The sequence below is a fragment of the Rhinoderma darwinii genome, chromosome 5 (assembly GCF_050947455.1).
Source record: "Rhinoderma darwinii isolate aRhiDar2 chromosome 5, aRhiDar2.hap1, whole genome shotgun sequence".
In the NCBI taxonomy this organism is placed as follows: domain Eukaryota; kingdom Metazoa; phylum Chordata; class Amphibia; order Anura; family Rhinodermatidae; genus Rhinoderma; species Rhinoderma darwinii.
In genome coordinates, this window is record NC_134691.1 from 75,071,583 (window position 1) to 75,143,671 (window position 72,089).

A 72,089-nucleotide genomic window follows, 5' to 3' on the forward strand; every position below is an offset into this window, starting at 1 on the left:
ATATCCTGAGATGACTGGTGCGAGAAAACATAGGATTCCATGTTAAAAAAAAGTATACTTCAAACTGTGAGAGTAATTGAGATTAATGTTTGAATTCCTCAGACAGATGTAATCTGTTGGCCGTCCATCGCCCATAGGTTCCCATGTTAAAAATATGCAGACTGCACGGTATACTTTTCCGTGACGGATTTCATCGCTTGGCCATCTCTAACCCATAGACGTTATACATTTGTTTACTCATTGAAGCAAGAATGTGTCATATTTGTATGCTGAGAAATTTGAGTCCTTAATTTAAAAAAAACATGTGCGAATCTGAATCCTGGTGGGCGATCTAGAATTGTGAAGACTGGAACACGGTCTGTAATTGTAAAGAATGTAAGGTGGTTTGCAATCATAAAAACTGGAAGGTTTTCTGCAATCGTAAAAACTGAAAAGTTCTATGCAAACATAAAAACTGGAGGGTGGTCTGCAACTGTAAATACTTCTAGTCTCCTCCTTCAAATCTGAAGACTGGCTGGCCGTCTGTGACCCTAAATCCTAGAGGGCCACTTGTGATCCTGAAGCCTGTAGAGCCGTCTGCGACCCTGAAGCCTGGAGGGCAACCTGCGGCCCTGTAGCCTGGAGGGTTGTCTGCCACACTGAAGCCTAGAAGACCATCTGCGAATCTGAATCCTGGTGGGCGATCTAGAATTGTGAAGACTGGAACACGGTCTGTATTTGTAAAAAATGTAAGGTGGTTTGCAATCATAAAAACTGGAAGGTTGTCTGCAATCGTAAAAATTGGAAGGTGCTATGCAATCATAAAAACTGGAAAGTGGTCTGCAACTGTAAATACTTCTAGTCTCCTCCTTCATACTGGAAGACTGGCTGGCCGTCTGTGACCCTAAATCCTTGAGGGCCACCTGTGATCCTGAAGCCTGTAGAGCCGTCTGCGACCCTGAAGCCTGGAGGGCCATCTGCGGCCCTGAAGCCTGGAGGGCAACCTGCGGCCCTGAAGACTGGTGGGCGATCTGCAATTGTGAAGACTGGAACATGGTCTGTAATTGTAAGGAATGTACGGTGGTTTGCAATCGTATGGATTGGAAGGTGGTATGCAATCATAAAAACTGGAGGGTGGTCTGCCATTGTAAATATTTCTAGTCTCCTCCTAAGAACCTGAAGCCTGGAGGGCCATCTGTGACCTTGAATCCTGGAGTGCCATCTGCCACACTTAAGCCTAGAAGACTGTCTGCAAACCTAAAGACAGGAGAGCTGTCTATAAGCCTGAATCCTGAAAGGCCGCCTGCGACCCTAAATCCTGGAGGGCTATCCCGACCCTAAAGACTGGGGTAAGTCTGTGACCCTGAAGTCTGAAGGGCCGTCTGTGAAACTGAAGCCCGGAGGGCCATCTGAAGCCCTGAAGCCTGGAGGGTTGTCTGCCACACTGAAGCCTAGAAGACCATCTGCGAATCTGAATCCTGGTGGGCGATCTAGAATTGTGAAGACTGGAACACGGTCTGTAATTGTAAAAAATGTAAGGTGGTTTGCAATCATAAAAACTGGAAGGTTGTCTGCAATCGTAAAAACTGGAAGGTGCTATGCAATCATAAAAACTGGAAAGTGGTCTGCAACTGTAAATACTTCTAGTCTCCTCCTTCATACTGGAAGACTGACTGGCCGTCTGTGACCCTAAATCCTTGAGGGCCACCTGTGATCCTGAAGCCTGTAGAGCCGTCTGCGACCCTGAAGCCTGGAGGGCCATCTGCGGCCCTGAAGCCTGGAAGGCCATCTGCGGCCCTGAAACCTGGAGGGCCATTTGCGTCCCTGAAGCATGGAGGGCACTCTGCGACCCTAAAGTCTGGTGGGTGATCTTCAGTTGTGCACGGTCTATAATTGTAAAGAATGTAAGGTGTTTTATAATCGTAAAGACTGGAAGGTGGCATGCAATCGTAAAAATTGGAGGGTGGTGTGCAATCGTAAAGACTAAAAGGTGGTCTTCAATCATAATGACTGGAAAGAGGCCTGCAGTCGTAAAGACTCGAAGGTGGTCTGCAATCATAGCGATTGTAAGGTGGTTTGTAATTGTAAAGATTGGAAGGTGCTCTTAAATCGTAAAGGCTGGAGTGTGGTCTGCAATTGTGAAGACTAGAGGGTGGTCTGCAATCGTGAACACTGGGGGGCGGTCTGCAATCGTGAAGACTGGAAAGTGGTCTGGAATCATAAAGACTAGAAGGTGGTCTGCAATTCGTAAAGAGTGGAAGGTGGTCTGCAATAGTGAACACAGGATGGCAGTCTGGAATTGTGAACAAAGGAGGGTGATTGTAAAAACTGGAGGTGTGCAATTGTGAAGACTGGAAGGTAGTCTGGAATGGGTCTGTAATCGGGAAAACTAGAAAGTGGTCTGCAATAGTGAAGATTGGAAGGTCATCAGCAATTGTAAAGACTGGAAGGGGGTCTGCAATTTTACAGACTGGAAGGGGGTCTGCAATCTGGGACATTGGAAAGTGGTCTGCAATGGTGAAGATTGGAAACGTGAACACAGGATGTCGGTCTGGAATCGTGAACAAAGGAGGGTGATCTGCAAACAGGAACACAGAAGGGTGGTCTGCAATCATGACGTTTGGAGGGCAGACTGCAGCCCTAAAAACTTACTTTTGTCTTGGTTCACCATATTTCAAGATGAGTGCCGCGTGATGACACCCATGTTAAAAAACAGCATATCTCAGACGGATGCCTCTGATAGATGTCATCTGTCATTCATCCATCACCCAAAAACTCCCATGTAAAAAAAAAATGCGTACTGCGCAGTATACTTCCTTCTACTGTATTGCATAAATGTATACCTCTGACAGATGCCATCTGTCGGCCATCCATCGCCCATAGGCTCACATGTTAAAAAAACCATATATCGTGTGGTATACATTTTGTACTGGATGACACGAGAATGTATTACGTTTGTATCTTGAAAAATTGAAGTCCTTAATGAAACTCAAGCAAAGGTAAGGGTGGACACATCTGTAATTAAAAGATATCCTTTAATTTAGATCAAACAACATTTTGAATATTATTGAGTAAATAAATAGAGACACCAAACTAATAGTGCCCGACAAAGAGGCCAAACAAATGGTGTCAAATAGAAAAACCAAACAAATGGAATCATAGAAAGGCTATAAAACAATGGTGTAAAGTGAGAGTCAAACAAATGATGTCCTATAGAGTCTAAAAAAAATTAGTGAATGAATAAAGAATGGCACTGACCAAACAAATGGTACATGAGAGAAGACCGAACAAATGGACCACACAAATGGTGCTGACCAAACAAAATGGTACCTGAGTGAAGACCAAACAAATGGACCATACAAATGGTACCCAACTGAGGACCATACAAATGGTGCCCGAGAGAGGACCATACAAATGGTGCCCGAGAGAGGACCATACAAATGGTGCCCGAGAGAGGACCATACAAATGGTGCCCAAGAGAGGACCATACAAATGGTGCCCTGGTGAGGACCATACAAATGGTTGCCTGAGTGAGGACCATACAAATGGTGCCCGAGAGAGGACCATACAAATGGTGCCCGAGAGAGGACCATACAAATGGTGCCAGAGAGAGGACCATAGAAATGGTGCCCGAGAGAGTACCATACAAATGGTGCCCGAGAAAAGACTATACAAATGGTGCCAGAGAGAGGACCATAGAAATGGTGCCCCGAGAGAGGACCATACAAATGGTGCCCGAGAGAGGACCATACAAATGGTGCCCAAGTGAGGACCATACAAATTGTGCCCGAGTGAGGACCATACAAATAGTGCCAGAGTGAGGACCATACAAATGGTACCCGAGTGAGGACCATACAAAGAAGCTAAAGAAATACTGCCCTAAAGAGGCCAAACAAATAGTGCCATACAGAGGCCAAAAAACTGATGCCTCACAGAGGCTAAGCAAATGGTGCCTAAGAAAAGCTACACAAATGGCGCCCGAGAGAGGCCATACAATATTGTGCCCACGAGAGGCCAAACAAATGGTGCCAGAGAGTGGCAAAGCAAATAGTGCCCGAGGGAGACAAAGATAATGATGCTTGAGAGAAGCCAAACAAATGCTGCCCTAAAGAGCCCAAACAAATGGTGCCCATGAGAGGCCAAAAAACTGGTGCCCGACAGACGCTAAGCAAATGGTGCCTAAGAGAGGCCAAACAAATGTCTGCTGAAAGAGGCCATACAAATGCTGCCCGAGAGGGGCAAAACAAATAGTGCCCGGGAGAAGCCAAAAAACAAATGCCCGACAGAGGCTAAGCAAATGGTGCCTAAGTGAGGCTAAACAAATGGTGCCCTAAAGAGGCCAAACAAATGGTGCCCTAGAGAGGCAAAAAAACTTGTGCCCGACAGAGGCTAAGCAAATGGTGCCTAAGAGAGGCCAAACAAATGTTGGCTAAACGAGGCCATACAAATGGTGCCCGAGAGGGGCAATACAAATGGTGCCCGAGAGAAGCCAAAAAACAAATGCCCGACAGAGGCTAAGCAAATGATGCCTAAGAGAGGCTAAACAAATGTGCCCGAGAGAGGCCATACAAAATTGTGTCTAAGAGAGGCCAAACAAATGGTGCCTGAGAGAGGCCATACAAATAGTGCCCGAGAGGCCAAGCAAATGATGCTCGAGAGAAGCCAAACAAATGCTGCCCTAAAGAGGCTAAACAAATGTTGCCCTAAAGAGGCCAAACAAATAGTGCCCTAACGAGGCCAAACAAATTGTGCCCTAAAGATACCAAAAACTGGTGCCTGAGAGAGGCTAAACAAATAGTGCCTGAGAGAGGCCAAATAAATGGTGCTCGAGAGAAGCCAGAAAAATGCTGCTCTAAAGAGGCTAAAAAAATGTTGCCCTAACGAGGCCAAACAAATGGCGCCATAGAGAGGCCAAAAAACTGATGCCCGAGAGAGGCTAAACAAATGGTGCCCTAGCGAGGACCAAACAAATAGTGCTTTACAGAGGTCTAAACAAAGTTTTGTTGAAAAATAAGGTTGGAATGTTAATAATGTCAAATGTCATACGTATTTTGGAAAACAAATGATGAGACTTTTTAGGTAGTTCAGTCTAAACACCATATTTAGTAAGTCCCCGCATTATTTGTTGGAACAAGTTTCTGAAATTTTTCTTGTTCGGCAGGCTGTACCTGATGTTTTAAGACTGACACATTCATCATGGGGTGTGTGCCCTGAAAGGGAATCTACCGAACACTGTATTAGGGGAAACTTTAGAGTTGCATGTTTAGTTGAAATTGGATCTGTCTGTGCTGTAAAATGGCTGTGTGTACGCTCAGCCCAAAATCTGTCCAGTGACCGGGCTCCTAGTGCTGCATCAATCGGTTATCTAAGAGACCCAGTGATGTAGCTGAAATTCATATGTGTGCCTCAGCTGGCAGCCTTGAATAGACATTGCACTTTGGGGGTATGGGGAGGGCTTGGAAGGAAGTACCACGACTCATCCCGTCAGGGGCGTAGCTAAGGGGGGGGCAAGCGGGGCATGTGCCCCGGGCGCAGCCTGGAGGATACTGATAGGGGGGCGCCGAAGAGCAGCTGATCACTGCTGACAGGCGCCCCGTATGTGGGACACCTGCAGTAGCTTAGGAAGAGCCAGGACATTACGGCGTTCTGACCGGGGTCTGTGACGGCCAGGGAGTGGACCAGTCACCTGACCTCACGTCAGTGACATGAGGTCAGATGACTCAGGTCAGGGGACAGGTCCACTCCCGTGCTGCAGCCTCCCAGCATCTGCCTGTGCTCTGCCGAGAAGCAAAGAGGAAGCCCCGCCCAAACACAGCCGGTCCTGACCTGTCAGTAAGGAGACATGGTGAGTGTCTGTGTGTAATGTGTGTCTGTGTCTGTGTGTGCGTGTGTGTGTGTGTGTGTGTGTGTGTGTGTGTGTGTGTATGTGTGTGTGTGTGTGTGTGTTACATCTACTACATTATCTGTACTCAGAGTTATCACTGTTACCTGTGGTGTTACATAGGACTGCAGGGAACATCTACTACATTATCTGTACTGTGTGCTAAATTACAATCTGTGTGCTAAATTACAATCTCAGCTCTGCTACACAGTACAGATAATGTAGTAGCTGTTACCTGCAGTCCTGTGTAACACCACAGATAACACAGTCATATCTCTCTGAGTACAGATAATGTAGTAGCTGTTACCTGCAGTCCTGTGTAACACCACAAATAACACAGTCATATCTCTCTGAGTACATATAATGTAGTAGCTGTTGCCTGCAGTCCTATGTAACACCACAGATAACACATAGTGCTAAATTACAATCTCAGCTCTGCTACAATGTGTTATCTGTGGTGTTACATAGGACTGCAGGTAACATCTACTAAATTATCTGTAATCAGAGTTATCACTGTGTTATCTGTGTTGTTACATAGGACTGCAGGTAACATCTACTACATTATCTGTACTGTGTGCTAAATTACAATCTTCAGCTCTGCTACACAGTACAGATAATGTAGTAGCTGTTACCTGCAGTCCTGTGTAACACCACAGATAACACAGTCATATCTCTCCGAGTACAGATAATGTAGTAGTGTTACCTGCAGTCCTATGTAACACCACAGATAACACAGTGATAACTCTCGAAATACAGATAGTAGTGTTACCTGCAGTCCTATGTAACACCACAGATAACACAGTGATAACTCTGATTACAGATAATGTAGTAACTGTTGCCTGCAGTCCTATCACTGGCGTAGCTATAGGGGTCGCAGCGGTCGCAATTGCGACCGGGCCCCGAAGCCAGGGGGGCCCACGGCCCCCCGCACCACATCAATAAAAAGTTACTATAGTAACTCGGGCCGCGGGCCCCTGTTACTATAGTAACATACTTTACTTACCTTCCTGGTTCCGGATCGCAGCGGAGGTCCTGACGTCAAGCGCTGTGCGCAGCGCATGACGTCACAGCGCTATGCCGCCGCGCACAGCATCGAGACTACAGAACTCCCGCCGCGGCCGAAGAGGAAGGTAAGGTTAGCCCTGACTGGCGGGGTCTGACTCCCGGGACCCGCCAATCAGCTGTTTTGAAGGGGCCGCAGCACTCGTACGAGAGCTGCTCCCCTTCATTCCTGTCACTTCATTCCGGTCACACTGTGAATCGGTGTCGGCGATTCACAGTGTGAGCGAGTAGTGAAATGAAGGGGAGGCAGCTCTCGTACGAGTGCTGCGGCCCCTTCAAAACAGCTGATTTGCGGGTCCCGGGCGACACATCAGCTATTGATGGCCTATCCTGTGGATAGGCCATCAATGTTTAGGGACTGCACAACCCCTAAGCCTACGATGTATCAGGTTTAGGGGGCCCATGAGACAGGATCACAGATTGTGTGATCCTGTCTGCTGGGCCCTGTATCTAAGCCAATCACATGGTAGGCTTAGATACATGGCCCATGCGTGATCCTGTCTGCTGGGCCCTGTATCTAAGCCTACCACACTGTAGGTTTAGATACAGGGCCCCAGCACACACTAATCTTATACTGTATAAGATTACTGTCTGCTGGACCCTGTATCTAAGCCTACCTTGTGGTAGGCTTAGATACAGGGTCCCACAGACAGTATCACACAAGGGCCCTGTATCTAAGCCTTAGGGTATGTGCACAGACACTAATTATGTCCGTAATTGACGGACGTATTTCGGCCGCAAGTACCGGACCGAACACAGTGCAGGGAGCCGGGCTCCTAGCATTATAGTTATGTACGATGCTAGGAGTCCCTGGCTCGCTGCAGGACAACTGTCCCATACTGTAAACATGTTTTCAGTACGGGACAGTTGTCCGGCAGCGAGGCAGGGACTCCTAGCGTCGTACGTAAGTATGATGCTAGGAGCCCGGCTCCCTGCACTTTGTTTGGTCCAGTACTTGCGGCCGAAATACGTCCGTCAATTACGGACGTAATTAGTGTGTGTGCACATACCCTAACACGTGTTACTAATCATTTTTTGTGTGTTTTCTTACAGGTTCGGTCGTTGGACTACGGCGGATTCCAGGACTACTTCGATGACAGCTTTTTTTTTTATTAATAAAATGGTTAATGAGGGTTGTGTGGGTTTTTTTTTTATTTCAATAAAATATTTTTTCTATGTCTTTGTGGTTTTTTTTTAAACTATATTACTACCGCCTTAGTAATGGCCGCCGGCTGATTGACAGCATCCATTGCTAAGGCGGGGCTTAGTGTTAGCAGGTACAGAGGCTAACACTAACCCCCATTATTACCCCGTTACCCACCACCACCAGGGGTGCTGGGAAGAGCCGGGTACCATCCAGTACTTGACCATCTGTAGTGATGGTTGGCCACTGGGGTGGCCGCAGGCTGGTATTATCAGGAGGGGAAAGGTCAAAAAACAGTGGCCCTTCCCATCCTGGTAATGCTGCCTGCTGCTGCTTTATTGTATCTGGCTGGTTATGAAAATGGGAGGGACCCCACGTCATTTAAAATAAAAAATAATTGGAAAGAACGATGTCGGGTCCCCCCCAATTTTCATAACCAGCCAGATACAACACAGCAGCAGCAGGCAGCATTACAAGGGTGGGAGGGCCACTGTTTTTGGCCTTCCCCAGCCTAATACTACCAGCCTGCGGCCACCCCGGTGCCTGCCCGTCACTACAGATGGTCGGGTACTGGTTTGTACCCGGCTCTTCCCAGTACCCCTGGTGGCGGTGGGTACCGGGGTAATAATGGGGGTTAGTGTAGCCTCTGCACCGGCTAACATTAAGCCTCGCCTTAGTAATGGAGGTTGTCAATCAGCCAGCGGCCATTACTAAGGCGGTAGTAATAAAGTTTAAAAAGATACAAGCACATAGAAAAAATATTTTATTGAAATAAAAAAACACAACCCTCATTAACCATTTTATTGAGAATAAAAAAAACGCCGTCATTGAAGTCCTCAAATCCGAAGTCCAACAACCGAACCTGTAAAAAAAACACAAACACAAAAATAATCAGTAACACATAAAGAAGCAAAATTATTATTCTTACCTATCCTGGGTCCAGCGCTGGAGCCGCAATGTCAGCGAGCTGGGCCCTGTATCTAATCCTATCATGTGTGATACAGTCTGCTGAGATGTGTATCTAATCCAATCATGTATGATACTGTCTGCTGGGCCCTATATCTAATCCGATCATGTGTGATACTGTCTGCTGAGCCACTGTATCTAATCCTATCATGTGTGATACTGTCTGCTGAGCCACTGTATCTAATCCTATCATGTGTGGTACTGTCTGCTGAGCCACTGTATCTAATCCTATCATGTGTGATACTGTCTGCTGAGCCACTGTATCTAATCCTATCATGTGTGGTACTGTCTGCTGAGCCACTGTATCTAATCCTATCATGTGTGGTACTGTCTGCTGAGCCACTGTATCTAATCCTATCATGTGTGATACTGTGCTGGGCCACTGTATCTAATCCTATCATGTGTGATACTGTCTGCTGAGCTGTGTATCTAATCCTATCATGTGTGATACTGCCTTCTGAGCCACTGTATCTAATCCTATCATGTGTGATACTGTCTGCTCAGCCACTGTATCTAATCCTATCCATAGTTTATAGGGTCGTAGTGCTATAGATATGCTATGCTGTCTCATATACACACTTTTTTTTTGGGCGGACACATATGTATTGGGGCTATTTCCCGGACATTTTAAGCCCTGAGGGTATGTTCACACGGCAGCGTCCGTTACGGCTGAAATTACTGTGCTGTTTTCAGGAGAAAACAGCACCGTAATTTCAGCCGTAATGGCATGTGGAGGCGTCTTTTGCTGCGTCCATTACGGAAGTAACTGAAGCTGGTTTTCCATGGAGTCCATGGAAAACGGCTCCATTTACGTCTGAAGAAGTGACAGGCACTTTTTTACGCGCCGCCTTTTGACAGCGACGCGTAAAAAAAAATGACCGTCGGCACAGAACATCGTAAGACCCATTCAAATGAATGGGCAGATGTTTGCCGACGCTTTTGAGCCGCATTTTCGGACGTAATTCAATGCTAAAACGCCCTAATTACGTCCGTAAATAGTGTGTGAACCCAGCCTTAGTGACGCCCCCGGCTGCTAGTGCTGCATTGTTGGGTCACTTAGGAGACCCAGCGATGCAGCTGAAAGCGGACCGTCGGCCATGAGAAGTTTGCGGGGGGGGGGGGGGGCCCAGTAAGAATTTTTGCATCGGGGCCCATGAGCCTCTAGCTACGCCCCTGAGTCCTATGTAATACCACAGATAACACATAGTGCTAAATTACAATCTCAGCTCTGCTACAATGTGTTATCTGTGGTGTTACATAGGATTGCAGGCAACAGCTACTACATTATCTGTTCTGTGTACATATGTGCCTGTGTGGGTATATATGGGTTTGTTTGTGAATGTGTCTTTGTGCCTTTTATGTATTTGTATATGTTCCGGTCTGTGTATTTATCTGCCTGGTGTGTGTGTGTGTGTGTGTGTGTGTGTGTGTGTGTGTGTGTGTTTATATGTGTCTGTACGTCTATATATTTCCCTGTATGTATGTATTCCAGATGTGTGTATCTATATTTGCCTGTATGTCTAAATATCTGTCTTTATGTATGTACAGTATATATGTTCCAGCGTGTCTATATATGTGGTTAATTTTTGGTTTCTGTAGGGGGCGGCAATAGTGAGTCCCGCACAGGGCGCCATCCAAGTTAAGGCCGGCCCTGGCTGTCACCAACCCTAGTCAGAAGAAACTCCGCCGCTGCCTGCGCCGAATGACCTCCTCGGCTCCTCCGGTAAGTCACACCAGGCAGAGCGGAGAGTGGTATCGGTAGGCTACCGCTCACCGGTCTGTTCACAGTGTGGCGCTATTTAAAAGGGGGGGGTGTGTGGCGCTATTTACAAAGGGGCAGCAGCCCGCTGCCCCTTTGTAAATGGGCACTATCTGTTTGTAATGTGGCACTATTTACAAGGGGGGCTGTGTGGCACTATTTATAAGGGGGGCTGTGTGTGGCACTATTTACTGGGGGCTGTGTGTGGCACTATCTACAAGAGAGGGGCTGTGTGGCGCTATCTACACGGGGGCTGTGTGTGGCATTATCTACAAGAGAGGGGCTGTGTGGCGCTATCTACAGGGGGCTGTGTGTGGCCTCTTTAATTTATTTTTTTTAATTTTTATGTTAAGTACATTATAGAACTACATCGCTTGTAAAATGTAGAAATGCTTTTATACTCGAGTTACATAAAAAAAATTGTGAACAAAAAATTACATCTCATCGATTGGTAGAGAAAGAAAACATGGCGAGGGGGAAGGAAATAAGTTGGGGGGGGGCGCCAATCTGAATCTTTCCCCCGGGTGCAGGAGAACCTAGCTACGCCTCTGCATCCCGTACTCACTTGGTCCACCCACTTGGTCTACCAATGCTGTCCTGTGTAAAGGGAAAAGGGGCAAGACTACAGGAGGAGAAATTCAGACCTTACCCTAGACGTCCTGACCTGTGGCCCAGCGTCGCAGAGCTTAGCTTATTGAGGTAAATCCACTAGCTGAGTAGCTGACCGTACTGGAAGCAGTACTTCTATTATTAGAACCCTGCAGGCTGCAACAATGAAAAATGGAGGGCCATCTGCAACCCTGAAGACTGGAAGGTGGTCTGCAATCGTGAAAACTGGAAGGCGGTCTGCAATCGTGAAGACTGAATGGCAGACTGCAACCCTGAAAACTAATTTATCTCTCGGCTCAACATATCCTGAGATGACTGGTGCGAGAAAACATAGGATTCCATGTTAAAAAAAAGTATACTTCAATCTGTGAGAGTAATTGAGATTAATGTTTAAATTCCTCAGACAGATGTAATCTGTTGGCCGTCCATCGCCCATAGGTTCCCATGTTAAAAATATGCAGACTGCACGGTATACTTTTTTTTAGTAGATTGAATATATCTTTATCTCTGACGGATTTCATCGCTTGGCCATCTATCACCCATAGACGGTATACATTTGTTTACTCATTGACGCAAGAATGTGTCATATTTGTATCCTGAGAAATTTGAGTCCTTAATGAAAATCAAGCAAAGGTAAAGGTGGACACATGTACCTAAAAGTTAGCATTTCATTTGGACTATTTTTTTTTTTTTCATTTTATTTCCCTATTTCTTTTTAAAATTATCAAGTAAATAAATTGAGATGCCAAACACATAGTGTCCCTCAGAGAGGCCAAACAGATGGTGTCCTAGACAGACTAAGGCAATGGTGCCTGAATAAAGTAATGGTGCTGACCATACAAAGGTGCCTGAGTGAGGACCATACAAAGGATACCCTAGGCTAAAGAAATGGTGCCCTACAGAGGCCAAAACCCTCTGACTCTACTCTGTATATGTGTCATGCTGAGCAGTCACACCTGAGGGCAGAATGCTCAGCATGACAGAGACAATATATGAATAAATTCTTTATTATTATTACAATGAATGTATATTATTTATATACTGTATATAGATAGATAGATATACATATAATAACAAAACAGATCAGGGGCGGACATACCATTGCTGCAGCCTACTGCCACCTTATAAGCAGCTTGCAGCTTCCTACTGTCTATAGCTCACAATTACTGGGGATTGCTAGAGAAACATAACAAACTGACCTGTGTGAATGACACCTTAGAGACAGTGGCGTAACTACCGCCGTAGCAGCAGTAGCGGCTGCTACGGGGCCCGCGGCATGAGGGGGCCCGTGTCGCCCGCCAGCACGGGCCCCCACCATGGCCGGAGGCTCCGCTAGCAGCCGCTATGGCTGCTACAGCGGGACGCCACTGAGCACTACAGCAGAGCGGGGAGGTATCTCCCCGCTCTGCCACTAACTGGTTCCCGACCGCTGGCTGTATTTTTACGGCCAGCGGTCAGGGACGCGTCCTTAAAACCCGAGCCATAGACTTTCTACGGCTCGGGTTTTAACTTGCTGCCCGCGCGATCGGGCAGCTGAATGTCGGGTCTCCGGCTGTCAGTGACTGCCGGGGACCCTGAGGAGAGGACAGAAGCAGCTTTCGCTGCTTCTGTCTTATCTGATCACTTGTACACAGCGGCGCTGTCTCTATTCCTCCCGGTGATCATGTGACTGGTCACATGATCGCCGGGTGCCGTTAGTGACAGACTGCTGCTGGGTCTAACAAGACCCAGCACCAGGGGCGTAGCTAGAGGCTCATGGGCCCCGATGCAAAAATTCTTACTGGGCCCCCCCCCCCGCAAACTTCTCATGGCCGACGGTCCACTTTCAGCTGCATCGCTGGGTCTCCTAAGTGACCCAACAATGCAGCACTAGCAGCCGGGGGCGTCACTAAGGCTGGGTTCACACACACTATTTACGGATGTAATTAGGGCGTTTTAGCATTGAATTACGTCCGAAAATGCGGCTCAAAAGCGTCGGCAAACATCTGCCCATTCATTTGAATGGGTCTTACGATGTTCTGTGCCGACGGTCATTTTTGTTTACGCGTCGCTGTCAAAAGGCGGCGCGTAAAAAAGTGCCTGTCACTTCTCCAGACGTAAATGGAGCCGTTTTCCATGGACTCCATGGAAAACCAGCTTCAGTTACTTCCGTAATGGACGCAGCAAAAGACGCCTCCACATGCCATTACGGCTGAAATTACGGTGCTGTTTTCTCCTGAAAACAGCACAGTAATTTCAGCCGTAACGGACGCTGCCGTGTGAACATACCCTCAGGGCTTAAAGAGGCTCTGTCACCAGATTTTGCAACCCCTATCTGCTATTGCAGCAGATAGGCGCTGCAATGTAGATTACAGTAACGTTTTTATTTTTAAAAAACGAGCATTTTTGGCCAAGTTATGACCATTTTTGTAGTTATGCAAATGAGGCTTGCAAAAGTCCAAGTGGGTGTGTTTAAAAGTACAAGTCCAAGTGGGTGTGTATTATGTGCGTACATCGGGGCGTTTTTAATACTTTCACTAGCTGGGCGCTCTGATGAGAAGTAACATCCTCTTCTCTTCAGAACGCCCAGCTTGTGACAGTGCAGATCTGTGACGTCACTCACAGGTCCTGCATCGTGACGGCCACATCGGCACCAGAGGCTACAGCTGATTCTGCAGCAGCATCAGCGTTTGCAGGTAAGTCGATCTTACCTGCAAACGCTGATGCTGCTGCAGAATCAGCTGTAGCCTCTGGTGCCGATGTGGCCGTCACGATGCAGGACCTGTGAGTGACGTCACAGATCTGCACTGTCACAAGCTGGGCGTTCTGAAGAGAAGAGGATGTTACTTCTCATCAGAGCGCCCAGCTAGTGAAAGTATTAAAAACGCCCCGATGTACGCACATAATACACACCCACTTGGACTTGTACTTTTAAACACGCCCAGTTGTACTTTTGCAAGCCTCATTTGCATAACTACAAAAATGGTCATAACTTGGCCAAAAATGCTCGTTTTTTTAAAATAAAAATGTTACTGTAATCTACATTGCAGCGCCTATCTGCTGCAATAGCAGATAGGGGTTGCAAAATCTGGTGACAGAGCCTCTTTAAAATGTCCGGGAAATAGCCCCAATACATATGTGTCCGCCCCCAAAAAAAGTGTGTATATGAGACAGCATAGCATATCTATAGCACTACGACCCTATAAACTATGGATAGGATTAGATACAGTGGCTGAGCAGACAGTATCACACATGATAGGATTAGATACAGTGGCTCAGAAGGCAGTATCACACATGATAGGATTAGATACACAGCTCAGCAGACAGTATCACACATGATAGGATTAGATACAGTGGCCCAGCAGACAGTATCACACATGATAGGATTAGATACAGTGGCTCAGCAGACAGTACCACACGTGATAGGATTAGATACAGTGACTCAGCAGTCAGTACCACACATGATAGGATTAGATACAGTGGCTCAGCAGACAGTATCACACATGATAGGATTAGATACAGTGGCTCAGCAGACAGTATCACACATGATCGGATTAGATACAGTGGCTCAGAAGGCAGTATCACACATGATTGGATTAGATACACAGCTCAGCAGACTGTATCACACATGATCGGATTAGATATAGGGCCCAGCAGACAGTATCATACATGATTGGATTAGATACACAGCTCAGCAGACTGTATCACACATGATAGGATTAGATACAGGGCCCAGCTCGCTGACATTGCGTCTCCAGCGCTGGACCCAGGATAGGCAAGAATAATAATTTTGCTTCTTTATGTGTTACTGATTATTTTTGTGTTTGTGTTTTTTTTACAGGTTCGGTTGTTGGACTTCGGATTTGAGGACTTCAATGACGGCGTTTTTTTTATTCTCAATAAAATGGTTAATGAGGGTTGTGTTTTTTTATTTCAATAAAATATTTTTTCTATGTGCTTGTATCTTTTTAAACTTTATTACTACCGCCTTAGTAATGGCCGCTGGCTGATTGACAACCTCCATTACTAAGGCGAGGCTTAATGTTAGGCGGTGCAGAGGCCAACACTAAACCCCATTATCACCCCGGTACCCACCGCCACCAGGGGTACTGGGAAGAGCCGGGTACAAACCAGTACCCGACCATCTGTAGTGACGGGCAGGCACCGGGGTGGCCGCAGGCTGGTAGTATTAGGCTGGGGAAGGCCAAAAACAGTGGCCCTCCCACCCTTGTAATACTGCCTGCTGCTGCTGTGTTGTATCTGGCTGGTTATGAAAATTGGGGGGGACCCGACATCGTTCTTTCCAATTATTTTTTATTTAATTTTTTTTTAAATGACGTGGGGTCCCCCCCATTTTCATAACCAGCCAGATACAATAAAGCAGCAGCAGGCAGCATTACCAGAATGGGAAGGGCCACTGTTTTTGACCTTTCCCCTCCTGATAATACCAGCCTGCGGCCACCCCAGTGGCCAACCATCACTACAGATGGTCAAGTACTGGATGGTACCCGGCTCTTCCCAGCACCCCTGGTGGTGGTGGGTAACGGGGTAATAATGGGGGTTAGTGTTAGCCTCTGTACCTGCTAACACTAAGCCCTGCCTTAGCAATGGATGCTGTCAATCAGCCGGCGGCCATTACTAAGGCGGTAGTAATATAGTTTAAAAAAAAAAACACAAAGACATAGAAAAAATATTTTATTGAAATAAAAAAAAAACCCACACAGCCCTCATTAACCATTTTATTAATAAAAAAAAAAGCTGTCATCGAAGTAGTCCTGGAATCCGCCGTAGTCCAACGACCGAACCTGTAAGAAAACACACAAAAAATGATTAGTAACACATGTGGTAGGGTATGTGCACACACACTAATTACGTCCGTAATTGACGGACGTATTTCGGCCGCAAGTACTGGACCAAACACAGTGCAGGGAGCCGGGCTCCTAGCATCATAATTATGTACGACGCTAGGAGTCCCTGCCTCGCTGCAGGACAACTGTCCCGTACTGAAAACATGTTTACAGTATGGGACAGTTGTCCTACAGCGAGCCAGGGACTCCTAGCATCGTACATAACTATAATGCTAGGAGCCCGGCTCCCTGCACTGTGTTCGGTCCGGTACTTGCGGCCGAAATACGTCCGTCAATTACGGACGTAATTAGTGTCTGTGCACATACCCTAAGGCTTAGATACAGGGCCCATGTGTGATACTGTCTGTGGGACCCTGTATCTAAGCCTACCACAAGGTAGGCTTAGATACAGGGTCCAGCAGACAGTAATCTTATACAGTATAAGATTAGTGTGTGCTGGGGCCCTGTATCTAAACCTACAGTGTGGTAGGCTTAGATACAGGGCCCAGCAGACAGGATCACGCATGGGCCATGTATCTAAGCCTACCATGTGATTGGCTTAGATACAGGGCCCAGCAGACAGGATCACACAATCTGTGATCCTGTCTCATGGGCCCCCTAAGCCTGATACATCGTAGGCTTAGGGGTTGTGCAGTCCCTAAACATTGATGGCCTATCCACAGAATAGGCCATCAATAGCTGATGTGTCGCCCGGGACCCGCAAATCAGCTGTTTTGAAGGGGCCGCAGCACTCGTACGAGAGCTGCCTCCCCTTCATTTCACTACTCGCTCACACTGTGAATCGCCGACACCGATTCACAGTGTGACCGGAATGAAGTGACAGGAATGAAGGGGAGCAGCTCTCGTACGAGTGCTGCGGCCCCTTCAAAACAGCTGATTGGCGGGTCCCGGGAGTCAGACCCCGCCAGTCAGGGCTAACCTTACCTTCCTCTTCGGCCGCGGCGGGAGTTCTGTAGTCTCGATGCTGTGCGCGGCGGCATAGCGCTGAGACGTCATGCGCTGCGCACAGCGCTTGACGTCAGGACCTCCGCTGCGATCCGGAACCAGGAAGGTAAGTAAAGTATGTTACTATAGTAACAGGGGCCCGCGGCCCGAGTTACTATAGTAACTTTTTATTGATGTGGTGCGGGGGGCCGTGGGCCCCCCTGGCTTCGGGGCCCGGTCGCAATTGCGACCGCTGCGACCCCTATAGCTACGCCATAGCTACGCTGTGCAGCTCCAGTTACAGTGGAAAAACATGGTGTAAAAGAAAGAAAAAAAATATATAAAGTTCCCCAAAGGTCTTTTTTGACCTTTGGGGGACAGACCATAGTAATAAAAAAATAATAAAGTGCAAAAAAAATGTAAATAATAAATACACATAAAATACCCACCCTAAAAAAAAAAACGTCCCCCCCCCCCCTCCAATCATTGTTGTAACGCTAGCGCTGACCCAATTACCCTAATATAGACATGTAATATATAAAAATTTACGGTAGACAATGACGATCACAAATAAAAGGTCTATTTTAGGGTAAAACTATGTTATTACCAAAAACAAGCTTATTTTTTTACTATTATTTTCAAACTTTATGAATAAAAATTCTAAAATAGCAAAAAAGGTGTGTATAAAAACGATAAAAAATGAAACCTGCATTGTCTACGGAAAAAACATGTCGTTAGCCCAACAAATAAAAACGTTATAGCCATTTAACCACTGGCGTAGCTATAGGGGTCGCAGCGGTCGCAATTGCGACCGGGCCCCGAAGCCAGGGGGGCCCACGGCCCCCCGCACTACATCAATAAAAAGTTACTATAGTAACTCGGGCCGCGGGCCCCTGTTACTATAGTAACATACTTTACTTACCTTCCTGGTTCCGGATGGCAGCGGAGGTCCTGACGTAAAGCGCTGTGCGCAGCGCATGACGTCACCACGCTATGCGCCGCGCACAGCATCGAGACGACAGAACTCCCGCCGCGGCCGAAGAGGAAGGTAAGGTTAGCACTGACTGGCGGGGTCCGACTCCCGGGACCCGCCAATCAGCTGTTTTGAAGGGGCCGCAGCACTCGTACGAGAGCTGCTCCCCTTCATTCCTGTCACTTCATTCCGGTCACACTGTGAATCCGTTTTGGCGATTCACAGTGTGGGCGAGTAGTGAAATGAAGGGGAAGCAGCTCTCGTACGAGTGCTGCGGCCCCTTCAAAACAGCTGATTTGCGGGTTCCGGGCGACACATCAGCTATTGATGGCCTATCCTGAGGATAGGCCATCAATGTTTAGAGACTGTACAACCCCTAAGCCTACGATGTAGCAGGCTTAGGGGGCCCATGAGACAGGATCACAGATTGTGTGATCCTGTCTGCTGGGCCCTGTATCTAAGCCAATCACATGGTAGGCTTAGATACATGGCCCATGCGTGATCCTGTCTGCTGGGCCCTGTATCTAAGCCAATCACATGGTAGGCTTAGATACATGGTCCATGTGTGATCCTGTCTGATGGGCCCGTATCTAAGCCAATCACATGGTAGGTTTAGATACATGGCCCATGTGTGATCCTGTCTGATGGGCCCTGTATATAAGCCAATCACATGGTAGGCTTAGATACATGGCCCATGCATGATCCTGTCTGATGGGCCCTGTATATAAGCCTACCACACTGTCGGTTTAGATACAGGGCTCCAGCACACAGTAATCTTATACTGTATAAGATTACTGTCTGCTGGACCCTGTATCTAAGCCTACCTTGTGGTAGGCTTAGATACAGGGTCCCACAGACAGTATCACACATGGGCCCTGTATCTAAGCCTAACACACGTGTTACTAATCATTTTTTTGTGTGTTTTCTTACAGGTTCGGTCGTTGGACTACGGCGGATTCCAGGACTACTTCGATGACGGCTTTTTTTTTATTAATAAAATGGTTAATGAGGGCTGTGTGGGGGTTTTTATTTCAATAAAATATTTTTTCTATGTCTTTGTGTTTTTTTTTAAACTATATTACTACCGCCTTAGTAATGGCCACCGGCTGATTGACAGCATCCATTGCTAAGGCGGGGCTTAGTGTTAGCCGATGCAGAGGCTAACACTAACCCCCTTTATTACCCCGGTACCCACCGCCACCAGGGGTGCTGGGAAGAGCCGGGTACGATCCAGTACCTGACCATCTGTAGTGATGGTCGGCTACTGGGGTGGTGGCAGGCTGGTATTATCAGGAGGGGAAAGGCTAAAAACAGTGGCCCTTCCCACCCTGGTGATGCTAGGCTGCTGCTGCTTTATTGTATCTGGCTGGTTATGAAAAATGGGGGGGAACCCACGTTATTTAAAAAAAAAAAAAATTGGAAAGAACGATGTGGGGTCCCCCCCAATTTTCATAACCAGCCAGATGCAACACAGCAGCAGCAGGCAGCATTACAAGTGTGGGAAGGGCCACTGTTTTTGGCCTTCCCCAGCCTAATACTACCAGCCTGCGGTCACCCCGGTGCCTGCCCGTCACTACAGATGGTCGGGGACTGGTTCGTACCCGGTTCTTCCCAGCACTCCTGGTGGCGGTGGGTACCGGGGTAATAATGGGGGTTAGTGTAGCCTCTGCACCGGCTAACATTAAGTACCGCCTTAGTAATGGAGGTTGTCAATCAGCCAGCGGCCATTAATAAGGCGGTGATAATAAAGTTTAAAAAGATACAAGCACATAGAAAAAATATTTTATTGAAATAAAAAAACACAACCCCCATTAACCATTTTATTGAGAATAAAAAAAACGCCGTCATTGAAGTCCTCGAATCCGAAGTCCAACAACCGAACCTGTAAAAAAACACAAACACACAAAAATAATCAGTAACACATAAAGAAGCAAAATTATTATTCTTACCTATCCTGGGTCCAGCACTGGAGCCGAAATGTCAGCGAGCTGGGCCCTGTATCTAATCCAATCATGTGTGATACTGTCTGCTGAGCTGTGTATCTAATCCAATCATGTGTGATACTGTCTGCTGAGCTGTGTATCTAATCCAATCATGTGTGATACTGTCTGCTGGGCCCTATATCTAATCGTATCTTGTGTGATACTGTCTGCTGGGCCACTGTATCTAATCCTATCATGTGTGATACTGCCTTCTGAGCCACTGTATCTAATCCTATCATGTGTGGTACTGTCTGCTGAGCCACTGTATCTAATCCTATCATGTGTGATACTGTCTGCTGAGCCACTGTATCTAATCCTCTCATGTGTGATACTGTCTGCTGAGCCACTGTATCTAATCCTATCATGTGTGATACTGTCTGCTGGGCCACTGTATCTAATCCTATTATGTGTGATACTGCCTTCTGAGCCACTGTATCTAATCCTATCATGTGTGATACTGTCTGCTAAGCCACTGTATCTAATCCTATCCATAGTTTATAGGGTCGTAGTGCTATAGATATGCTATGCTGTCTCATATACACACTTTTTTTTGGGCGGACACATATGTATTGGGGCTATTTCCCTGACATTTTAAGCCCTGAGGGTATGTTCACACGGCAGCGTCTGTTACGGCTGAAATTACGGTGCTGTTTTCAGGAGAAAACAGCACCGTAATTTCAGCCGTAATGGCATGTGCAGGCATCTTTCGCTGCGTCCATTACGGACGTAATTGGAGCTGTTTTTCTATGGAGTCCATGGAAAACGGCTCCATTTACGTCTGAAGAAGTGACAGGCACTTCTTTGACGCGGGCGTCTTTTTTACGCTCCGCCTTTTGACAGCGGCGTGTAAAAAAAAATGACCGTCGGCACAGAACATCGTAAGACCCATTCAAATGAATGGGCAGATGTTTGCCTACGCTATTGAGCCGCATTTTCGGATGTAATTCAATGCTAAAACGCCCGAATTACGTCCGTAAATAGGGTGTGTGAACCCAGCCTTAGTGACGCCCCCGGCTGCTAGTGCTGCATTGTTGGGTCACTTAGGAGACCCAGCGATGCAGCTGAAAGCTGCGGACCGTCGGCCGGTAAGAATTTTTGCATCGGGGCCCATGAGCCTTTAGCTACGCCCCTGCATTTAACTAACGTGCTAAAAATGGCTAAACGGTGTCTGGTCCTGAAGGCGCAAAATAGAGCAAAAGACATGTATCCCCCCCCCTCTCCACAGGACATGTATCCCCTCTCCACAGGACATCCACAGGACATGTATCCCCTCTCCACAGGACATGTATCCCCTCTCCACAGGACATGTATCCCCTCTCCACAGGATCTCCACAGGACATGTATCCCCTCTCCACAGGATCTCCACAGGACAGGGGATACATGCGTTATCGTTGGAAGCGATAGGGAGAACTGGGGACTGAAAGTCCGCTGAAGTTCTCCATCACAAACCTCGGACTTCCGGGGTCTGTGTCGGCAGCTCCGTAGAAATGAATGGAGCGCCGGTCGTGCTAGTGCGCATGCGTGACCAGCGCTCCTTTCATTTTTATTGAGCTGCGCAGACGCCGGAAGTCAGAGGTTAGTCATGGAGAAGTTCAGGGGACTTTCAGTCCCCCGTTCTCCCTATCGCTGCCAGCGATCACTCATGTATCCCCTATCCTGTGGAGATCCTGTGGAGAGGGGATACATGTATTTTGTAGGACACAATGTAGGTCACATTTTTGTTGGGAGGGGGGACGCTGTATGGCGTTCCCTACAGGGAGGGGACGCTGTATGGCGTTCCCTACAGGGGGGTGGCTGTATGGCGTTCCCTACAGGGGGGGTGGCTGTATGGCGTTCCCTACAGGGGGGGGGTGGCTGTATGGCATTCCCTACAGGGGGGGGCTGTATGGTGTTTCCTACAGGGGGATGTATGGCGCTATCTACAGAGGGGGGGCTGTATGGCGTTATCTACAGCGGGGGGGGCTGTAAAAAAGGCACTATCTACAAGGGGGGGGGGGTTGTGTGACACCCAGGGGAGGGGGGGCCCCAGTCAAAAGTTTGCTATGGGGCCCAGTCTTTCCTAGTTACGCCCCTGCTTAGAGAGCAAGGGGCCCACTGTTCTTGCACAGGGGCCCTCTGCTATTTGTGTCTGCCTCTGAAACCGAATATTCAGCTGTTATAAATCTCCTGCAGCTCCAGCACCGATGTTCCTGTGGCCCACCGCTGGTCTCTTTTGACATTGCACTAGTGAAGTCTGCATGGCTGCAACGGTCATGTCCGCCACGTCAGTGCCTTATGACAAAGGATTTAACAAATATTGTCTGCTTTGCTTTTTACCACAAAGGTTGTTGCCATGTTTTTTTTAACAGCTGAACAACTCCTTTACCATAACAAAATATATTTATGTATTTATTAAAAAATGTGCGTGTTAACCCCTTCCCGCTGTGGCCACTTTTGACCTTCCTGACAGAGCTTTATTTTTCAAATCTGACGTGTCACATTATGTGCTAATAACTTTGGAATGCTTTTACCTATTCAAGTGATTCTGAGATTGTTTTCATGACATATTGGACTTTATGTTCGTGAAAAAATGTTGTTGATAAATTCAATATTTATTTGTGAAAATTTGCAAAAATTAGCAGTTTTCTAAATTTAAATGTATCTGCTTGTAAAACAGATAGTAATACCACATAAAATAGTTACTAGTTAACACTTCCCACAGGTCTACTTTATGTTTGTATAGTTTTTTTGAACGTTCTTTTATTTTTCTAGGACGTTACAAGACTTAGAACTTTAGCAGGAATTTCAAAACAGCATTTTGAAAGTTGCTTAAAGGGGTTGTCCGAGATATATTTTTATTTTAAAGTTAAACACACAATGCACACATTAAGTATTCCCTAATATACTTACCTGTGCAATCTTGCTTCTGTTCTCCGTTCTGGCAGCTCTTTTCTGCCGATCACATGTCTTCTGACGTCACGTTTTCTTCCTCCTCCACTGTCGTGTCGTGTCCCGATCACATGGTCTCGCCCCAGCGAGACCTCGGATGGGACACGACACGTCACTGGAGACGTGACGTTTCTGCGCGTGCCCGCCCGCCCGCCCAGCCTATGCATCTTTTCACTGTGAACGCGCCTATGCGTGTTCACAGTGAAAAAAGTGAAGAGGGACGGCAACCGCGGACTAGAAAGGTACAGTGACCTCTGTACTTTTAGTTCTTCCCCTATCAAAGCCTACACATAGTAGGCTTTGATAGGGGATTACACAACACGATGCAGCACACGGGTCGCATGCAGCCCTTGAGGCTGTTATCTGCGGCCCGCGGGACACCGTGCACTGTTTAACAACTGGTTCCCGACCGCTGGCTGTATTTTTACGGCCAGCGGTCAGGGACGGGTCCTTAAAACCCGAGCCATAGACTTTCTACGGCTCGGGTTTTAACTTGCTGCCCGCGCGATCGGGCAGCTGAATGTCGGGTCTCCGGCTGTCAGTGACTGCCGGGGACCCTGAGGAGAGGATAGAAGCAGCTTTAGCTGCTTCTGTCTTCTCCGATGTCTTTTTACACAGCGCTCAATGAACGCTGTGTATAGGAATAGAGACAGCGGCCCCGCGCCGCTGTCTCTATTCCTCCCGGTGATCATGTGATCACATGTGGTCACATGATCACCGGGTGCCGTTACTGACAGACTGCTGCTGGGTCTTACTAGACCCAGCACAGCCCTATTAGTGCCAATCGTCACTATGAGAGGGCTGATTTCCCCTGTAACTGTGGCTGCTGTGCAGCTCCAGTTACAGTGGAAAAACATGTAAAAGAAAGAAAAAAAATATATAAAGTTTACCAAAGGTCTTTTCTGACCTTTGGGGGACAGACCATAGTAAAAAAATAAATAAAAGTAAAGTGCAAAAAAAAATACAATAATAAATACACATAAAATACCGTTCCCCCCGCCAATCATTGTTGTAACGCTAGCGCTGACCCCAGGGGCGTAACTAGGAAAGACTGGGCCCCATAGCAAACTTTTGACTGGGGCCCCCCCCTCTGCTGGGTATCACACAACCCCCCCCCCCCCTTGTAGATAGTGCCTCCCTATAGATTCCACCACACAGCGCCCCCTATAGATAGCACAATACACAGCCCCCTGTAGATAACGCCATACAGCCCCCTCTGTAGATAACGCCATACAGCCCCCTCTGTAGATAACGCCATACAGCCCCCCTGTAGATAACGCCATACAGCCCCACCTGTAGATAACGCCATACAGAACCCTCCTGTAGATAACACCATACAGACCCCCCTGTAGATAACGCCATACAGCCCCCTCTGTAGATTACGCCATACAGACCCCCCCCCCAAAAAAAACGGCCTATAGTTTGTCCTACAAAAGACATGCATCCCCTATCCACAGGATAGGGGATACATGTGTGATCGCTGGCAGCGATAAGGAGAACGGGGGACCGAAAGTCCCCCGAAGTTCTCCATGACTAACCTCTGACTTCCGGCGTCTGCGCAGTTCAATAAAAATGAAAGGAGCGCTGGTCACGCATGCGCACAAGCACGACCGGTGCGCAAGTCATTTCCATGGAGCTGCCGACACAGACACCGGAAGTCCGAGGTTTGTCATGGAGAACTTAGGGGGGACTTTCGGTCCCCCGTGCTCCTCATCGCTGGGCGTCCCAGCGATCCCACATGTATCCCCTGTCCTGTGGATAGGGGATGCATGTCTTTTGTAGGAACAACCCGTTCAGTGGCGTCGCGCTGTAGCAGCCATAGCGGCTGCTAGCGGAGCCTGCGGCCATGGGAGGGGCCGTGCCGGCGGGTGGCACAGGCCCCCTCATGCTGCAGGCCCCGTAGATGTCGCTACGGCTGCTATAGCGGTATTTACGCCACTGCGCATAGGTTTGTACGGCGTAAAACTACAGCTCCCAGCATGGCCGAAACAATGATAAGGATATGCTGGGAGATGCGGTTTCACAAAAAAAAACATACCACCATCATCTCGCTGCAGATCATACAGTGACTACATTACTGATTAGAGGCAGAATAAACATTTACATTAAGTGACTCACCGGTGACGTCTCAGATTCTAGTTCTTTTCTTCTCCCTCCGGTTCAGACATCTATGATGGATTTCTCCCGGCCATGACCCACTTCTGCAGTTTTCCGTTTAGATGTCTTCAGCTTCTCACTTTTAAAACATTTCTGCACCTGTAAACAAAGTTACAATTCTCAACACATCTAAATATAACTGTCTCACACACACACACACACACACACACACACACACACACACACACACACACACACACACACACACACACACACACACCGTGCCCCCTGTAGATAGTGCCCCCTGTAGATAGTGCCCCCTGTAGATAGTGCCCCCTGTAGATAGTGACCTACATAGAAGCCCCTGTAGATAGTGCCCACATATGGACTCCAGAGCTGCAAGGCAATAGTGCTAACCACTGAGCCACCGTGCTGCCCTACATATAGCTTCCCCTATAGTTAGTGCTCCACGTATAGCCCACCTCTGTAGATATTGTCCCACATATAGCCCACCCCTGTAGACTGTGCACTACATATAGCCACCCTGTTGCTAGTGCCCCACAGGTAACCCACCCCTGTATATAGTGTCCCACACATAGCCCACCCCTATAAAAAGTACCCTAAAAAATAGCTCCCCTATAGATAGTGCTCTACATATAGCCCACCCCTGTATAGTGTCTCACATATACTGCCCCACATATAGACACCCCTGTAGATAGTGGCCCACACCCCCACATATAGACCCCCCTGTAGCTACTGCCCCACATATAGACCCCCCTGTAGCTACTGCCCCACATATAGACCCCCCTATATATAATAGCCCACATAAAGACGACCCCCCCCCCCACTATAGATAATGCCATTCACATTTTTCTGAGGAAAAAAATATATAAAGTTGACATACTCACATTCTCCGGTTCCCACGCTGTTCACTGGCGATGCAGACATGCTCTCTTCTGAGCATGTCTGCAGGAGCTGAATGAGCGTCCTTCAATGACGCTGATTGGCGGGGCAGAATGACTTGCCCCGCCAATCAGCACCTTCCAAGCATGGAAGCGGCGCGATGATGTCATCGCGCCGCTAGCCAATCAGTGTCATTGTAAGGCACTGGATGGTCAGGCACGGAACATGCCCGGCCATTCAGCGCTAATACATGTATTTGGCTGCCGCTAGCACCGGGGCCCCCTCCGGTGCTAGCGACACCTACAGGCATGAGAGTGCCTGTGTAAGGCTCGGCGGCGCGGGCCCCACAGTAGCGGTGCTACCCCTGTAGCAGCCATAACGGCTGCTAGCGGCGCCACCGGGCATTTGGGAGGGCGTGTCGGCTGGCGGCACGGGCCCCCTCAAGCCCCGGGCCCCGTAGCAGCCGCTACTGCTGCTACCGCGGTAGTTACGCCACTGGCTGACCCAATTACCCTAATATAGACATGTAATATATAAAAATTTACAGTAGACAATGACGATCACAAATAAAAGGTCTATTTTAGGGTAAAACTATGTTATTACGCAAAAAAAAATAGCTGAAACGTAAAAAAGATTTTTTTTTTACTATTATTTTCAAACTTTATGAAAGAAAATTCTAAAATGGCAAAAAAGGTGTGTATAAAAACGATAAAAAATGAAACCTGCATTGTCTACGGAAAAAACGTCGCAAAAATCACGTCGTTAGCGCAACAAATGAAAAAGTTATAGCCATTTAACGAACACGTGCTAATAATGGCTAAACGGTATCTGGTCCTGAAGGCGCAAAATAGCGCAGTCCTGAACTGGATAAGATCTTCTGGGGTCCTGTATCTAGGCCTACATTGTTAGGGTATGTTCACACGAGGGCGTCCATAACGGCTGAAATTACGGGGATGTTTCCGCCTGGTTTTTTTTAAGCGGAAACAGCGTAGCAAAACTTGTAAAAAACGGCCCGAAAATGCGTACCATTGATTTCAATGGGAGGCGTCGGCGTCTTTTTCCCGCGAGCAGTAAAACTGCCTCGTGGGAAAAAGAAGCGACATGCTCCATCTTCGGGCGTTTACGCCTCTGACCTCCCATTGACTTCAATGGGAGGCAGAGAAAGCGTATTTCCGTTGTTTTATGCCCGCGGCACTCAATTGCCGTGGGCGAAAAACATGACGGAAAACGACGCGAAAAACGCAGCAAAAAAAGCCGCAAAAACAACGCCAAAAAGGCTGCGATAAACGCCGCGAAAAACATCGCAAATAAAGCCGCGAAAAAAGAGGCAAAAAACGCCACGAAAGACGCAACGAAAAACGCAGAAAAAAAAACGCAAACAGCGACGCAAAAAAAAGAGGCGAAAAAGGCTACGATAAACGCCACGGAAAATGTTGCGAAAAACATAGCGGAAAAAGCCGCAAACAAAGAGGCAAAGAACGCCGCGAAAAACTACTGGGAAAACGCCACGAAAGACGCAACGAAAAACGCAGCAAAAATAGCCGCAAACAACGATGCAAAAAAAGAAACGATACGAAAAAGGCTACGATAAACGCAACGGAAAACACAGCAAAAAAAGACGCAAACAAACAAGCAAAAAACGCCAAGATAAACGAAGCGAAAAACGGGCCGAACAAAGCGGCAAACAAAACCGCAAACAAAGCCGCAAACAGTGCACAAAAAACTCCGGGAAAAATGACGCAAAAATCAACGTGCAGGGAGAGGTAAATCTACCGCAAACTTCAAGACAGAATTTTGAGGCAGATATTCTTCCGGCAAAAAAACTCTGTGTGAACATGGCCTTAGTGGAGCGAGACATGAGATAGAAGAGGGTGGACGAGGGTGAGGGTGGACGAGGGTGAGGGTGGACGAGGGTGAGGGTGGACGAGGGTGAGGGAGACACAAAGAGGTTTATAGACCTGAAAAGAGAAAGAAAACATAAATGTGAAAAACATAATGGGGGGGGGTAACATTTGCTCACCATCCTTCAAGAATGTCAGCAAGGAGACAAGTCCAGTGAAGGAGGTCAGCGGGAGGAGCAAGGACAGCTCACGTGAACTCTTGGAAGGTACGTGCACGCTCATTGCAGCCTGCAATGAGCGTGCACGGGAAAAAAGTTTCATAACAAGGAAAGATCAACAAACCAGACCTGAACTGCATGTAAACAAGCTGTGCTAAATTCAAAGAAGAAATGTGCTAAGTAGAATTTTTTTTTTAAAATAATGCTTTATTTAGGTTGTCTGTATAAGGGGTAATGTATGACAGAGTTTTTGAAAAAATGTTGGTATCTCGGACAACCCCTTTAACTCTGAAGGCGTTTCACAAGAATTAAAGCAAAGTAGAGGTGAAATTTACAAATTTTATTTTTTTTGCAGAAATTGATTTCTAATTAATTTTTTCCTGTAACACAGAAGGTTTTACGAGAGAAATGCAACTCAATATTTATTGCCCAGATTCCGCAGTCTTTAGAAATATCCCACACGTTGACCTAGGGTGCAACTGGACTGAAACACAGGCCCCAGAAGCAAAGGAGCACCTAGTGGATTTTGGAGCCTACTTTTTATTAGATTATATTTTAGGCACCATGTCCGGTTTGAAGAGGTCTTGTGATGCCAAAACAAATGAAAGACCCCATTTTGGAAACTACACCCCACAAGGAATTCATCTAGGGGTGTAGTGAGTATTTTTTATTATTTTTTTAAAACATTTTATTGAACATACAACATATACAAGCAAAACATGGCATTGCCCATATTTTGAAAAAGTGCACAATTATACAGAATATGTCATTTAAATTTTGTCAAGTTGGTCCATTGTATCTATACATTGTTTCTCAGAAGTATTCATCTCGGTCTAATCGTGAAAATGTAAACAATGTTAACATAAACATAATAAGAACTGAAAAAACAGTTAACATTTAACTGTGGCAGACATTCTACAGTTCGTTCGATAATCTTATACCTTCTCCCATATCGCATCTTTCAGCTACCTATCTCCAACTAAATTCCCGGCATTACGACCGTCAGCTTACCTAAAGTTTAGTGAGCATTTTGACTCCACAGGTGTTTCATAGATTAGAATTTGGACGTGAAAATATTTTTTTTTTTAATTTTTCCAATAAGATGTCATTTTAGCTAAATAACAATCTATTTCCACAAGGAATAAAGAAGAAAAAGCCCCCCAACATTAGTAAAGCAACTTCTCCAGTGTACAGAAATACCTGATATGTTGTCATAAACTGCTGTTTTGGCACACCGTAGAGTTCAGAAGAGAAGAAGCGCCATTTGGCTTTTGGAGCACAGATTTTGCTGGATTGGTTTTTGGGGGCTATATCGCTTTTGCTAAGCCCCTGTGGGACCAAAACGGTGAAATCGCCCCAAAAGTGACTATTTGGGAAACTGCACCCCTTGAGGAATTCATCTAGGGGTGTAGTGAGCATTTTGACTCCACAGGTGTATCATAGATTTTATTAGAATTGGGCAGTGAAAATGAAAATACAATTAGACGTAGCTTTAGAAAAAGCCCCCCAATATTTGTAAAGCAATTTCTCCCGAGTACAGCCATACCCCGTATGTGGTCATAAACTGCTGTTTGGGCACACGGCAGGGCTCAGAAGGGGAGGAGTGCCATTTAGCTTTTGGAGTGGAGATTTTGCTGGATTGGTTTCTCGGCGCTATGTCGCATTTGCAAAGCTCCTGTGGGATCAAAACAGTGGAAACCCCCACCCCCAGAAGTGACCCCATTTTGGAAACTCCACCCCTCAAGGTATTCACCCAGGGCTGTAGTGAGAATGTTAACCCTGCATGTGTTTTACAGAAATTAGTGTACACTCGATGTTGCAGAGTGAAAATGGCAATTTTTCCATAGCTATGCCAATATGTGGTGCCTAGCTTGTGCCACTATGAAAAGACAGCTCTATAAATATTATGATGTGTTTCCCGGTTTTAGAATTACCCTACGTGTGGCCCTAATCTTTTGCCTGGATGATTGACCCGGCTCAGGCGTGAAAGAGTACCATGCGAAATTGAGGCCTAATTTGGCGACTTACAAAGTATTGGTTCATAATTGAAGAGGCTCTGATGTGAAATAATAAAAGAAACCCCTGAGAAGTGACCTCATTTTGGAAACTACACCCCTCAAGGCATTTATTAAGGGGTGTAGTGAGCATGTACACCCCACAGGTCTTTTCCATAAATGAATGCGCTGCGGATGTAAAGTAAAAATTGCAATTTTTCCCAAGATATGCCATTTCAGTGGCAAATATGTCATGCCCAGCTTATGCCACTGGAGATACACACCCCAAAAATTGTTAAAAGGGTTCTCCTTGGTTTGGCGATGCCGTATATGTGGGAGTAAACTGCTGTTTGGGCACAGTGTAGGGCTCAGAAGGGAGGGAGCGCCATTTGGCTATTTAGAGTTTCACTGGTATATTAGTTTATAATGTTGGGGCATATGTAACCTGGGTAGAGTATACCAGGGCATAGTCAGGCGGTATAATAATAGGGTAAAAAAAACCAATAAAATAATCCATAGATATTTGTTACGCTGTGAAGCAATCCTTTATGCACAGTCCAGTATCACATTGTCAAATTGTGTCCTTTTTTTATCCCTCTTTTGGTACACACTCTGCACCGTTGCAGTTTGTGGATTTTTTCTGGGAAACTGTTGTCCTGGTATAATACAGGCGCCCTTACTCCCAGCAGATATGTTTGAGTCCTCCCCTTCCAGGTTCCCTAATTTTAGGGCCTTGATAAATCGCCTCTTGAAATAGAAGAAATGTTCCCCTCGGGCTTGCACCACTGCATATTCTTTCTTTCCTGACTTACTGGATCACATGGCAGGGCTGCCAAATTGCTACAAACCACTAAGTTGCAGTGATCGCTTTCGATCGCTGCATCTAAGGGGTTAATGGCAGAGATCGGCGCTATTTCCGGTTCCTGCCGTTACAGCAGGGTGTCCGCTGTAACATACAGCGGACACCCACTGCTGATGACGCTGGCTCAGCTTCTAAGCCGGAAGCTGAACCGGCACCAATTTGCCGTTGGTACTGGAAGCCTTTTAGGCCCCGCCTCCGAGTGGGGCATAGAAAGCTTCCATAGCTGGCAGACCGGGAGGCTAGTATTAGGCCTCCGGTTGCCATTGCAGCCATCGGCAACCCAGTGATCACGTTTCTGGGATACCGGTGGCTAAAAACCACTCAGATGCTGCAATCTCTGAGCGCAGCATCTGAGGGGTTAATCGGCCAGATCGGAGGCTAGCTCTGGTCCTAGCTGTTACAGCAGGGTGTCAGCTGTTAGATACAGCTGGCATCCGTTGGTGATGGTGCCGTCTCAGCTCCTGAGCTTGCACTATCGCCGCAATGTAACTGTACGGTGGTTTGCAGAAAGCCCTGCCCGACAGCGCCGTGTATATATATATATATATATATATATATATATATATATATATATATATATATATGGTGGATGTCGGGAAGGAGTTAATTATCATAAAATAAGGAATATAAGAGAATCCATGAGAACTTGCAGCATACTCCTCAACATGCCATGTAATGACTTCAGAGCCCTGTGCAGGAGGCCATTGGAGGGATTTTGACGTAACTTGTAATGTTTGGGGGCCCAGGTGGATCTTTTTCACCAGGGCCCATGAGCCCTTAGCTACGCCCTTGGCAGCGTCATGATTCTGCACAGTTTTTTTCCAGAGCACGTGTATGGGGCATAAAATACCCCATTTATGAGCATTGCCGGCAAAATGTTAGCAAATTATATCATGATTTAGGCCATGAATACGCATCTTAATCCTGCCACAATCCACAACATATGCACATGGCTTAAGGTTCACATTTGCTGGTTTGTCTATTTTTTTTGTGTGAAAACCAAGACAAGAACCATGCAGTCTTGTGCCATAAATATGCGATGAGGCCAGCACCTGGAATACACTCTTAGGTTAGATCTACACATGCAGTTTTTGGTGCCGTTTTTATTTAGCCAAACACAGAAGGGCGTCCAAGTAAGTACATTTATTATTTTTTCCTTTTGGATCCCCTCCTTTCTTTCGGTTAGGCCTTGTTTACACAGTAGAGTTTTGACTTGATCTTGACTAGGTTAAAAATTAAACAAAAATCTATACCGCAATATAATGTTCTGTATATTTATCTATATTTTTGGTATACAGTATGCAGCAGCTATTTCAGGGAGGAAATGCATGGAAGTTCATTACAGCAGGTCATGTAATATATCCTGTGTGCAGAGACCTCAGAAAATGCCCCCAAAATACCACAGAATGGAGATTGAAGTGGCCGAGCTCATAACTCTGGTAAGGATATAATATTATGCTGTTATATATTTATGATTTGTTTAGGTTCCATTTATAGATGTTAGTAGGAAGGCCCAGGCCACAAAAAGACCATGTGTCTTGTATACAAACTCCCAACATATAAAAGACAGGCCTTCATTGAGGCTCTGTAGGGGCCTATAGGGGCTTAATATAGTTTTATGTATGAATTTATAATTTTTTAACCTCAAAATTGTGCTGCATCTGTCCCAGTATAAACCATACGTACTTACTTACTTACTTACTCTCTTAGCTTATCTGGGAGACTCCCAAAATAGAGGAGATCTACGAGAAGAACAGGCAAGTCTCCTGGAAAGGCTGTTGAAAGCTTCCACTAAAGGGAGTTTGCTGTATATGTATTTTTATTGCTCTCATTGATTTCAATATGAACTGCATAAACGTGAATGCAGAAAGATTCCCATTGTGGTAACAGCTGGCAGCCATGTCTCTTTTATATATTGATCATTTAACTCTATAGCTGGGTGAAGCACTATGCTGGCAGTGTTGTTTATTGTGCCCTCTCTGCTGGCACTTTTTACAAGGAGGCAATCTGCAGGCAGTGTTTATGTGGGGTAACGGCATAGTTGTTTATGAAGGACAGTCTCCTGGCACTGTTCATTGGGGCACTCTGCAGGCAGTATTATTTATTAAATATTAGGGGCACTCTGCTGGCACTGTCTATGTGGGTCACTACCAGTATTTTTCATTGGGAGCACTCTGCTGGCACTATTGTTTATAGGGGACAGTCTTTTGGCACTGTTAATTAGATAATTGGAGGAACCCAGGGGCAAAGTTTATGGGAGGCACCCAGCTTGCACTGTTTAAAAAGGATACTCTGCTGGCAGAATTGTACATTTATTTACTGACTTTATTACGTGATTATTCACCTATCTATTTTTTTATTTATTTATTATTATTATTTTTTTAATAATAAATAGAAAATGACAGAACGGATGGCGCAGGATTGGTTCCACAAGGACTGGGTTGATCCAGAGAGAAGCGTATCCTTTCCCTCTGACAGACCGAAGAACAAATTCTTCAATGAGATGACATGTTCCCAATGACAACTCTGTTAAACTTTCTGTAAGTATTCATTTAAAGGGACTTTTCCACCACAAACATTGCTCACTAAGCTTTTTCTGTATGCACTAAAGAAAGTAGGATGGAGAGTTTCCCCACATACATGGCCAGGTCTCATCTGTAAATAGGGGACATGAGACCACATTCTTAGGATTGTTGGGAGTGCCAGCTGTTGGACCCTCACCAGTTATACATTTATGGCATATCCCTGCGGTTGGCCAATATAAACATTTTTATCATGAAGAAGGGTTTCTAAGGGTGAGGGACAAAATACAGCAATACCAAAAATTCATGATACTGAAATGTAAGACCTTCCAAATGTACAGTATTCATAATTTACCACCTCTTACATATAATATGCTCCATATGGAATGTCAGCAAAACTTTTTACTTAATCTCTTTTCTGAACTGAAGGAACTATACAGGATCAGCTGCAGGAACCTGCGTGTTATGAACATCAACCGAAGGAAAAGGACCTGACAGAGTAATGTCCTGAAGCCGATCCTGCAGAATCTGAGGGTGAAGAAGATAATAATCGTCCTTGCCCATGGGATGCCAGAGTGACATTTGTGGCCATGCCTCCTCATTTCAACGCCCATCTATCCAGAAGGGGACGGGATAAGAAGATCCACTCAAGGAATTCGTCTTTTTTGTTTTTTTTCATCTGTAATGCTGCTTTCATGATTAAATTTAAGCATATTGCTGGATATATAATAAATGTCAAATGACACATTGATTTTCAGTACAATGCTATAGGGTTGCCACGATACCAGCATTTGGACTTCCATACCCATACTTTGTGTAGTATTGCGATACTCGATACCAAAACGATACTTTGCTAACAATAATAATAAAAACAAAGTTCTTCCATTTCCTGATGTGAGGCGCGTGGTGTGATGAATTTAGTACCTCCATTTGCCCCACATTAATAGTAATTAACCCCACCATGATCCTCAGTCATAATGGACAACATTGGGTTAATGTGTGAGGAACATGATGGGGTTAATTACTATTAATATGAGGCACATGGAGGTACAAAATTCATAACACCTCGTGCCTCACATTAATAAGTGAATTTATTTTTTTTTATAACAGCGTAAACATGATTGATACTATAAATGTGTTATTACTGTCACAACGATACGGAATATGTGTATATTTTATGTATCGAGACTTATTTTAATGTTTATTGTAACATTACCTATTTTTTTTTTACTTTACTTTTTTTAACTTTAATGTACTGGCATATATCTATATGCCAGTACATTAGCCTGTGTTCTGATAGTACACAGTTGTTAGGACATACCTCAGTATGCCCTAACAGGAAATATGGTCAGACAGCCCTGGGGTCCTTCAATGGACCCTGGGCTGTCTGCCCATATATGGTATGTCCCTCGATCGCTTCACAGGAATTCTCCGTGACGCTATCCAAAGGGCATCCCCCTTCTCATTTACCTCTTGAATGCTGCGGTCAGCATTGATCACAGCATTCAGGAGAATAACGGCGGAGAGGGTAATACAGCCATTGCCCCGATCCTAAAAATAAGTACGCGCGCGGTCAGCATGAGGTGATGCGGCCGGCGCTGCAATAATGAGCGGGGGCGCAGGCATGGAAGACAGAACATCGGGGTGTGTTTCAGTGTGCGGCCACCATGTTCAGTCTTCAGTGGCGGCACACATTAGTGCAGCGCTGGTCGCATCACATCATGCTGACCGCGCGCACTTGTCAGGACTTAGGAGTGGGGCAATGACTGTACTGGTACATGATCTACCAGGACAATAGTATACTGATATATGGTTTCCCAGAACAATGGTAACACTGATACACTGGCGTAGCTAAAGGCTTATGAGCCCAGGTGCAAGAATTCAGCTTGGGCCCCCCTACCCATCCCAAACACCACCAAAGCTGCCGATGCCAAGTAGCCTTGCCCGACAGACCCCATGAATGCCCCCACAGTATAATGCCACCATAGCTACTCCACAGTAAAATGCCACCACACAGTATAATACCCCCATAGCTGGCCCCCACACAGTGTAATGCCCCCCCACAATATACTACCCCTCATAGCTGACCACCGCAGTACAATGCTCCCCATAGCTCCCCCCACACAATATAATGCCCCCCATAGCTGACCTCCACAGTATAATGCCCCCCATACAGTATAATGCCCCCCATAGCAGCCCCATACAGTATAATGTCCTCCACACAGAATAATGCCCTCCATACCTGTCCCATACAGTATAATGCCCCCTCCCATACCCAGTATAATGCCCCCATATGTACCTAATAGAAAAATAATAATACAACCACTTACCTATCCCTGTTCCCACGACGGGTGGAGGAGATCCTTTTCCTCCTTCGCACTGAGATGTGAGTGACTCGACGCAGACAGGCGTGATGACGTCACTACATCACGCCTGCCTGCGCCAAGCCGTTCGGGTCATAGTGAATGCTGGAGTAAGTCTCCAGCATTGAACGCAACTGCGGACGCAGATGCAGTTGGAAGTAGGACCAGCGCGGTCAGCGCTGTGTGGCAACGGTGGCCCTGCGGGCCCCCCAGGCTTAGGGGCCCAGTCACAGTTGCGGCCGTTGTGACCCCTATAGCTATGCCACTGCACTGATACATGGTCTCCCAGGACAATGGTAACACCGATATATGGTCTCCCAGGACAATAGTAACACTGATATATGGGATCCTAGTACAATGATTCACTGATACATAGGGGCCCAGTACAATAATACACTGATACGTGAGCTCCTTGTACTATTGTAACACTGATACATGGGCTCCTAGTACAATGATACACTGATATATGGGCTCCCAGTACTAACTTACACTAATATATGGGCTCCTAGTATAATGGTACGAGTTCCTATTCCAATAGTACTCTGGTTTAAAGAAGATCTGTCACTAGTTTATTAATGGCCTATCTCCTAGCTAATCTAATAGCCGCTGTCACACTGATAATACTAGTGAAAATTGTGTCCCAAATATGATTATTTTAAACATTATGAGCTTTTTTCTAAATATGCAAATGTGGCCACACCTTATAATGCCCCCCCATAGCTGACACCACAGTATAATGCCCCCCATAGCTGTTCACACACCGTATAATTCCCCCGCAGTATACTGTGACCGTTGCGACCCCTATAGCTACGCCACTGTACAGATACATATATAGGCACTTAGACAGACAAATACACACACAAAGACACACATACTGGAACTTATACATACACAAACACAAGAGACACACAGACAAATAGAGGCACAAACAACAGACAGACTGAGCACTCACATCTCCTTCCTCACAGGCTTCTAGCAAGTCAGGGTGTGGGCGAAGCTAACTGTCCTTGCCAAATATATATATGTTGGGGTGTTTGGTCGTGGTCTGTGGTTTGTCTTATTGAGGGGCTAACATGCAAAATATGGATTGGTATTTGACATGATTTTTGATCTTTGATCGTGGTTTCACCTCTTTACCTATACTCCCTATTCAGTGTTTATGTATCTATATAATGGTAATTAAAGAGGTGTCTTTGTATAGTGTCTGTCTATATATTATACCGCCCTATCACATGTATATTTAATGTGATGCATTGTGAACCCTCATACCACTGTTTTTTGTATATTTTGTGTGATGGTCTACATGTGTTTTTATTATGTATTCTAATAAAGATATTTTTTGATATATTGGCTAGTGATATATTTGTACTATTGGTGATTTACATTCTAGATTTATGGTCTATATATGTCTTGATAGGTATTCTATTTCCAGTGATGATATATATGGACGTTATTGCTGAAACAGGTTTTCTGTCTGGCTTGGAGCTTATAGGTATTCAAATATATATATATATATATATACATATATATATATACATGATTGATAAATCTGCCCCAGTTTCCGAGATGACCAGTTGTGGCAGTTGGTGTATTTCCCATATGATTTCCTGGCTGTCATGCAGTGCTGTTGTTATGCTCTGCACAGGCTAAAACTTGGCCTAGTACAAGACAGTTGGGGATCTCTAGATTGTCATCGTCGTTGTTTGGGGGCAAGCAGAGCCTCATAAGTCCAGTTAAAAGTTATGTTTTTTTACTATAACAGGAAAATCCTGCATCAAACCTGATGGTTTTGTTTTTTTAACTTGGTTTGTATGAAGCTGCTCAAGGACCAGTCATCCATTTCTGTAGACGCGGCGGCTTCAGCTCTTCCAGGACCTTTCACACAGCGACCTCGTCACAATTTAACAATTCTTTAACTGGCAGTTAGAATGGAGAAGAGACACTGGTGGGGAGTGCGGTCCAGAGATGGGGAACAAGCAACCGAGCAGTCCCCCCATCACGATGTTAAGTAGGACAGACCCTTTCTGCTTTTGAAAAGGAGGCAGAAGTCTGTACAGAAAACGGCTGAGATTTACACAGAAAGACGTCATCCAGTTACTGCACATGAGGACTAAGGGGCTCTGGAAGTTTTCATTTTTGGCCTGAGGTATGTGTTAAGAAAGAGGAGAGCTGACGTAGAGATTCAGACCTGTCATCTATATAGGTTAAAATGGTGTGTGTGTGTGTGTGTGTGTGTGTGTGTGTGTGTGTGTGTGTGTGTGTGTGTGTGTGTGTGTGTGTGTGTGTGTGTGTGTGTGTGTGTGTGTGTGTGTGTGTGTGTGTGTGTGTGTGTGTGTGTGTGTGTGTGTGTGTGTGTGTGTGTGTGTGTGTGTGTGTGTGTGTGTGTGTGTGTGTGTGTGTGTGTGTGTGTGTGTGTGTGTGTGTGTGTGTGTGTGTGTGTGTGTGTGTGTGTGTGTGTGTGTGTGTGTGTGTGTGTGTGTGTGTGTGTGTGTGTGTGTGTGTGTGTGTGTGTGTGTGTGTGTGTGTGTGTGTGTGTGTGTGTGTGTGTGTGTGTGTGTGTGTGTGTAATTTCTATTCAGTGTATATATATTTGAAATCTAGTGGATACATTTTGTATATCTGTGTTGTATGTATCTATGCTTTGTGTGTATGATATGTATATATATAGTACTTACATGTTATATCTATGGGTATGTTCTCACAGCTTATTTTCAGCCGTTTTTCAGGCCAATAACCCCCCCCCCCCCGAAAAATGGCTAAAAATACGGAGGCTGAACGCCTCCAAACATCTGCCCATTGATTTCAATGGGAAAACGGCGTTCCGTTCCCACTGGGCATTTTTTATGTGGCCGTTTTTAAGAATGGCGCATAAAAAACGCCCCATAAAAAAGACGTGCATTTCACGTCTTGAGCTGTATTTGGAGCAGTTTTTCATTGTTTCAATAGAAAAACAGCTCCAAAACCAGCCGTAAAAAACGCTTGATGCTTAAAAAAAGGCTCCGTATTTTACAGCCGTTTTTTGTTAAGCGTTTGGACATACCCTATGTGGTTTAGGATATGTTTGTTGCAGAAATTTCTGGAACTAAAAAAAAAAAATCAGTCTCTGAATGGGGTTTGTTATATTCGCATGCACCTGATGCAGAAACAACGCCATGAAGAATAGATTTTTCAGCTGCAGAAAGATTTGGCGCTGTATGGCAGTATTATTTTAGAAGCACAGTAGTATTATTTGCCATACAGTGTTACAGTGTTATCATTTGTGTAGTAAATGGCGGCATTATTTGGGCGATGATGGAACTGTTGTGTCCAGTGTATGGTATGATTATGGCATCTGTTATTTAGGAACTATATACAATTGTTATTTTGGCACTGTATGTCAGTTCTATTTTGGTATTCTTTAGTTTGTAGGATGGCATTTCTCAGCTTTTTATGCTGGTATTATTTAAAATGGTTTTTAGTCATATAAATATTAGGGTATGTTCACACGTAGTCAACAAAAACGTCTGAAAATCCAGAGCTGTTTTCAAGGGAAAACAGACCCTGCTTTTCAGACGTTTTTTTACCAACTCGCATTTTTCGCGGCGTTTTTCACGCCGTTTTCTACGTCCGTTTTTGGAGCTGTTTTCATTGGAGTCTATGAGAAAACAGCTCCAAAAACGTCCAAAGAAGTGTCCTGCACTTCTTTTGACGAGGCTGTATTTTTACGCGTCGTCGTTTGACAGCTGTCAAACGACGACGCGTAAATAACAGGTCGTCTGCACAGTACGTCGGCAAACCCATTCAAATGAATGGGCAGATGTTTGCCGACGTATTGGAGCCGTATGTTCAGACGTAAAACGAGGCATATTACGCCTAGTATACGTCTGAAATTTGGCCGTGTGAACATACCCTTATAGGGGGGGGATGTATCAGACAGAAAAGAAAGCTGCTGCAAAGAACGGATCTTTCTGGAAGAAGAGACATTTTCCCTGTACAGCTATTTATGATGTTTTTACAATCCCTTTATTTACTAGTTGACTACGCTATTCATTTAGTCAAAACGACGGAACCCTTGCACAACTGAGACAAATGGAAACCATTAGCGCCGTATCCGTCACCATTGAAATCAATGGTGATGGAAACGGAAGCCTATGGTTTCCATATGTTTCAGTCAGGGTCCATTCCGTGTCTGAATACCTGCCAAGTATGGGTAATCTTTAGACAATATACAGAACATACACCACCAATTTTCATTTCCATTGAAGGGAGCAGGATGAAATATTACATTTATTCATGATTTTTGTTAAATACTATGAAAATAGTCATAACTACGGACAAAAAAATCATAGCAGAGAAATGTTCCTGCCACAGAAATTATTATTTTTTGCACCACAGAAAATCTGAATTTAAATCTGGCTGTCATCCGTCTAGGTAATCCTGCATGTCTTGATGGACCAGGACTGGGGATACACGTCAGAGGCACATATTTTGGGTGCAGTAAGAAACACAAATGGGGGCACAATCTTTATTAGGCCTGGTTCCCACGGATAGTATACGCTGCATAAAAACCTGGAACCGCAGCACATTCCGTTTTTTTTCAGACGGAATTTCCGCTGTGGAAAGCAGCGTACAAAAAACCCAAAACATACATACTTACCCCGGCCGTTGTCCTGGTGATGCGTCCCTCCTTTGCCGTCTGGTCCGGCCTCCCTGGGTGACGCTGCAGTCCATGTGACAGCTACAGCCTGTGATTGGCTGCAGCGGTCACATTGGATGAAACGTTATCCCAGGAGGCCAGACTGGAGGAGGAAGCAGGGAGTTCTGGGTAAGTATGATTTTTTTTTTTTTCAAAATGGGGCAACTTCTGCGGCGGAATTACTGCGATTCCGACGCAAAAGTCGCAGCACTTTGATTTCTGTTGTGGGTTTTGCACCTCCATAGAATTCAATGAGAGAAACCTGCAACGGAAAAGCAACGAAAATGCAGCATAACTTGACATGCTGTGTATTTAAATTCCGCACCGCAGGTCGATGTATGAACGTTTTCGCTGCAATGTTTTTCCGCAGTGTGGGCATGAGATTTTCAACATATGGTCCACTTTGCTGCTACTGTAAAAGCTGCGGAATTTCTGCACAGAATTTCGTTGAGTAAATTCCGCAGCTTTTGCACTACATGGAAACCCGGCCTTACTTGCTAAGTATTTGACTTGTATGTAGAATAGTTGAACATCTCTTCCATATGCAGCAGTCAGTATTTATCTGTTCATGAAAGGGGTTTTCCAGTATTTAACAGAAATTGGAGGGGTCCGGCGAAAAAAGAGTAAGGCTATGTTCACACAGAGTTTTTTTTACATGGAAACCGTGTCGCAAAACTCGTCAAAAACGGCCCGAAAATGCCTCTCATTGATTTCAATGGGAGGCGGAGGCGTCTTTTTCCCGCGGGCGGTAAAACCATCTCGCGGGAGAAAGAAGTGACATGCCCTATCTTCGGGCGTTTACGCCTCTGACCTCCCATTGACATCAATGGGAGACAGAGAAAGCGTATTTCGCTGCGTTTTATGCACAATGGCCGTGGGCGAAAAACGCAGCGAAAATCGGCGTGCAGGCAGAGGAAAATCTGCCTCAAACTTTTAAATGAAATTTTGAGGCAGAAATTCCGACCGGAAAAAAACTCTGTGTGAACATAGCCTCAGGGTATGTTCACACGCTTAACAAAAAAATTCTGATAATACGGAGCTGTTTTCAAGGGAAAACAGCCCCTGATTTTCAGAAGTTTTTTGAGCAACTCACGTTTTTCGCGGCGCTTTCGCAGCGTTTTTTACGGCCGTTTTTGGAGCTGTTTTCATTGGAGTCTATGAGAAAACTGCTCCAAAAAGTCCCAAGAAGTGTCCTGCACTTCTTTTGACGAGGCTGTAATTTTACGAGCTGTCTTTTGACAGCGACGCGTAAAATGACAGCTCGTCTGCACAGTACATCGTAAGACCCATTGAAAGCAATGGGCAGATGCTTGCCGACATATTGGAGCCGTTTTTTCAGACGTAATTCGAGGCGTAAAACGCCTCCATTACGTCTGAAAATAGGTCGTGTGAGCCCAGCCTTAGGCTGTGTTCACACAGAGTTTTTTGCAGGAGGAAAATTCCTCCTGCAAAAACTGCTCCAGACGGTTTTTGCACAGTGGTTTGACAAAAACTCGTCAAAACACTCGTCGAGGCGTTTTTTTCCTCTTTCTGACTGATTGAAATGGGGTTTTGGAGGCGGAAATCGCCTCAAGATGGGTCATGACGCTTCTTTTTACCGCGATGCGTTTTTTTTACTCGCGGTAAAAAAACTCGTCGTACTCCCATTGAAATCAATGGGAGGCATTTTCGGGGGATTTTTGAGGAGTTTTGCGGCGCGATTTTCGCATAAAAATACTCGTCAAAGAACTCTGTGTGTCATTCCAGCAAGCGCAGAAGCCCCTCACCACACTACTTCACACCATGTGGTTGTGTCTGGTATTGCAGCTCAAGTCAGAGGGGCTGTCCTGTACTATAACATAAATAAGCAGGTATTCCATTCAGGAGTGTGGGAAAGCTGGGTGACTAAAGTCATATTGGTTTTCTTCCAGCAGAAATATCTAAGAAATAAAAACAATAATTTCAATATATTTACTTTCTCTTATCTTAGTGCGTTCTTAGAGGGAGATTGTCTTCATATGATGTTATCAGCTAGATCCTGTGATGTAAAGGTAAATCACAAGCGGTGAGTACATTTTTATTTTTTTTATGAGAAGAATGTCATAACCATAGCAACATTTTTTACTTTTAGTCATTGTTCATAAAGATCTTATATGATAAATACGTCTTAATCTGGTGCACCCCATAATTTAGGGTAAGTACATGGGAACATTTGGTGCTTCTACAGAGGCCTATATTTAGGAATACATAGAGGCTATAACAGGTTTAAGTCCCCTAGAAAAGGACTTTTACATTTTTCTACTGGGGCTTCACCAATAAAAACATGTTGATATCTGGGTCTCACCATTGGTCGTAGTCCATGGCACATTCTTTTTAAAATTACCTCCATTTATAATAAAATATGTCTCCTGAAATCAATACAATATTAACGTAAAAATGAGTCTGTTATGTTTTTAAACTAGATATTGGTGTCAACTACTGTCAACCTGACTCCCTGACTGGGTCTCAGCAACAAGTGGGGGCTACCTCACAATTTGAGAAGCACTGCCCCAGTGGGACTAGAAAAGAAGTTAAATAACGTTTATTAAAAAAAACAAAGTGTCCAAAGTAAAAGAAAAAATATATATTCCCCCCCCCCCCCATAAATCCACTTAGTGTGCAAAAGTAAATAGATATATATAAAAAACCAGTATATTTGGTATCGCCAAAATTATAAGGACCTGTAGAATAAATTTAGAGTGTTATTTAAACATAATATAGTGTCTAAAAAGATATCCCAAAAAACAATAGTGGATGTGCTGTTTTTTTTTCGATCCCCTGAAAAGAATTTGATAAAGGTTAATCCATAAATTATTTGTACCTGTAATTCAATATAACGCTATTGGAAAATGCAACTCATCCCGAAAATCGATCACTCAGCTATGACCTATTTTTTTAATTTGCGGACTGTGCTCCTATACTTTATTATGGAAGCGCGGCCTGCATATGCATGCGGGTGAGTTTGCAGCCGCCCGTGCTCATAATCACGGACCGTGCACACAGCTACGGCTATGTGCATGAGGCCTTAGTCAGCTTCTCCTGAAACATGAAATAAATATGCAGGTGCTAATCTGCTGTGACTTTTATTCAACATGTTAAATGACAAAACAAGATGCAGATGCGCACTGCGGGCGCTAAGATATAGATAAATATATATATATATATATATATATATACACACTTTTTGTATTAATTACACATTTTTATTATTTTAAATTCCATTACTGCTATATTTATTATACTTATAATTGTGAGGTTCTTAGCACTCAGTTTGATCAAATTGTGCGAGGGGTCCCAAGAGGGAAACCCCCCTTTATAATTCCTTTACTGATCATATGGATAGCGGTTGTCTTTAAAAGTGTACCTCCATTTTTGCTGCTTTGTTTTTAACATGCTTTGAAATACTATGTTTGGGTCATATGTCAGACATAAAAAGGTGTGTGTGTATATATATATATATATATATATATATATATATATATATATATATATATATATATATACATATATATATATATACATACAGTATATATATATATATATATATATATATACATACAGTATATAATGTAATGGTACCATAGGTTTCCACAATATAAAAAAAATTTACATGTAGAAAATCTTTCTAACTCAATTCCCCATATGGTGATAAATATCTATTGATTTATGCATCTTTCCCCATAAGTGTTTTGCCTGCAAAAAACAAAGTGAGGGAAAGTCATAAGGGTATGTTCACACGGCCTATTTACGGACGTAATTCGGGCGTTTTTGCCCCGAATTACGTCTGAAAATAGCGCCTCAATAGCGCTGACAAACATCTGCCCATTGAAAGCAATGGGCAGACGTTTGTCTGTTCACACGAGGCGTATATTTACGCGCCGCTGTCAAATGACGGCGCGTAAATAGACGCCCGCGTCAAAGAAGTGACCTGTCACTTCTTTGGCCGTAATTAGAGCCGTTATTCATTGACTCCAATGAATAGCAGCGCTAATTACGGCCGTAATTGACGCGGCGTTCAAGCGCCTGCACATGCCGGTACGGCTGAAATTACGGGGATGTTTTCAGGCTGAAACATCCCCGTAATTTCAGCCGTAACGGACGCCCTCGTGTGAACATACCTTTAGGTGTATGCCCAGCTTTATATGACTGCAGCAAATCTCAGACGAAGTCAGATTGTGGTTTTTTTCGGCTGGATTCACAAATTCAGTTTTGATGCAGATTTTGGTGCAGTTTGTTAAACCAAAGACATGTGTGGGTAAATGAGTCAGTCTTTACGCTATACTTTCCCTTTCTTTTCCATCCATTCCTGGCTTTGGCTGAAAAACCTGCACCAAAAACAGCATCAAAACTACATGTGTGAATTCAGCCTTGGGTTAAGGCTACAAGGGGACTTAAAGTGAACCTGTCAGTGACTTTATTATAATGGACTTATTATGAAAGATCACTATGTCCTGTGTAATAAAGAGCCAACATTAGTCAAAAAGAGAGAGTGCACAAGACCAATAATGCAGAAGAAACATTGCATCTTTATTCCATATTCAAAAATTCATAAAAATGTTTTTAATGTATATAGGGATACACATTCACGAAAATGGTTGCACCAGGCTAGTGTATAGTCTTAGTGATGTATAAAGTGAATACATGCAGGTAAGTAAGTCAAATCTCTTGTATATAGATAGCAGGGTACAAACAAGTCATCGAAAATATAAAGTGATGAGCACAAAAAAAAAACATAAAGTCGAGTATATGACACATCGAACCACTATTCCTATTACTGTTCATCGAGAGAAAGCTGTCAATATTTGGCGGCTGGGCGGGGGAACAGCAGATCATTATATTTGCTGGAATCTTGCCTCCCAGCGCGATACGAGTCCTGCAATATTCTATATGTAAGTTCACAAAAATCACTAAACTATCAAACATACGTGACAGATCGGTGAAATCAGCGTGTCTGGCACTATTTCATGTTTCTCTCAGAGAGGTTCCTTTAAGGCCCTGTTCAATCTGAGTTTTTTGACACGGTTTCTGCTGCAAAAAACGTCCGAAATCGCCTCCCATTGACTCGCAGGTAAAAGAAGCGACATGCCCTTTCTTCAGGCATTTCTGGCTCTGACCTCACATTGACATCAATGGGAGGCAAAGAAAGTGTTTTTCGCTGCGTTTTTTTGCCCAGGGCGCCCAATGGTCGCGGCCAAAATACACCACGAAAAACTGCCTCAAGACTCCAGACGGAATTTAGAGCCAGATTTTTCTGCCTGCAAAAAAACTCTGTGTGAACAGGGCCTTAGAAGAGTTTTGTGGAATATTTCCTTTTTATATATATCTTGCCTCCCAGCTCGATACGAGTCCTGCAACGTTCTAAATGTATGTTCACAAAAATCACTAAACTATTAAATATACGTGACAGATCGGTGAAATCAGCGTGTCTGGCTCTACTTTATGTTGCCTAAAAATCTGCACACTTCGGTGCTCAGTGTAACGACGCCGGCTAGTCACAAGACGGCAGGACTAAGCTTCACATATAGCAATCTCAGGAATACAGAAGGGCCGAATTGTGAACCAATCGGACAGTCAAAGAGAAAGTATGATGGAGCACATATCACGTGCAACAGAAATACAAAAAACAGGGACTCAGTGTTTGAAGAGATGAAATAAAATGTCAGTCGGGTAATGGGAACAAATGAAGGATGGCTGATAACAGTCAGTAGTAATGGTAACCATGAACGATGAGTGATGAATGATAACCTTCAGATGTTGGAAACCAAATGGATGATGGTAGATGATAACAAGGTAGCCCTAACTAACACTATAACCATCACTGGATCCCTGCTTATGACCATGACACCCCTAACCCTCACTGTCCCAAAAACACAATGAAACAGAATGACACTAACCAAGTAACATGACTAAACACAAATAAACATGGACTGAGGAAATACTTAGACGGAGTTGGAAAAATACAACACTAGACTGTAACACATGATCTGATTAGCACAGGGTAAAAACACACATAACATGCCCTATATCTGAGGCCAGAGATTCTAAAGGAGACCAATCGGGAAGATTTCTCTAAACGAGCCACAGTGACTCACCTCAGTGTGGTCATCTAACCTACACGGAGGAATCAGCTGTGCGGCAGTTGCTCAGCTACTGCCCCTGTTACTGCTAAATAGCTGGAGGATGACAAGTGTGCAGCAATAGACCTGCTTTCATAAAACAGCCAATACAAGAAACCTTCCCCCTCCCTCCCAATATTTTCAAGCTGCTCAAACAAACAATCTGGTAGAAATTCAGCAAAGCAAAGGTTCTTGTCTTCCTTCCAATCTGAAGCCTGGATGGCCGTCTGCAAAACTGAAGCCTGGTGGGCCTTCTGCCACACTGAAGCCTAGAAGACGGTCTGTGAACCTAAATACTGGAGGGCTATCCACGACCCTGAAGACACGGCTGCTGCCTGCAACTTTGAAGCCTGAAGGGCCGTCTGTGACCTTGAAGCCTGGAGGGCCACCTGCGGCCCTGAAGCCTGGAGGACCACCTGCGACCTTAGATCCTGGAGGGCCATCTGCCACACTGAAGCCTAGAAGACTGTCTGCAAACCTGAAGACTGGAGAGCTGTCTGTAACCCTGAATCCTTAAAGGCCGCCTGCAACCCTGAATCCTGGAGGGCTATCCATGACCCTAAAGACTGGGGTGCCGTCTGCAACCCTGATTCCTGAAGGGCCGTCTGTGACTCTGAAGCCCGGAAGGCCATCTGCGACCCTGAAGCCTGGAGGGCACTCTGAGTTCCTGAAGACTGGGCAATCTGCAATTGTGAAGACTGAATCATGGTCTGTAATTGTAAAGAATGTAAGGTGGTTTGCAATCATAAAAACTGAAAGGTTGTCTGCCATTGTAAATAGTTCTAGTCTCCTCCTTCGAACCTGAAGCTTGGATGGCCATCTGCAACCCTAAAGCCTTAAGGGCCACCTGCGACACTGAAGACTGGAGGGCCACCTGCGACACTGAAGGGCCGTATGTGACCCTGAAGCCTGGAAGGCCATCTGCGGCCCTGAAGTCTGGTGGGCCGTCTGTGACCTAAAGCCTGGTGGGCCGTCTGTGACCTAAAGCCTGGAGGGCCCTCTGAGATGCTGAAGGGTCGTCTGCAGCTCTAAAGTCTGAAGGTCTGTCTGCGGCTCTGAAGCCTGGAGGGCCATCTGTGGCCCTGAAGCCTGGAGGGCCATCTGCGGCCCTGAAGCCTGGAGGGCACTCTGAGACCCTGAATCCTGGAGGTCTGTATGCGGCCCTGAAGCCCGGAGGTCCGTGTGCGGCCCTGAAGCCCGGAGGTCCGTGTGCGGCCCTGAAGCCTGGAGGGTAGTGTGCGGCCCTAAAGCCTGTAGGGCCGCGTGCGGCCCTGAAGCCTGTAGGGTCATTTGAGGCCTGGAGGGCTGGAAGGTGGTATGCAATCGTAAAAACTGGAGGATGGTCTGCAATCGTAAATACTTCTAGTCTCCTCCTTCAAACCTGAAGACTGGCTGGCCGTCTGTGACCCTAAATCCTTGAGGGTCACCTGTGATCCTGAGGCCTGTAGGGCCACCTGCGACACTGAAGCCTGGAGGGCCATCTGTGACCTTGGATCCTGGAGGGCCATCTGCCACACTGAAGCCTAGAAGACTGTCTCCAAACCTGAAGACTGGAGAGCTGTCTGTAACCCTGAATCCTGAAAGGCCGCCTGCATCCCTGAAGGCTATCGATGACCCTAAAGACTGGCGTGCCGTCTGCAACCCTGAAGGGCCGTCTGTGACCCTGAAGCCTGGAAGGCCATCTGTGAACTAAAGCCTGATGGGCCGTCTGTGACCTAAAGCCTGGAGGGCCCTCGGAGACCCTGAAGCCTGAAGGGTCATCTGTAGCTCTAAAGTCTGAAGGTCCGTCTGCGACCCTGAAGCCTGAAGGTCCGTGTGCGGCCCTGAAGCCTGGAAGGCCGTGTGCGGCCCTGAAGCATGGAGGTCCGTGTGTGGCCATGAAAACCGGAGGGCGTGTGTGGCCCTGAAACCCGGAGGGCCGTGTGCGGCTCGGAAGCCCGGAGGGCCGTGTGCGGCTCGGAAGCCCGGAGGGCCGTGTGCGGCTCGGAAGCCCGGAGGGCCGTGTGCGGCTCGGAAGCCCGGAGGGCCGTGTGCGGCTCGGAAGCCCGGAGGGCCGTGTGCGGCTCGGAAGCCCGGAGGGCCGTGTGCGGCTCGGAAGCCCGGAGGGCCGTGTGCGGCTCGGAAGCCCGGAGGGCCGTGTGCGGCTCGGAAGCCCGGAGGGCCGTGTGCGGCTCGGAAGCCCGGAGGGCCGTGTGCGGCTCGGAAGCCCGGAGGGCCGTGTGCGGCTCGGAAGCCCGGAGGGCCGTGTGCGGCTCGGAAGCCCGGAGGGCCGTGTGCGGCTCGGAAGCCCGGAGGGCCGTGTGCGGCCCTGAAGCCTGGAGGGCCGTTTGAAGCCCTGAAGCTTGAAGGGCTGTCTGTGACCCTAAATCCTTGAGGGCCACCTGCGACACTGAAGCCTGGAGGGCCACCTGCGACACTGAAGCCTGGAGGGCCACCTGCGACACTGAAGCCTGGAGGGCCACCTGCGACACTGAAGCCTGGAAGGCCATCTGTGACTTTGGATCCTGGAGGGCCATCTGCCACACTGAAGCCTAGAAGACTGTCTGCAAACCTTGAGACTGGAGAGCTGTCTGTAAGCCTGAAACCTGAAAGGCCGCTTGCAAACCCTAATTACTGGAGGGCAATCCACGACCCTAAAGACTGGGGTGCCGTCTGCAAACCTGAAGAGCCGTCTGTGACCCTGAAGCCTGGAAGGCCATCTGCGTCCCTGAAGCTTGAAGGGCCGTCTGTGACCCTAAATCCTTGAGGGCCACCTGTGATTCTGAAGCCTGTAGAGCCGTCTGCGACCCTGAAGCCTGGAGGGCCGTCTGCGGCCCTGAAGCCTGAAGGTCCGTGTGCGGCCCTGAAGCCTGGAAGGCCGTGTGCAGCCCTGAAGCATGGAGGTCCGTGTGCGACCCTGAAGCCTGGAGGTCCGTGTGTGGCCCTGAAGCCTGGAGGTCCGTGTGCGGCAATGAAAACCGGAGGGCGTGTGCGGCCCTGAAACCCGGAGGGCCGTGTGCGGCTCAGAAGCACGGAGGGCCGTGTGCGGCCCTGAAGCCTGGAGGGCCGTTTGAAGCCCTGAAGCTTGAAGGGCCGTCTGTGACCCTAAATCCTTGAGGGCCACCTGCGACACTGAAGCCTGGAGGGCCACCTGCGACACTGAAGCCTGGAGGGCCACCTGCGACACTGAAGCCTGGAAGGCCATCTGTGACCTTGGATCCTGGAGGGCCATCTGCCACACTGAAGCCTAGAAGACTGTCTGCAAACCTTGAGACTGGAGAGCTGTCTGTAAGCCTGAATCCTGAAAGGCCGCTTGCAAACCCTAAATACTGGAGGACAATCCACGACCCTAAAGACTGGGGTGCCGTCTGCAAACCTGAAGCCTGAAGAGCCGTCTGTGACCCTGAAGCCTGGAAGGCCATCTGCGTCCCTGAAGCTTGAAGGGCCGTCTGTGACCCTAAATCCTTGAGGGCCACCTGTGATTCTGAAGCCTGTAGAGCCGTCTGCGGCCCTGAAGCGTGAAGGGCAACCTGCGTCCCTGAAGACTGGTGGGCGATCTGGAATTGTGAAGACTGGAACATGGTCTGTAATTGTAAGGAATGTAAGGTGGTTTTCAATAGTAAAGATTGGAAGGTGGTATGCAATCATAAAAACTGAAGGGTGGTCTGCCATTGTAAATACTTCTAGTCTCTTCCTAAGAACCTGAAGCCTGGATGGCCATCTGCAACCCTGAAGCCTGGAGGGCCATCTGTGACCCTGAATCCTGGAGTGCCATCTGCCACACTTAAGCCTAGAAGACTGTCTTCAAACCTAAAGACTGGAGAGCTGTCTATAACCCTGATTCCTGAAAGGCTGCCTGCGACCCTAAATCCTGGAGGTAATTGTAAAGATTGGAAGGTGCTCTTAAAATGTAAAGGCTGGATTGTGGTCTGCAATTGTAAAGACTAGAGGGTGGTCTGCAATCGTGAACACTGGGGGGGCGGTCTGCAATCGTGAAGAGTGGAAAATGGTCTGGAATCATAAAGACTAGAAGGTGGTCTGCAATTCATAAAGAGTGGAAGGTGGTCTGCAATCGTGAACACAAGGAGGGCAGTCTGGAATTGTGAACAAAGAAGGGTGGTTGTAAAAACTGGAGGTGTGCAATTGTGAAGACTGGAAGGTAGTCTGGAATGGGTCTGTAATCGGGAAAACTAGAAAATGGTCTGTAATAGTGAAGATTGGAAGGTCATCAGCAATTGTAAAGGCTGGAAGGGGGCCTGCAATTGTAAAGACTGGAAGGGGGTCTGCAATCTGGCACATTGGAAAGTGGTCTGCAATGGTGAAGATTGTAAAGTGGTCTGTAACCGTGAACACAGGATGTCGGTCTGGAATCGTGAACACAGGAGGGTGATCTGCAAACAGGAACACAGAAGGGTGGTCTGCAATCATTTCAAGATGAATGCCGCGTGACGACACCCATGTTAAAAAACAGCATAGCTCCGACGGATGCCTCTGATAGATGTCATCTGTCATTCATCCATCACCCAAAGACTCCCATGTAAAAAAAAAAAATACATACTGCGCAGTATACTTCCTTCTACTGGATTGCATAAATGTATATCTCTGACAGATGCCATCTGTCGGCCATCCATCGCCCATAGGCTCACGTTAAAAAAGACATATACTGTGTGGTATACGTTTTGTACTGGATGACACAAGAATGTTTTACGTTTGTATCTTATAAAATTGAAGTCCTTAATAAAACTCAAGCAAAGGTAAGGGTGGACACATCTGTAATTAAAAGTTAGCCTTTAAATTAGATTAAACAAAATTTTGAATATTATTGAGTAAATAAATAGAGACGCCAAACTAATAGTGCCCGACAAAGAGGCCAAACAAATGGTGTCAAATAGAAAAACCAAACAAATGGTATCTTAGAAAGGCTATAAAACAATGGTGTAAAGTGAGAGTCAAACAAATGATGTCCTATAGAGTCTAAAAAGAAATAGTGAATGAATAAAGAATGGTGCTGACCAAACAAATGGTACCTCCGAGAAGACCGAACAAATGGACCATACAAATGGTACCCGAGTGAGGACCATACAAATGGTCCCCGAGAGAGGACCATACAAATGGTGCCCGAGTGAGGACCATAAAAATGGTGCCCGAGTGAGGACCATAAAAATGGTGCCCGAGTGAGGACCATACAAATGGTGCCCGATTGAGGACCATACAAATGGTACCCGAGTGAGGACCATACAAAGAAGCTAGAGAAATACTGCCCTAAAGAGGCCAAACAAATGCTGCCTGAGAAAGGCCAAACAAATAGTGCCCTAGAGAGGCCAAGCAAATTATGCTTGAGAGAAGTCAAACAAATGCTGCCTCACAGAGGCTAAGCAAATGGTGCCTAAGAAAGGCTAAACAAATGGTGCCCGAGAGAGGCCATACAATATTGTGCCCAACAGAGGCCAAAAAAAACTGATGCCTAACAGAGGCTAAGCAAATGGTGCCCGAGAGAGGCCATACAATATTGTGCCCAAGAGAGGCCGAAAAAATGGTGCCCGAGAGTGGCAAAGCAAATAGTGCCCGAGAGAGGCCAAACAATATTGTGCCCAAGAGAGGCCGAACAAATGGTGCCCGAGAGTGGCAAAGCAAATAGTGCCCGAGAGAGGCCAAGCAAATGATGCTTGAGGGAAGTCAAACAAATGCTGCCTCACAGAGGCTAAGCAAATGGTGCCTAAGAAAGGCTAAACAAAGGGTGCCCGAGAGAGGCCATACAATATTGTGCCCAAAAGAGGCCAAAAAAACTGGTGCCTCACAGAGGCTAAGCAAATGGTGCCAGAGAGAGGCCATACAATATTGTGCCCAAGAGAGGCCGAACAAATGGTGCCCGAGAGTGGCAAAGCAAATAGTGCCCGAGAGAGGCCAAGCAAATGATGCTTGAGGGAAGTCAAACAAATGCTGCCTCACAGAGGCTAAGCAAATGGTGCCAAAGAAAGGCTAAACAAATGGTGCCCGAGAGAGGCCATACAATATTGTGCCCAACAGAGGCCAAAAAAACTGGTGCCTCACAGAGGCTAAGCAAATGGTGCCCGAGGGAGGCCATACAATATTGTGCCCAAGAGAGGCCAAAAAAATGGTGCCCGAGAGTGGCAAAGCAAATAGTGCCCGAGAGAGGCCATACAATATTGTGCCCAAGAGAGGCCGAACAAATGGTGCCCGAGAGTGGCAAAGCAAATAGTGCCCGAGAGAGGCCAAGCAAATGATGCTTGAGGGAAGTCAAACAAATGCTGCCTCACAGAGGCTAAGCAAATGGTGCCTAAGAAAGGCTAAACAAATGGTGCCCGAGAGAGACGATACAATATTGTGCCCCAGAGAGGCCAAACAAATGGTGCCTGAGAGAGGCCAAACAAATGGTGCCAGAGAGTGGCAAAGCAAATAGTGCCCGAGAGAGGTCAAGCAAATGATGCTTGAGGAAAGTCAAACAAATGCTGCCTCACAGAGGCTAAGCAAATGGTGCCTAAGAAAGGCTAAACAAATGGAGCCCGAGAGAGGCCATACAATATTGTGCCCAACAGAGGCCAAAAAAACTGGTGCCTCACAGAGGCTAAGCAAATGGTGCCTAAGAAAGGCTAAACAAATGGTGCCCGAAAGAGGCCATACAATATTGTGCCCAAGAGAGGCCGAACAATTAGTGCCCGAGAGTGGCAAAGCAAATAGTGCCCGAGAGAGGCCAAGCAAATGATGCTTGAGGGAAGTCAAACAAATGCTGCCTCACAGAGGCTAAGCAAATGGTGCCTAAGAAAGGCTAAACAAATGGTGCCCGAGAGAGACGATACAATATTGTGCCCAAGAGAGGCCAAACAAATGGTGCCTGAGAGAGGCCAAACACATGGTGCCCGAGAGTGCCAAAGCAAATAGTGCCCGAGAGAGGCCAAGCAAATGATGCTTGAGGAAAGTCAAACAAATGCTGCCTCACAGAGGCTAAGCAAATGGTGCCTAAGAAAGGCTAAACAAATGGAGCCCGAGAGAGGCCGAACAAATGGTGCCCGAGAATGGCAAAGCAAATAGTGCCCGAGAGAGGCCAAGCAAATGATGCTTGAGGGAAGTCAAACAAATGCTGCCTCACAGAGGCTAATCAAATGGTGCCTAAGAAAGGCTAAACAAATGGTGCCCGAGAGAGGCCATACAATATTGTGCCCAAGAGAGGCCAAATTAATGGTGCCTGAGAGAGGCTAAAAAAATGGTGCCCGAGAGTGGCAAAGCAAATAGTGCCCGAGAGAGGCCAAGCAAATGATGCTTGAGGGAAGTCAAACAAATGCTGCCTCACAGAGGCTAAGCAAATGGTGCCTAAGAAAGGCTAAACAAATGGTGCCCGAGAGAGGCCATACAATATTGTGCCCAAGAGAGGCCAAATAAATGGTGCCTGAAAGAGGCTAAACAAATGGTGCCCGAGAGTGGCAAAGCAAATAGTGCCCGAGAGAGGCCAAGCAAATGATGCTTGAGAGACGTCAAACAAATGCTGCCTCACAGAGGCTAAGCAAATGGTGCCTAAGAAAGGCTAAGCAAATGGTGCCCGAGAGAGGCCATACAATATTGTGCCCAACAGAGGCCAAAGAAACTGGTGCCTCACAGAGGCTAAGCAAATGGTGCCCGAGAGAGGCCATACAATATTGTGCCCAAGAGAGGCCCATCAAATGGTGCCCGAGAGTGGCAAAGCAAATAGTGCCCGAGAGAGGCCATACAATATTGTGCCCAAGAGAGGCCATACAATATTGTGCCCAAGAGAGGCCGAACAAATGGTGCCCGAGAATGGCAAAGCAAATAGTGCCCGAGAGAGGCCAAGCAAATGATGCTTGAGGGAAGTCAAACAAATGCTGCCTCACAGAGGCTAAGCAAATGGTGCCTAAGAAAGGCTAAACAAATGTTGCCCGAGAGAGGCCATACAATATTGTGCCCAAGAGAGGCCAAATTAATGGTGCCTGAGAGAGGCTAAACAAATGGTGCCCGAGAGTGGCAAAGCAAATAGTGCCCGAGAGAGGCCAAGCAAATGATGCTTGAGAGAAGTCAAACAAATGCTGCCTCACAGAGGCTAAGCAAATGGTGCCTAAGAAAGGCTAAACAAATGGTGCCCGAGAGAGGCCATACAATATTGTGCCCAACAGAGGCAAAAAATACTGATGCCTCACAGAGGCTAAGCAAATGGTGCCCGAGAGAGGCCATACAATATTGTGCCCCACAGAGGCCAAAAAAACTGGTGCCTCACAGAGGCTAAGCAAATGGTGCCCGAGAGAGGCCATACAATATTGTGCCCAAGAGAAGCCAAATTAATGGTGCCTGAGAGAGGCTAAACAAATGGTGCCCGAGAGTGGCAAAGCAAATAGTGCCCGAGAGAGGCCAAGCAAATGATGCTTGAGAGAAGTCAAACAAATGCTGCCTCACAGAGGCTAAGCAAATGGTGCCTAAGAAAGGCTAAACAAATGGTGCCCGAGAGAGGCCATACAATACTGTGCCCAACAGAGGCCAAAAATACTGATGCCTCACAGAGGCTAAGCAAATGGTGCCCGAGAGAGGCCATACAATATTGTGCCCAACAGAGGCCAAAAAAACTGGTGCCTCACAGAGGCTAAGCAAATGGTGCCCGAGAGAGGCCATACAATATTGTGCCCAAGAGAGGCCAAACAAATGGTGCCTGAGAGAGGCCAAACAAATGGTGCCCGAGAGTGGCAAAGCAAATAGTGCCCGAGAGAGGCCAAGCAAATGATGCTTGAGGGAAGTCAAACAAATGCTGCCTCACAGAGGCTAAGCAAATGGTGCCTAAGAAAGGCTAAACAAATGGTGCCCGAGAGAGGCCATACAATATTGTGCCCAACAGAGGCCAAAAAAACTGGTGCCTCACAGAGGCTAAGCAAATGGTGCCCGAGAGAGGCCATACAATATTGTGCCCAAGAGAGGCAGAACAAATGGTGCCAGAGAGTGGCAAAGCAAATAGTGCCTGAGAGAGGCCATACAATATTGTGCCCAAGAGAGGCCATACAATATTGTGCCCATGAGAGGCCGAACAAATGGTGCCCGAAAATGGCAAAGCAAATAGTGCCCGAGAGAGGCCAAGCAAATGATGCTTGAGGGAAGTCAAACAAATGCTGCCTCACAGAGGCTAAGCAAATGGTGCCTAAGAAAGGCTAAACAAATGGTGCCCGAGAGAGGCCATACAATATTGTGCCCAACAGAGGCCAAAAATACTGATGCCTCACAGAGGCTAAGCAAATGGTGCCCGAGAGAGGCCATACAATATTGTGCCCAACAGAGGCCAAAAAAACTGGTGCCTCACAGAGGCTAAGCAAATGGTGCCCGAGAGAGGCCATACAATATTGTGCCCAAGAGAGGCCGAACAAATGGTGCCCGAGTGGCAAAGCAAATAGTGCCCGAGAGAGGCCATACAATATTGTGCCCAAGAGAGGCCATACAATATTGTGCCTAAGAGAGGCCGAACAAATGGTGCCCGAGAATGGCAAAGCAAATAGTGCCCTAGAGAGGCCAAGCAAATGATGCTTGAGGGAAGTCAAACAAATGCTGCCTCACAGAGGCTAAGCAAATGGTGCCTAAGAAAGGCTAAACAAATGGTGCCTGAGAGAGGCCATACAATATTGTGCCCAAGAGAGGCCAAATTAATGGTGCCTGAGAGAGGCTAAACAAATGGTGCCCGAGAGTGGCAAATCAAATAGTGCCCGAGAGAGGCCAAGCAAATGATGCTTGAGAGAAGTCAAACAAATGCTGCCTCACAGAGGCTAAGCAAATGGTGCCTAGGAAAGGCTAAACAAATGGTGCCCGAGAGAGGCCATACAGTATTGTGCCCAACAGAGGCCAAAAATACTGATGCCTCACAGAGGCTAAGCAAATGGTGCCCGAGAGAGGCCATACAATATTGTGCCCAACAGAGGCCAAAGAAACTGGTGCCTCACAGAGGCTAAGCAAATGGTGCCCGAGAGAGGCCATACAATATTGTGCCCAAGAGAGGCCGATCAAATGGTGCCCGAGAGTGGCAAAGCAAATAGTGCCCGAGAGAGGCCATACAATATTGTGCCCAAGAGAGGCCATACAATATTGTGCCCAAGAGAGGCCGAACAAATGGTGCCTGAGAGAGGCGAAACAAATGGTGCCCGAGAATGGCAAAGCAAATAGTGCCCGAGAGAGGCCAAGCAAATGATGCTTGAGGGAAGTCAAACAAATGCTGCCTCACAGAGGCTAAGCAAATGGTGCCTAAGAAAGGCTAAACAAATGGTGCCCGAGAGAGGCCATACAATATTGTGCCCAAGAGAGGCCAAATTAATGGTGCCTGAGAGAGGCTAAACAAATGGTGCCCGAGAGTGGCAAAGCAAATAGTGCCCGAGAGAGGCCAAGCAAATGATGCTTGAGAGAAGTCAAACAAATGGTGCCTCACAGAGGCTAAGCAAATGGTGCCTAAGAAAGGCTAAACAAATAGTGCCTAAGAAAGGCTAAACAAATAGTGCCCGAGAGAGGCCATACAATATTGTGCCCAACAGAGGCCAAAAAAACTGGTGCCTCACAGAGGCTAAGCAAATGGTGCCCGAGAGAGGCCATACAATATTGTGCCTAAGAGAGGCCGAACAAATGGTGCCCGAGAGTGGCAAAGCAAATAGTGCCCGAGAGAGACCATACAATATTGTGCCCAAGAGAGGCCATACAATATTGTGCCCAAGAGAGGCCGAACAAATGGTGCCCGAGAATGGCAAAGCAAATAGTGCCCGAGAGAGGCCAAGCAAATGATGCTTGAGGGAAGTCAAACAAATGCTGCCTCACAGAGGCTAAGCAAATGGTGCCTAAGAAAGGCTAAACAAATGGTGCCCGAGAGAGGCCATACAATATTGTGCCCAACAGAGGCCAAAAAAACTGGTGCCTCACAGAGGCTAAGCAAATGGTGCCCGAGGGAGGCCATACAATATTGTGCCCAAGAGAGGCCAAAAAAATGGTGCCCGAGAGTGGCAAAGCAAATAGTGCCCGAGAGAGGCCATACAATATTGTGCCCAAGAGAGGCCGAACAAATGGTGCCCGAGAGTGGCAAAGCAAATAGTGCCCGAGAAAGGCCAAGCAAATGATGCTTGAGGGAAGTCAAACAAATGCTGCCTCACAGAGGCTAAGCAAATGGTGCCTAAGAAAGGCTAAACAAATGGTGCCCGAGAGAGACGATACAATATTGTGCCCAAGAGAGGCCAAACAAATGGTGCCTGAGAGAGGCCAAACAAATGGTGCCAGAGAGTGGCAAAGCAAATAGTGCCCGAGAGAGGTCAAGCAAATGATGCTTGAGGAAAGTCAAACAAATGCTGCCTCACAGAGGCTAAGCAAATGGTGCCTAAGAAAGGCTAAACAAATGGAGCCTGAGAGAGGCCATACAATATTGTGCCCAACAGAGGCCAAAAAATCTGGTGCCTCACAGAGGCTAAGCAAATGGTGCCTAAGAAAGGCTAAACAAATGGTGCCCGAGAGAGGCCATACAATATTGTGCCCAACAGAGGCCAAAAAAACTGGTGCCTCACAGAGGCTAAGCAAATGGTGCCTAAGAAAGGCTAAACAAATGGTGCCCGAGAGAGGCCATACAATATTGTGCCCAAGAGAGGCCAAATTAATGGTGCCTGAGAGAGGCTAAAAAAATGGTGCCCGAGAGTGGCAAAGCAAATAGTGCCCGAGAGAGGCCAAGCAAATGATGCTTGAGGGAAGTCAAACAAATGCTGCCTCACAGAGGCTAAGCAAATGGTGCCTAAGAAAGGCTAAACAAATGGTGTCCGAGAGAGGCCATACAATATTGTGCCCAAGAGAGGCCAAATAAATGGTGCCTGAAAGAGGCTAAACAAATGGTGCCCGAGAGAGGCCATACAATATTGTGCCCAAGAGAGGCCAAATAAATGGTGCCTGAAAGAGGCTAAACAAATGGTGCCCGAGAGAGGCCATACAATATTGTGCCCAAGAGAGGCCAAATAAATGGTGCCTGAAAGAGGCTAAACAAATGGTGCCCGAGAGAGGCCATACAATATTGTGCCCAACAGAGGCCAAAAAAACTGGTGCCTCACAGAGGCTAAGCAAATGGTGCCTAAGAAAGGCTAAACAAATGGTGCCCGAGAGAGGCCATACAATATTGTGCCCAAGAGAGGCCAAATTAATGGTGCCTGAGAGAGGCTAAAAAAATGGTGCCCGAGAGTGGCAAAGCAAATAGTGCCCGAGAGAGGCCAAGCAAATGATGCTTGAGGGAAGTCAAACAAATGCTGCCTCACAGAGGCTAAGCAAATGGTGCCTAAGAAAGGCTAAACAAATGGTGTCCGAGAGAGGCCATACAATATTGTGCCCAAGAGAGGCCAAATAAATGGTGCCTGAAAGAGGCTAAACAAATGGTGCCCGAGAGTGGCAAAGCAAATAGTGCCCGAGAGAGGCCAAGCAAATGATGCTTGAGGGAAGTCAAACAAATGCTGCCTCACAGAGGCTAAGCAAATGGTGCCAAAGAAAGGCTAAACAAATGGTGCCCGAGAGAGGCGATACAATATTGTGCCCAAGAGAGGCCAAACAAATGGTGCCTGAGAGAGGCCAAACAAATGGTGCCCGAGAGTGGCAAAGCAAATAGTGCCCGAGAGAGGCCAAGCAAATGATGCTTGAGGGAAGTCAAACAAATGCTGTCTCGCAGAGGCTAAGCAAATGGTGCCTAAGAAAGGCTAAACAAATGGTGCCCGAGAAAGGCCATACAATATTGTGCCCAACAGAGGCCAAAAAAACTGGTGCCTCACAGAGGCTACGCAAATGGTGCCCGAGAGAGGCCATACATTATTGTGCCCAATAGAGGCCGAACAAATGGTGCCCGAGAGTGGCAAAGCAAATAGTGCCCGAGAGAGGCCATACAATATTGTGCACAAGAGAGGCCGAACAAATGGTGCCCGAGAGTGGCAAAGCAAATAGCGCCCGAGAGAGGCCAAGCAAATGATGCTTGAGGGAAGTCAAAAAAATGCTGCCTCACAGAGGCTAAGCAAATGGTGCCTAAGAAAGGCTAAACAAATGGTGCCCGAGAGAGGCCATACAATATTGTGCCCAACAGAGGCCAAAAAAACTGGTGCCTCACAGAGGCTACGGAAATGGTGCCCGAGAGAGGCCATACATTATTGTGCCCAATAGAGGCCGAACAAATGGTGCCCGAGAGTGGCAAAGCAAATAGTGCCCGAGAGAGGCCATACAATATTGTGCACAAGAGAGGCCGAACAAATAGTGCCCGAGAGAGGCCAAGCAAATGGTGCCCGAGAGTGGCAAAGCAAATAGTGCCCGAGAGAGGCCAAGCAAATGATGCTTGAGGGAAGTCAAACAAATGCTGCCTCACAGAGGCTAAGCAAATGGTGCCTAAGAAAGGCTAAACAAATGGTGCCCGAGAGAGGCGATACAATATTGTGCCCAACAGAGGCCAAAAAAACTGGTGCCTCACAGAGGCTAAGCAAATGGTGCCCGAGAGAGGCCATACAATATTGTGCCCAAGAGAGGCCAAACAAATAGTGCCTGAGAGAGGCCAAACAAATGGTGCCCGAGAGTGGCAAAGCAAATAGTGCCAGAGAGAGGCCAAGCAAATGATGCTTTAGGGAAGTCAAACAAATGCTGCCTCACAGAGGCTAAGCAAATGGTGCCTAAGAAAGGCTAAACAAATGGTGCCCGAGAGAGGCCATACAATATTGTGCCCAACAAAGGCCAAACAAATAGTGCCTGAGAGAGGCCAAACAAATGGTGCCCGAGAGTGGCAAAGAAAATAGTGCCCGAGAGAGGCCAAGCAAATGATGCTTGAGGGAAGTCAAACAAATGCTGCCTCACAGAGGCTAAGCAAATGGTGCCTAAGAAAGGCTAAACAAATGGTGCCCGAGAGAGGCCATACAATATTGTGCCCAACAGAGGCCAAAAAAACTGGTGCCTCACAGAGGCTAAGCAAATGGTGCCCGAGAGAGGCCATACAATATTGTGCCCAAGAGAGGCCGAACAAATGGTGCCCGAGAGTGGCAAAGCAAATAGTGCCCGAGAGAGGCCATACAATATTGTGCCCAACAGAGGGCAAAAAAACTGGTGCCTCACAGAGGCTAAGCAAATGCTGCCCGAGAGATGCCATACAATATTGTGCCCAAGAGAGGCCGAACAAATGGTGCTCGAGAGTGGCAAAGCAAATAGTGCCCGAGAGAGGCCATACAATATTGTGCCCAACAGAGGGCAAAAAAACTGGTGCCTCACAGAGGCTAAGCAAATGGTGCCCGAGAGAGGCCATACAATATTGTGCCCAAGAGAGGCCGAACAAATGGTGCCCGAGAGTGGCAAAGCAAATAGTGCCCGAGAGAGACCATACAATATTGTGCCCAAGAGAGGCCATACAATATTGTGCCCAAGAGAGGCCGAACAAATGGTGCCCGAGAATGGCAAAGCAAATAGTGCCCGAGAGAGGCCAAGCAAATGATGCTTGAGGGAAGTCAAACAAATGCTGCCTCACAGAGGCTAAGCAAATGGTGCCTAAGAAAGGCTAAACAAATGGTGCCCGAGAGAGGCCATACAATATTGTGCCCAAGAGAGGCCAAACAAATGGTGCCTGAGAGAGGCCAAACAAATGGTGCCTGAGAGAGGCCAAACAAATGGTGCCAGAGAGTGGCAAAGCAAATAGTGCCCGAGAGAGGCCAAGCAAATGATGCTTGAGGAAAGTCAAACAAATGCTGCCTCACAGAGGCTAAGCAAATGGTGCCTAAGAAAGGCTAAACAAATGGAGCCCGAGAGAGGCCATACAATATTGTGCCCAACAGAGGCCAAAAAAACTGATGCCTCACAAAGGCTAAGCAAATGGTGCCTAAGAAAGGCTAAACAAATGGTGCCCGAGAGAGGCCATACAATATTGTGCCCAACAGAGGCCAAAAAAACTGGTGCCTCACAGAGGCTAAGCAAATGGTGCCTAAGAAAGGCTAAACAAATGGTGCCCGAGAGAGGCCATACAATATTGTGCCCAACAGAGGCCAAAAAAACTGATGCCTCACAGAGGCTAAGCAAATGGTGCCCGAGAGAGGCCATACAATATTGTGCCCAAGAGAGGCCAAATAAATGGTGCCTGAAAGAGGCTAAACAAATGGTGCCCGAGAGTAGCAAAGCAAATAGTGCCCGAGAGAGGCCAAGCAAATGATGCTTGAGGGAAGTCAAACAAATGCTGGCTCACAGAGGCTAAGCAAATGGTGCCTAAGAAAGGCTAAACAAATGGTGCCCGAAAGAGGCCATACAATATTGTGCCCAAGAGAGGCCAAAAAAACTGGGGCCTCACAGAGGCTAAGCAAATGGTGCCCGAGAGAGGCCATACAATATTGTGCCCAAGAGAGGCCGAACAAATGGTGCCCGAGAGTGGCAAAGCAAATAGTGCCCGAGAGAGGCCAAGCAAATGATGCTTGAGGGAAGTCAAACAAATGCTGCCTCATAGAGGCTAAGCAAATGGTGCCTAAGAAAGGCTAAACAAATGGTGCCCGAGAGAGGCCATACAATATTGTGCCCAAGAGAGGCCAAATAATTGGTGCCTGAAAGAGGCTAAACAAATGGTGCCCGAGAGTGGCAAAGCAAATAGTGCCCGAGAGAGGCCAAGCAAATGATGCTTGAGAGAAGTCAAACAAATGCTGCCTCACAGAGGCTAAGCAAATGGTGCCTAAGAAAGGCTAAACAAATGGTGCCCGAGAGAGGCCATACAATATTGTGCCCAACAGAGGCCAAAAAAAACTGATGCCTAACAGAGGCTAAGCAAATGGTGCCCGAGAGAGGCCATACAATATTGTGCCCAAGAGAGGCCGAAAAAATGGTGCCCGAGAGTGGCCAAGCAAATAGTGCCCGAGAGAGGCCAAACAATATTGTGCCCAAGAGAGGCCGTACAATATTGTGCCCAAGAGAGGCCGAACAAATGGTGCCCGAGAGTGGCAAAGCAAATAGTGCCCGAGAGAGGCCAAGCAAATGATGCTTGAGGGAAGTCAAACAAATGCTGCCTCACAGAGGCTAAACAAATGGTGCCTAAGAAAGGCTAAACAAATGGTGCCCGAGAGAGGCCATACAATATTGTGCCCAACAGAGGCCAAAAAAACTGGTGCCTCACAGAGGCTAAGCAAATGGTGCCCGAGAGAGGCCATACAATATTGTGCCCAAGAGAGGCCAAACAAATGGTGCCTGAGAGAGGCCAAACAAATGGTGCCCGAGAGTGGCAAAGCAAATAGTGCCCGAGAGAGGCCAAGCAAATGATGCTTTAGGGAAGTCAAACAAATGCTGCCTCACAGAGGCTAAGCAAATGGTGCCTAAGAAAGGCTAAACAAATGGTGCCCAAGAGAGGCCATACAATATTGTGCCCAACAAAGGCCAAACAAATAGTGCCTGAGAGAGGCCAAACAAATGGTGCCCGAGAGTGGCAAAGAAAATAGTGCCCGAGAGAGGCCAAGCAAATGATGCTTGAGGGAAGTCAAACAAATGCTGCCTCACAGAGGCTAAGCAAATGGTGCCTAAGAAAGGCTAAACAAATGGTGCCCGAGAGAGGCCATACAATATTGTGCCCAACAGAGGCCAAAAAAACTGGTGCCTCACAGAGGCTAAGCAAATGGTGCCCGAGAGAGGCCATACAATATTGTGCCCAAGAGAGGCCGAACAAATGGTGCCCGAGAGTGGCAAAGCAAATAGTGCCCGAGAGAGGCCATACAATATTGTGCCCAACAGAGGGCAAAAAAACTGGTGCCTCACAGAGGCTAAGCAAATGCTGCCCGAGAGATGCCATACAATATTGTGCCCAAGAGAGGCCTAAAAAATGGTGCCCGAGAGTGGCAAAGCAAATAGTGCCCGAGAGAGGCCATACAATATTGTGCCCAACAGAGGGCAAAAAAACTGGTGCCTCACAGAGGCTAAGCAAATGGTGCCCGAGAGAGGCCATACAATTTTGTGCCCAAGAGAGGCCGAACAAATGGTGCCCGAGAGTGGCAAAGCAAATAGTGCCCGAGAAAGGCCATACAATATTGTGCACAAGAGAGGCCGAACAAATGGTGCCCGAGAGAGGCCAAGCAAATGATGCTTGAGGGAAGTCAAACAAATGCTGCCTCACAGAGGCTAAGCAAATGGTGCCTAAGAAAGGCTAAACAAATGGTGCCCGAGAGACGCCATACAATATTGTGCCCAACAGAGGCCAAAAAAACTGGTGCCTCACAGAGGCTAAGCAAATGGTGCCCGAGAGAGGCCATACAATATTGTGCCCAAGAGAGGCCGAACAAATGGTGCCCGAGAGTGGCAAAGCAAATAGTGCCCGAGAGAGGCCAAGCAAATGATGCATGAGGGAAGTCAAACAAATGCTGCCTCACAGAGGCTAAGCAAATGGTGCCTAAGAAAGGCTAAACAAATGGTGCCCGAGAGAGGCCATACAATATTGTGCCCAAGAGAGGCCAAATAATTGGTGCCTGAAAGAGGCTAAACAAATGGTGCCCGAGAGTGGCAAAGCAAATAGTGCCCGAGAGAGGCCAAGCAAATGATGCTTGAGAGAAGTCAAACAAATGCTGCCTCACAGAGGCTAAGCAAATGGTGCCTAAGAAAGGCTAAACAAATGGTGCACGAGAGAGGCCATACAATATTGTGCCCAACAGAGGCCAAAAAAAACTGATGCCTAACAGAGGCTAAGCAAATGGTGCCCGAGAGAGGCCATACAATATTGTGCCCAAGAGAGGCCGAAAAAATGGTGCCCGAGAGTGGCCAAGCAAATAGTGCCCGAGAGAGGCCAAACAATATTGTGCCCAAGAGAGGCCGAAAAAATGGTGCCCGAGAGTGGCCAAGCAAATAGTGCCCGAGAGAGGCCAAACAATATTGTGCCCAAGAGAGGCCGAACAAATGGTGCCCGAGAGTGGCAAAGCAAATAGTGCCCGAGAGAGGCCAAGCAAATGATGCTTGAGGGAAGTCAAACAAATGCTGCCTCACAGAGGCTAAGCAAATGGTGCCTAAGAAAGGCTAAACAAATGGTGCCCGAGAGAGGCCATACAATATTGTGCCCAACAGAGGCCAAAAAAACTGGTGCCTCACAGAGGCTAAGCAAATGGTGCCCGAGAGAGGCCATACAAAATTGTGCCCAAGAGAGGCCGAACAAATGGTGCCCGAGAGTGGCAAAGCAAATAGTGCCCGAGAGAGGCCAAGCAAATGATGCTTGAGGGAAGTCAAACAAATGCTGCCTCACAGAGGCTAAGCAAATGGTGCCAAAGAAAGGCTAAACAAATGGTGCCCGAGAGAGGCCATACAATATTGTGCCCAACAGAGGCCAAAAAAACTGGTGCCTCACAGAGGCTAAGCAAATGGTGCCCGAGGGAGGCCATACAATATTGTGCCCAAGAGAGGCCAAAAAAATGGTGCCCGAGAGTGGCAAAGCAAATAGTGCCCGAGAGAGGCCATACAATATTGTGCCCAAGAGAGGCCGAACAAATGGTGCCCGAGAGTGGCAAAGCAAATAGTGCCCGAGAGAGGCCAAGCAAATGATGCTTGAGGGAAGTCAAACAAATGCTGCCTCACAGAGGCTAAGCAAATGGTGCCTAAGAAAGGCTAAACAAATGGTGCCCGAGAGAGACGATACAATATTGTGCCCAAGAGAGGCCAAACAAATGGTGCCTGAGAGAGGCCAAACAAATGGTGCCAGAGAGTGGCAAAGCAAATAGTGCCCGAGAGAGGTCAAGCAAATGATGCTTGAGGAAAGTCAAACAAATGCTGCCTCACAGAGGCTAAGCAAATGGTGCCTAAGAAAGGCTAAACAAATGGAGCCCGAGAGAGGCCATACAATATTGTGCCCAACAGAGGCCAAAAAAACTGGTGCCTCACAGAGGCTAAGCAAATGGTGCCTAAGAAAGGCTAAACAAATGGTGCCCGAGAGAGGCCATACAATATTGTGCCCAACAGAGGCCAAAAAAACTGGTGCCTCACAGAGGCTAAGCAAATGGTGCCTAAGAAAGGCTAAACAAATGGTGCCCGAGAGAGGCCATACAATATTGTGCCCAAGAGAGGCCAAATTAATGGTGCCTGAGAGAGGCTAAAAAAATGGTGCCCGAGAGTGGCAAAGCAAATAGTGCCCGAGAGAGGCCAAGCAAATGATGCTTGAGGGAAGTCAAACAAATGCTGCCTCACAGAGGCTAAGCAAATGGTGCCTTAGAAAGGCTAAACAAATGGTGTCCGAGAGAGGCCATACAATATTGTGCCCAAGAGAGGCCAAATAAATGGTGCCTGAAAGAGGCTAAACAAATGGTGCCCGAGAGTGGCAAAGCAAATAGTGCCCGAGAGAGGCCAAGCAAATGATGCTTGAGAGACGTCAAACAAATGCTGCCTCACAGAGGCTAAGCAAATGGTGCCTAAGAAAGGCTAAACAAATGGTGCCCGAGAGAGGCCATACAATATTGTGCCCAACAGAGGCCAAAAAAACTGATGCCTCACAGAGGCTAAGCAAATGGTGCCCGAGAGAGGCCATACAATATTGTGCCCAACAGAGGCCAAAAAAACTGGTGCCTCACAGAGGCTAAGCAAATGGTGCCCGAGAGAGGCCATACAATATTGTGCCCAAGAGAGGCCGAACAAATGGTGCCCGAGAGTGGCAAAGCAAATAGTGCCCGAGAGAGGCCAAGCAAATGATGCTTGAGGGAAGTCAAACAAATGCTGCCTCACAGAGGCTAAGCAAATGGTGCCTAAGAAAGGCTAAACAAATGGTGTCCGAGAGAGGCCATACAATATTGTGCCCAAGAGAGGCCAAATAAATGGTGCCTGAAAGAGGCTAAACAAATGGTGCCCGAGAGTGGCAAAGCAAATAGTGCCCGAGAGAGGCCAAGCAAATGATGCTTGAGAGACGTCAAACAAATGCTGCCTCACAGAGGCTAAGCAAATGGTGCCTAAGAAAGGCTAAATAAATGGTGCCCGAGAGAGGCCATACAATATTGTGCCCAACAGAGGCCAAAAAAACTGATGCCTCACAGAGGCTAAGCAAATGGTGCCCGAGAGAGGCCATACAATATTGTGCCCAAGAGAGGCCGAACAAATGGTGCCCGAGAGTGGCAAAGCAAATAGTGCCCGAGAGAGGCCAAACAATATTGTGCCCAAGAGAGGCCGTACAATATTGTGCCCAAGAGAGGCCGAACAAATGGTGCCCGAGAGTGGCAAAGCAAATAGTGCCCGAGAGAGGCCAAGCAAATGATGCTTGAGGGAAGTCAAACAAATGCTGCCTCACAGAGGCTAAGCAAATGGTGCCTAAGAAAGGCTAAACAAATGGTGCCCGAGAGAGGCCATACAATATTGTGCCCAACAGAGGCCAAAAAAACTGGTGCCTCACAGAGGCTAAGCAAATGGTGCCCGAGGGAGGCCATACAATATTGTGCCCAAGAGAGGCCGAAAAAATGGTGCCCGAGAGTGGCAAAGCAAATAGTGCCCGAGAGAGGCCATACAATATTGTGCCCCAGAGAGGCCGAACAAATGGTGCCCGAGAGTGGCAAAGCAAATAGTGCCCGAGAGAGGCCAAGCAAATGATGCTTGAGGGAAGTCAAACAAATGCTGCCTCACAGAGGCTAAGCAAATGGTGCCTAAGAAAGGCTAAACAAATGGTGCCCGAGAGAGGCCATACAATATTGTGCCCAACAGAGGCCAAAAAAACTGGTGCCTCACAGAGGCTAAGCAAATGGTGCCCGAGAGAGGCCATACAATATTGTGCCCAAGAGAGGCCGAACAAATAGTGCCCGAGAGTGGCAAAGCAAATAGTGCCCGAGAGAGGCCAAGCAAATGATGCTTGAGGGAAGTCAAACAAATGCTGCCTCACAGAGGCTAAGCAAATGGTGCCTAAGAAAGGCTAAACAAATGGTGCCCGAGAGAGACGATACAATATTGTGCCCAAGAGAGGCCAAACAAAAGGTGCCTGAGAGAGGCCAAACACATGGTGCCCGAGAGGGGCAAAGCAAATAGTGCCCGAGAGAGGCCAAGCAAATGATGCTAGAGGAAAGTCAAACAAATGCTGCCTCACAGAGGCTAAGCAAATGGTGCCTAAGAAAGGCTAAACAAATGGAGCCCGAGAGAGGCCGAACAAATGGTGCCCGAGAATGGCAAAGCAAATAGTGTCCGAGAGAGGCCAAGCAAATGATGCTTGAGGGAAGTCAAACAAATGCTGCCTCACAGAGGCTAAGCAAATGGTGCCTAAGAAAGGCTAAACAAATGGTGCCCGAGAGAGGCCATACAATATTGTGCCCAAGAGAGGCCAAACAAATGGTGCCTGAGAGAGGCCAAACAAATGGTGCCAGAGAGTGGCAAAGCAAATAGTGCCCGAGAGAGGCCAAGCAAATGATGCTTGAGGAAAGTCAAACAAATGCTGCCTCACAGAGGCTAAGCAAATGGTGCCTAAGAAAGGCTAAACAAATGGTGCCCGAGAGAGGCCATACAATATTGTGCCCAACAGAGGCCAAAAAAACTGGTGCCTCACAGAGGCTAAGCAAATGGTGCCTAAGAAAGGCTAAACAAATGGTGCCCGAGAGAGGCCATACAATATTGTGCCCAACAGAGGCCAAAAAAACTGATGCCTCACAGAGGCTAAGCAAATGGTGCCCGAGAGAGGCCATACAATATTGTGCCCAAGAGAGGCCAAATAAATGGTGCCTGAAAGAGGCTAAACAAATGGTGCCCGAGAGTAGCAAAGCAAATAGTGCCCGAGAGAGGCCAAGCAAATGATGCTTGAGGGAAGTCAAACAAATGCTGCCTCACAGAGGCTAAGCAAATGGTGCCTAAGAAAGGCTAAACAAATGGTGCCCGAGAGAGGCCATACAATATTGTGCCCAACAGAGGCCAAAAAAACTGGTGCCTCACAGAGGCTAAGCAAATGGTGCCCGAGAGAGGCCATACAATATTGTGCCCAAGAGAGGCCGAACAAATGGTGCCAGAGAGTGGCAAAGCAAATAGTGCCCGGGAGAGGCCATACAATATTGTGCCCAAGAGAGGCCATACAATATTGTGCCCAAGAGAGGCCGAACAAATGGTGCCCGAAAATGGCAGAGCAAATAGTGCCCGAGAGAGGCCAAGCAAATGATGCTTGAGGGAAGTCAAACAAATGCTGCCTCACAGAGGCTAAGCAAATGGTGCCTAAGAAAGGCTAAACAAATGGTGCCCGAGAGAGGCCATACAATATTGTGCCCAAGAGAGGCCAAATTAATGGTGCCTGAGAGAGGCTAAACAAATGGTGCCCGAGAGTGGCAAAGCGAATAGTGCCCGAGAGAGGCCAAGCAAATGATGCTTGAGAGAAGTCAAACAAATGCTGCCTCACAGAGGCTAAGCAAATGGTGCCTAAGAAAGGCTAAACAAATGGTGCCCGAGAGAGGCCATACAATATTGTGCCCAAGAGAGGCCAAACAAATGGTGCCTGAGAGAGGCCAAACAAATGGTGCCAGAGAGTGGCAAAGCAAATAGTGCCCGAGAGAGGCCAAGCAAATGATGCTTGAGGAAAGTCAAACAAATGCTGCCTCACAGAGGCTAAGCAAATGGTGCCTAAGAAAGGCTAAACAAATGGTGCCCGAGAGAGGCCATACAATATTGTGCCCAACAGAGGCCAAAAAAACTGGTGCCTCACAGAGGCTAAGCAAATGGTGCCTAAGAAAGGCTAAACAAATGGTGCCCGAGAGAGGCCATACAATATTGTGCCCAACAGAGGCCAAAAAAACTGATGCCTCACAGAGGCTAAGCAAATGGTGCCCGAGAGAGGCCATACAATATTGTGCCCAAGAGAGGCCAAATAAATGGTGCCTGAAAGAGGCTAAACAAATGGTGCCCGAGAGTAGCAAAGCAAATAGTGCCCGAGAGAGGCCAAGCAAATGATGCTTGAGGGAAGTCAAACAAATGCTGGCTCACAGAGGCTAAGCAAATGGTGCCTAAGAAAGGCTAAACAAATGGTGCCCGAAAGAGGCCATACAATATTGTGCCCAAGAGAGGCCAAAAAAACTGGGGCCTCACAGAGGCTAAGCAAATGGTGCCCGAGAGAGGCCATACAATATTGTGCCCAAGAGAGGCCGAACAAATGGTGCCCGAGAGTGGCCATACAATATTGTGCCCAAGAGAGGCCAAATAATTGGTGCCTGAAAGAGGCTAAACAAATGGTGCCCGAGAGTGGCAAAGCAAATAGTGCCCGAGAGAGGCCAAGCAAATGATGCTTGAGAGAAGTCAAACAAATGCTGCCTCACAGAGGCTAAGCAAATGGTGCCTAAGAAAGGCTAAACAAATGGTGCCCGAGAGAGGCCATACAATATTGTGCCCAAGAGAGGCCAAATAATTGGTGCCTGAAAGAGGCTAAACAAATGGTGCCCGAGAGTGGCAAAGCAAATAGTGCCCGAGAGAGGCCAAGCAAATGATGCTTGAGAGAAGTCAAACAAATGCTGCCTCACAGAGGCTAAGCAAATGGTGCCTAAGAAAGGCTAAAAAAATGGTGCCCGAGAGAGGCCATACAATATTGTGCCCAACAGAGGCCAAAAAAAACTGATGCCTAACAGAGGCTAAGCAAATGGTGCCCGAGAGAGGCCATACAATATTCTGCCCAAGAGAGGCCGAAAAAATGGTGCCCGAGAGTGGCCAAGCAAATAGTGCCCGAGAGAGGCCAAACAATATTGTGCCCAAGAGAGGCCGTACAATATTGTGCCCAAGAGAGGCCGAACAAATGGTGCCCGAGAGTGGCAAAGGAAATAGTGCCCGAGAGAGGCCAAGCAAATGATGCTTGAGGGAAGTCAAACAAATGCTGCCTCACAGAGGCTAAGCAAATGGTGCCTAAGAAATGCCAAACAAATGGTGCCCGAGAGAGGCCATACAATATTGTGCCCAACAGAGGCCAAAAAAACTGGTGCCTCACAGAGGCTAAGCAAATGGTGCCCGAGAGAGGCCATACAATATTGTGCCCAAGAGAGGCTGAACAAATGGTGCCCGAGAGTGGCAAAGCAAATAGTGCCCGAGAGAGGCCAAGCAAATGATGCTTGAGGGAAGTCAAACAAATGCTGCCTCACAGAGGCTAAGCAAATGGTGCCAAAGAAAGGCTAAACAAATGGTGCCCGAGAGAGGCCATACAATATTGTGCCCAACAGAGGCCAAAAAAACTGGTGCCTCACAGAGGCTAAGCAAATGGTGCCCGAGGGAGGCCATACAATATTGTGCCCAAGAGAGGCCAAAAAAATGGTGCCCGAGAGTGGCAAAGCAAATAGTGCCCGAGAGAGGCCATACAATATTGTGCCCAAGAGAGGCCGAACAAATGGTGCCCGAGAGTGGCAAAGCAAATAGTGCCCGAGAGAGGCCAAGCAAATGATGCTTGAGGGAAGTCAAACAAATGCTGCCTCACAGAGGCTAAGCAAATGGTGCCTAAGAAAGGCTAAACAAATGGTGCCCGAGAGAGACGATACAATATTGTGCCCAAGAGAGGCCAAACAAATGGTGCCTGAGAGAGGCCAAACAAATGGTGCCAGAGAGTGGCAAAGCAAATAGTGCCCGAGAGAGGTCAAGCAAATGATGCTTGAGGAAAGTCAAACAAATGCTGCCTCACAGAGGCTAAGCAAATGGTGCCTAAGAAAGGCTAAACAAATGGAGCCCGAGAGAGGCCATACAATATTGTGCCCAACAGAGGCCAAAAAAAACTGGTGCCTCACAGAGGCTAAGCAAATGGTGCCTAAGAAGGCTAAACAAATGGTGCCCGAGAGAGGCCATACAATATTGTGCCCAACAGAGGCCAAAAAAACTGGTGCCTCACAGAGGCTAAGCAAATGGTGCCTAAGAAAGGCTAAACAAAAGGTGCCCAAGAGAGGCCATACAATATTGTGCCCAAGAGAGGCCAAATTAATGGTGCCTGGGAGAGGCTAAAAAAATGGTGCCCGAGAGTGGCAAAGCAAATAGTGCCCGAGAGAGGCCAAGCAAATGATGCTTGAGGGAAGTCAAACAAATGCTGCCTCACAGAGGCTAAGCAAATGGTGCCTAAGAAAGGCTAAACAAATGGTGTCCGAGAGAGGCCATACAATATTGTGCCCAAGAGAGGCCAAATAAATGGTGCCTGAAAGAGGCTAAACAAATGGTGCCCGAGAGTGGCAAAGCAAATAGTGCCCGAGAGAGGCCAAGCAAATGATGCTTGAGAGACGTCAAACAAATGCTGCCTCACAGAGGCTAAGCAAATGGTGCCTAAGAAAGGCTAAATAAATGGTGCCCGAGAGAGGCCATACAATATTGTGCCCAACAGAGGCCAAAAAAACTGATGCCTCACAGAGGCTAAGCAAATGGTGCCCGAGAGAGGCCATACAATATTGTGCCCAAGAGAGGCCGAACAAATGGTGCCCGAGAGTGGCAAAGCAAATAGTGCCCGAGAGAGGCCAAACAATATTGTGCCCAAGAGAGGCCGTACAATATTGTGCCCAAGAGAGGCCGAACAAATGGTGCCCGAGAGTGGCAA

General features: G+C 46.9%; 1 long non-coding RNA gene across 2 annotated transcripts; it reads left to right on the forward strand.

The window, feature by feature from the left end:
• Positions 1-5,696: 5,696 nt before the first annotated feature.
• On the forward strand, positions 5,697-34,413 carry LOC142652635 (uncharacterized). 2 transcript variants are annotated; one of them, XR_012847872.1, is made up of 6 exons: positions 5,697-5,824; positions 10,632-10,755; positions 32,268-32,408; positions 32,680-32,726; positions 33,365-33,509; positions 33,921-34,413. It is a non-coding gene; the product is annotated as an uncharacterized LOC142652635 (long non-coding RNA). The 2 variants fall into 2 exon arrangements; XR_012847871.1 differs by lacking the exons at positions 5,697-5,824; positions 10,632-10,755 and adding an exon at positions 31,815-32,102.
• Positions 34,414-72,089: the final 37,676 nt, after the last annotated feature.